Consider the following 72,089-nt stretch of genomic DNA (forward strand, 5'->3'; position numbering starts at 1 on the left):
ATAAAAGGTTTCACTATAGTCAAAAATAACCTTAAGGAAGATCCCAAGAATCTGACAACTGGTATCAATCCTTGATCTCTTGATTCCCTTGTTAACTACTCTACTTATGTCAATAGCTAGGCCATTGATCCTTTTACTACTATTCCTCACTATAGGAACCTGCTTGCTCAAATGCCTACTTAACTTTAAGTGGGTTCTATTAAATTGTTATTGCTGAGATGATATAACCTTCTGCCTCAAGACAAGACCATATTTTGACACATACCCATGGAACAAGCGTGCAGCAGGCCCACAGGCTCTACCACAACCATTACCACATTGGAAGGACCATCTGACATTAAAACTCAGCACATAGGCCCAACACCTGCCAAATGGAAACAAAGACCTAGTCCACAGTTCCAGGAAAATCTCAAATAAAGAAATTCTGAATATACTATCCTTGTTTTTTGGCTTTTGTAGTTCTGATTCTTGTTAATTGACATGAGCTCATCAGGATGTGGGGTTTGCACATAAAAGACAAAGAGCTGTGAGGCTTGGGTCTGCCTAATTTGGCAATTTGAGCGAATTCCCCATGATGTCTCAAGTTCTCAGGACAGACTTTCTACTTGGCTTTAAGAGTGTCTGTTTAGGGGTTTGGGGATTTAGCTCAGCGGTAGAGCACTTGCCTAGCAAGTGCAAGGCCCTGGGTTTGGTCCCCAGCTCCAAAAAAAAAAAAAAAAAAAAAAAAAGAGTATCTGTTTAGTGATATTGAAGTACACAAGGGGCTTTTGCCAGCCTTATACCCACTGCCTTAGGTCAAGACAAGACCAAGTACCAGCTTCCCACTATGGGTCAAGGCTAGACCAAGTTCCATTTTCCACACACAATTCTCAGGAGGAGCAGGAACATTTTTGAAAAACTGCAGAATGTACTGACGGATAGTCACCTGACGCTCTGGTCCCAGATAGAGTCTAGTGTGTATCATATGTTTGCTAGTCAATAGATTCAAGGGTCAATATGCTCAGCCAATATGTTTAAACTGTAACCTTGTTAATGTAATCTGTACTCCTAAAAAGTAAAACTACTTCTTATATTCATTCATGGTCACCTTCTAGTCACACGCCACGAGGGGCTAATTGAGGGTAGACCCCAACGAGCTGGAAAAATAAACCTCTTGAGTTTGCATCGAATTTTATTCTCACGTCTCATATGGAGGGTGGGAGGGGTCTCCTGGTAGTTAAGACTCACTGAGACACTTACAGTATCTGGTGGATTTACCTCGTAATATGGTAACTATAAAGCTAGAAAGAGGTCACTGAGAGAAGAGTGAGAGAAACCTTCAGGAAGAGAAGATAGCAGAATACATGTGATATGAAGGTAGAGGAGAAAAATACTGGGAATAAAAATATTTATGGAAGGATGGAAATGGGGCCATAGAAGAAAGGAAGGAGTGGGAGACGGGCTATAACCAAACTGAAGGATGTGTGTTGGTTTCAATGAGAATGACTACCATATGTTACTATTTGAATACTTGATCACTAGTTAGTGGAACTATTTAGGGAGGTTTTGGAGGTGTGGTCTTGCTAAAGGGTATTGGTCACTGGTGACAGGCATTGAAGTTTCAAAAAGACTTTAGTTGTACCTAGTGTGCTGAGGATCAGCCTCAGCTAAGGAGAGGGTCCTAAGGAAGGAATATTTGGGAGCAGCAGAAGAAATGACTCGGAATCTGTGATGGATGCAAGCTGACAGTTCTGTGTTTTGCACTGTAGAAAGCTGTCTGCTACAGATCACTCTCCCTTGCAGACCAAATCTCAACCTTTTATTTTGTATAAGATACTACCTTAGTAATTATTTACTCTAGGCTATCATTTGATTATTCCATTAATCAGAATTTTATGACCTTAAGCCCTTGACTCTAAAGACAGTCTTTATGAACCCCATGAACATGAGCAAAGCTGTTGAGACTGTCACTTGCTGGAGCTGTAACATGGCCCCATTGTAACATTATTACCAGCTTTCTGTTTTCCAATCAGCCTAAGTTTGGATATTGTGGAACTTGCTCTGTAGACAGACCTTGAACTCAGAAATTCTAATGGCTCTTCACTTGCTCTGTCTCAGGCTGGCCTTGAACTCAGAAATCTGCTTTGCTTTATCTCCTGGGATTAAAGGTATAGACCCCATGCCTGGGCCTAAGCTTTTCAAAGTCACTATTTTTCAAGACCTGCATCAAAAGTCTGTGGCTTCTAGCTGCAAGATTTGGATCACAAGTGTGCTCTCTGTTTTTTGACTGTAGTTCATTCCTGATTAAAAGTCTAAACAATTCCTTGTTCAACTGCAAACATAAACAGTAAGCTTAGGTAGGTGGGCTCTTGTCCAGAGATCACTGCTTGGGAAATCTCTTTATCTCCCTTTTTAATGTTTTTTTCTGAGAAAGCTGGCTCATTAGTGTTGCTGCCTCTGTTCTTTCAGGTCCATGAAGTCCTTCATATAATTCATATTACATTTTTATATTTTTTCATAGTTGAGAAATCCTGCAAAGAATAGTTATCACCCTGATTTATGTATTCTTGAAATTATATTTTCAGAGTTTCCCACAGCCTTAAGGGCTGGTCTGAAGGTCAAAGTGTTACCATGTGGGTGAGGAACACCAGATACATTCTTGCATATGGGGATCCTGCTGTTCCTGATTACATAGAGTCATTAACCTTGGCAGAGAGAACATTTCCCCAAAGGCAGAACATAAAGTAACATATATAGATTATTATGCAAACAAGCCTTACTCCCATAGCAACCATTTGGTATGTAAGGAGACCCCAACATTGGTATATTGGCTGGGAATATCCCTTACCCTTGAACACCCTTCAGTTACTTCTAATGAAGGCCACCAAACACACTCTCTTTGTGAGGAGGTAAGTTTCTTGTACTTGCACATTTCTTTTTCTTGTTTGTTGTCAGTGGTTTTGGCCATTTAGGGATTTAGCCATTTAGGGATTTAGCCATTTAGCCATTTAGCCATTGGTTGGTCTAGACTTTTGGAGACCCAAAGGAAGAAAGCTAGACACAGCGAAATCTCTAGGGTCAAGAGGAGATCAGGAGATATTCTGCTTCCTTTCTGGTTTTCACTGGGGGAACTCCTAGTCCTGGTTCAGGGTCACTTTGGTAGGACATCTGGGTCCATTTGGTGGGACACCTGGTTCGATTCCCTCTCTGGCACTTCCCTAACTCTATTGTTTGTCTTTGGCATGCCAGTCTGTCCTTGTTTGTCTCTTTGTGTCTGTAGTTTCCTTGTGTTACTTGATTGTTGCTCTGTGTTTTTCAGAGGGAAAAAAATGGTTAAAATGTCATCTGCTGGCCATTCCACCCCTTGGCTTAGTTTTAACTTATTTCAAGAATGTTTTTAGACAAAGCAGCTGAATTGAGGCAAACATTGTAACTGAAGCTAGGACTCTAGCACTGATGGAGAAGCGCTGCCTTCTGCCTGGATCAAGCTGACAGCAGGCCGGGAAGAACAGCAGCATCTTAGCCTCTCTGGTAAGAAAACGGATGTCAGTACAAAAACTCTGAGTCCGTGAGAATTGGCTTCAACAGGTAACAAGGTGCTCCTCCCTTGAAATTAAAATTTTGTCTGTCTGTTTTAATGTATAAATGTATATGGTTGCTACATCTTTATTTCTGACTGGTCTTATATGTATTGTTCTGTATGTCTTGGTTATAAAATATTGGTTTATAATTTATGATGTATGGATATAGCCATTTTCCACTTCATCTGGTGTATGTATTTTCTGTGTGAGTGACTCTTCCCTCTCTGATTCACAAAGATTTAAGGAGCCTATGCAGGGAGGAGCTCCTGGCTGGCTCAATAGAGAAAGGAATGCTAGCAAGAAATCCTTTACCTGATTCCCCACTACTGCATCCCATGTGTTGATGGTCAACGCTAGAGGTTTTCAGTCACAAAATTAGCAAAAGAGTGTTAAGTTTCCAGAAGTTCCTAGTACAATTTAGAGTTTCAAGGCCAGAGATCATCAGTCTTTTAGCCTTTGTCCAACGCGGTGTCCCACCTCAGCTTATTCCAAGGCCAGGCTTGTCTTCCATATACGGTTAAAAATCTGTAACATCAATAATAGAAACTTGTCTTAACTTGTCTTGTCTTAATTCCATTCTGGAGAAACAATATAGGGCATGAACCAATCCAGGAAAACATGTCTCTAAAGAAACTTGGGATAATATTTTAAGGAATCCCTGTCCTAGAAAACAGAGAAAAATATAGAATGTAAAATTTTTCTTTAGTGAGGTTTCAAAACTGCACAGTCGTGAATTCATGTACAAAAACCAGCAGCAAAACTTTGAAACATGAAAATAAGGCACTGATAATTAATTTAGAGACACTGAATTGTTTAAACAGTTAAAAACTTGGGTTTTATCTTCTAAAAATTATGATTATGCTCTATGACTTCACTCATAAAAAAGGTATTTTGATATTACCAAAGGAAGTTTTATTGATTTCAGTTAAATAAATAAAGCTATGTGACATTTTAAACATTGTTTAAAATGTTTTTATTGAAATGCCTTTATTAATATGTGGTGGTTTTAATGAAAATAATTATGGAAATTATAATGACTTTAGAAAGCTCTAAGGACAACAGCAGTCAAATTATGGACTCACAAAGGGAGACAACCTTGGTGGAAGAAGCTCAGGCAGTCCCCATGGAGATGGCAATGAATCTGGGATAATGGAAATGGTGGATATGGTAGGAGAAGGCTTTTAAAATAAAACAGAAATGGGCTTCCTTCTTGCGGGGGACAGAATGAGGAGTTGTCAGAAGAGCTGCATATTACTTTGAGACAGTCATTCCAAATGCATTAGAGGGACTGTAAAAACTGCCACAGAATGTGTGATGATCCATTGTCATAAAAGTTACTGTATCTTATTCAGGAAACCATTCCTGTTCAGGAATGTTATCTCTTAGTTTGCAAAAACCACAGCTATTGATTAATGCGTAATGAAGTCATTTAGACATACATTCCTGAGGGTTCTTTTTTTTTTTTAATTTGTTGTAGCCTTGTCTTTTTCTTTTCATTATATTAGGTACATGTTACTCTGTAGATTATCCTAATGGTGCCAGGAATAAAATTTAAGGAATTTGTTAACTTAATTTTTTTTAGAGGTTCACAGCATTTAAAAGATTGAGAATCACTGGCTATTCACTTTGTCTGAGCTCTAACAAGGCTCCAGAATGCCCAAGGACCAGATAAGAGCTCTTTCAAACAAGATGCTTGCTATTTTCCTCAACTTATTAACCTTTTTCTGTCCTGACACTGGATTCCACTAAAACTAAACCATACAGGAAACTGGTGTGTTTTGTTATGAGGTGTCAGATAGAGGTCAGAAAAGTTCCTAATCTCTTTATGGAATGTATTTATGCCTTAAAATGTTTTATTCTGATACTAAATATGTTCAATTCCAAACTATAATTTTTAAGGTTCAAGCCTAACAAGTATTGATAGTTATTACCTTACAAATGATCAAATCTTTCCATATATTTAGAAATATATTTAAATTCATGCTAAATATTGGTGTAGTTAATTTCAATATTAACAGTTATTTAGTCTCCTGTTTTATGTTCTCAAGGTACAGTTTAGAGCAGATAACTAAGAATAGACAAAGTTAATTAACTCAGATATGCTAAGTAGGTAATACGGTAGCACTCAAACTAGTCAGAGATCTGCTGAATGTGGTATTTAGTATGTTTAAATTTACCATGACAGTTAGAAACTCCTGAATCCTAACATTGACTCCCAAAGGTCTCCAAGAAGATATAGGCACAATGACAAAGGGCACCACCTGGATTATGGTAAGATAACTAACTACTAGCTACAACTACCCAATGCCTTGCTTCTACCAGGACCCATTCTGAATAGTGGACAGATAGAGAACAGCTGGAGAATTGATTGCCAAACATTGCCAAGACAGGAAAAAGCCTTTTCATCTTCTGGGCCTAATGGCTAAAGACTTCTGCTCTTGGTTTCATAGAGACATGGGACCCTGGGATAACTATCTGGATAATAACATATGGGATAGTCTCTGTCATTTTAGTGTTTCCTTTTTCAGTTCCATGATCACATTGATGGTTAAGCTAATTGTAGCTTGAAAGCTAGAAAACAACAAGCAACTAGCTCCTTACCTCTAGGTAAACCACCACTATACTGGTTCATTAGTCAATTTATTCATTAATTAAAACTACTAGGTTTCGGGGCACTCCTGAGGCTGCAGAGCGGAAGAGACCACCAACACTGCCCACCCCTGCCCACATCCCTGGCCCAAGAGGAAACTGTATAAGGCCTCTGGGCTCCCGTGGGGGAGGGCCCAGGAGCTGCAGGACCCCTGCCTGAGACACCGCCTGAACCTGAAGGAAACAGACCGGATAAACAGTTCTCTGCACCCAAATCCCGTGGGAGGGAGAGCTAAACCTTCAGAGAGGCAGACAAACCTGGGAAACTAGAAGAGACTGCTCTCTGTACATACATCTCGGACGCCAGAGGAAAACAGCAAAGGCCATCTGGAACCCTGGTGCACTGAAGCTCCCGGAAGGGGCGGCACAGGTCTTCCTGGTTGCTGCCGCCGCAGAGAGCCCGTGGGCAGCACCCCGCGAGCAAACTTGAGCCTCGGGACCACAGGTAAGACCAACTTTTCTGCTGCAAGAAAGCTGCCTAGTGAACTCAAGACACAGGCCCACAGGAACAGCTGAAGATCTGTAGAGAGGAAAAACTACACGCCCGAAAGCAGAACACTCTTTCCCCATAACTGACTGAAAGAGAGGAAAACAGGTCTACAGCACTCCTGACACACAGGCTTATAGGACAGTCTAGCCACTGTCAGAAATAGCAGAACAAAGAAACACTATAGATAATCTGATGGCGAGAGGCAAGCGCAGGAACCCAAGCAACAGAAACCAAGACTACATGGCATCATCGGAGCCCAATTCTCCCACCAAAACAAACATGGAATATCCAAACACACCAGAAAAGCAAGATCTAGTTTCAAAATCATATTTGATTATGATGCTGGAGGACTTCAGGAAAGACGTGAAGAACTCCCTTAGGGAAACACAGGAAAACATTAATAAACAAGTAGAAGCCTACAGGGAGGAATCGCAAAATCCCTGAAAGAAAATCCAGGAAAACACAATCAAACAGTTGAAGGAATTAGAAATGGAAATAGAAGCAATCAAGAAAGAACACAAGGAAACAACCCTGGATATAGAAAACCAAAAGAAGAGACAAGGAGCTGTAGATACAAGCTTCACCAACAGAATACAAGAGATGGAAGAGAGAATCTCAGGAGCAGAAGATTCCATAGAGATCATTGACTCAACTGTCAAGGATAATGTAAAGCGGAAAAAGCTACTGGTCCAAAACATACAGGAAATCCAGGACTCAATGAGAAGATCAAACCTAAGGATAATAGGTATAGAAGAGAGTGAAGACTCCCAGCTCAAAGGACCAGTAAATATCTTCAACAAAATCATAGAAGAAAACTTCCCTAATCTAAAAAAAGAGATACCCATAGGCATACAAGAAGCCTACAGAACTCCAAATAGATTGGACCAGAAAAGAAACACCTCCCGTCACATAATAGTCAAAACACCAAACGCACAAAATAAAGAAAGAATATTAAGAGCAGTAAGGGAAAAAGGTCAAGTAACATATAAAGGCAGACCTATCAGAATCACACCAGACTTCTCGCCAGAAACTATGAAGGCCAGAAGATCCTGGACAGATGTCATACAGACCCTAAGAGAACACAAATGCCAGCCCAGGTTACTGTATCCTGCAAAACTCTCAATTAACATAGATGGAGAAACCAAGATATTTCATGACAAAACCAAATTTACACAATATCTTTCTACAAATCCAGCACTACAAAGGATAATAAATGGTAAAGCCCAACATAAGGAGGCAAGCTATACCCTAGAAGAAGCAAGAAACTAATCGTCTTGGCAACAAAACAAAGAGAATGAAAGCACACAAACATAACCTCACATCCAAATATGAATATAACGGGAAGCAATAATCACTATTCCTTAATATCTCTCAACATCAATGGCCTCAAATCCCCAATAAAAAGACATAGATTAACAAACTGGATACAAAACGAGGACCCTGCATTCTGCTGCCTACAGGAAACACGCCTCAGAGACAAAGACAGACATTACCTCAGAGTGAAAGGCTGGAAAACAATTTTCCAAGCAAATGGTCAGAAGAAGCAAGCTGGAGGAGCCATTCTAATATCAAATAAAATCAATTTTTAATTAAAAGTCATCAAAAAAGATAAGGAAGGACACTTCATATTCATCAAAGGAAAAATCCACCAAGATGAAGTCTCAATCCTAAATATCTATGCCCCAAACACAAGGGCACCTACATATGTAAAAGAAACCTTACTAAAGCTCAAAACACACATTGCACCTCACACAATAATAGTGGGAGATTTCAACACCCCACTCTCATCAATGGCCAGATCATGGAAACAGAAATTAAACAGAGATGTAGACAGACTAAGAGAAGTCATGAGCCAAATGGACTTAACGGATATTTATAGAACATTCTATCCTAAAGCAAAAGGATATACCTTCTTCTCAGCTCCTCATGGTACTTTCTCCAAAATTGACCATATAATTGGTCAAAAAACGGGCCTCAACAGGTACAGAAAGATAGAAATAATCCCATGCGTGCTATCGGACCACCACGGCCTAAAACTGGTCTTCAATAACAATCAAGGAAGAATGCCCACATATACTTGGAAATTGAACAATGGTCTACTCAATGATAACCTGGTCAAGGAAGAAAGAAAGAAAGAAATTAAAAACTTTTTAGAATTTAATGAAAATGAAGGTACAACATAGCCAAACTTATGGGACACAATGAAAGCTGTGCTAAGAGGAAAACTCATAGCGCTGAGTGCCTGCAGAAAGAAACAGGAAAGAGCATATGTCAGCAGCTTGACAGCACACCTAAAAGCTCTAGAACAAAAAGAAGCAAATACACCCAGGAGGAGTAGGAGGCAGGAAATAATCAAACTCAGAGCTGAAATCAACCAAGTAGAAACAAAAAGGACCATAGAAAGAATCAACAGAACCAAAAGTTGGTTCTTTGAGAAAATCAACAAGATAGATAAACCCTTAGCCAGACTAACGAGAGGACACGGAGAGTGCGTCCAAATTAACAAAATCAGAAATGAAAAGGGAGACATAACAACAGATTCAGAGGAAATTCGAAAAATCATCAGATCTTACTATAAAAACCTATATTCAACAAAACTTGAAAATCTTCAGGAAATGAACAATTTCCTAGACAGATACCAGGTACAGAAGTTAAATCAGGAACAGATAAACCAGTTAAACAACCCCATAACTCCTAAGGAAATAGAAGCAGTCATTAAAGGTCTCCCAACCAAAAAGAGCCCAGGTCCAGACGGGTTTAGTGCAGAATTCTATCAAACCTTCATTGAAGACCTCATACCAATATTATCCAAACTATTCCACAAAATTGAAACAGATGGATCACTACCGAATACCTTCTATGAAGGCACAATTACTCTTATACCTAAACCACACAAAGACACAACAAAGAAAGAGAACTTCAGACCAATTTCCCTTATGAATATCGACGCAAAAATACTCAACAAAATTCTGGCAAACCGAATCCAAGAGCACATCAAAACAATCATCCACCATGACCAAGTAGGCTTCATCCCACGCATGCAGGGATGGTTTAATATACGGAAAACCATCAACGTGATCCATTATATAAACAAACTGAAAGAACAAAACCACATGATCATTTCATTAGACGCTGAGAAAGCATTTGACAAAATTCAACACCCCTTCATGATAAAAGTCCTGGAAAGAATAGGAATTCAAGGCCCATACCTGAATATGGTAAAAGCCATATACAGCAAACCAGTTGCTAACATTAAACTAAATGGAGAGAAACTTGAAGCAATCCCACTAAAATCAGGGACTAGACAAGGCTGCCCACTCTCTCCCTACTTATTCAATATAGTTCTTGAAGTTCTAGCCAGAGCAATCAGACAACAAAAGGAGGTCAAGGGGATACAGATCAGAAAAGAAGAAGTCAAAATATCTCTATTTGCAGGTGATATGATAGTATATTTAAGTGATCCCAAAAGTTCCACCAGAGAACTACTAAAGTTGATAAACAACTTCAGCAAAGTGGCTGGGTGTAAAATTAACTCAAATAAATCAGTTGCCTTCCTCTATACAAAAGAGAAACAAGCCGAGAAAGAAATTAGGGAAACGACACCCTTCATAATAGACCCAAATAATATAAAGTACCTCGGTGTGACTTTAACCAAGCAAGTAAAAGATCTGTACAATAAGAACTTCAAGACACTGAAGAAGGAAATTGAGGAAGACCTCAGAAGATGGAAAGATCTCCCATGCTCATGGATTGGCAGGATTAATATAGTAAAAATGGCCATTTTACCAAAAGCAATCTACAGATTCAATGCAATCCCCATCAAAATACCAATCCAATTCTTCAAAGAGTTAGACAGAACAATTTGCAAATTCATCTGGAATAACAAAAAACCCAGGATAGCTAAAGCTATCCTCAAAGATAAAAGGACTTCAGGTGGAATCACTATCCCTGAAATCAAGCAGTATTACAGAGCAATAGTGATAAAAAACTGCATGGTATTGGTACAGAGACAGACAGATAGACCAATGGAATAGAATTGAAGACCCAGAAATGAACCCACACACCTATGGTCACTTGATTTTTGACAAAGGAGCCAAAACCATCCAATGGAAAAAAAGATAGCATTTTCAGCAAATGGTACTGGTTCAACTGGAGGTCAACATGTAGAAGAATGCAGATCGATCCATCCTTATCACCCTGTACAAAGCTTAAGTCCAAGTGGATCAAGGACCTCCACATCAAACCAGACACACTCAAACTAATAGAAGAAAAACTAGGGAAGCATCTGGAACACATGGGCACTGGAAAAAATTTCCTGAACAAAACACCAATGGCTTACGCTCTAAGATCAAGAATGGACAAATGGGATCTCATAAAACTGCAAAGCTTGTGTAAAGCAAAGGACACTGTGGTTAGGATAAAACGGCAACCAACAGATTGGGAAAAGATCTTTACCAATCCTACAACAGATAGAGGCCTTATATCCAAAATATACAAAGAACTCAAGAAGTTAGACCGCAGGGAAACAAATAACCCTATTAAAAAATGGGGTTCAGAGCTAAACAAAGAATTCACAGCTGAGGAATGCCGAATGGCTGAGAAACACCTAAAGAAATGTTCAACATCTTTAGTCATAAGGGAAATGCAAATCAAAAAACCCTGAGATTTCACCTCACACCAGTGAGAATGGCTAAGATCAAAAACTCAGGGGACAACAGATGCTGGCGAGGATGTGGAGGAAGAGGAACACTCCTCTATTGTTGGTGGGATTGCAAACTGGTACAACCATTCTGGAAATCAGTCTGGAGGATCCTCAGAAAATTGGACATTGAACTGCCTGAGGATCCAGCTATACCTCTCTTGGGCATATACCCAAAAGATGCCCCAACATATAAAAAAGACACGTGCTCCACTATGTTCATTGCAGCCTTATTTATAATAAGCAGAAGCTGGAAAGAACCCAGATGCCCGTCAACAGAGGAATGGATACAGAAAATGTGGTACATCTACACAATGGAATATTACTCAGCTATCAAAAACAACGACTTTATGAAATTCGTAGGCAAATGGTTGGAACTGGAAAACATCATCCTGAGTGAGCTAACCCAATCACAGAAAGACATACATGGTATGCACTCATTGATAAGTGGCTATTAGCCCAAATGCTTGAATTACCCTAGATGCCTAGAACAAATGAAACTTAAGACGGAATATCAAAATGTGAATGCTTCACTCCTTCTTTAAAAGGGGAACAAGAATACCCTTGGCAGGGAAGAGAGAGGCAAAGATTAAAACAGAGACTGAAGGAACACCCATTCAGAATCTGCCCCACATGTGGCCCATACGTATACAGCCACCCAATTAGACAAGATGGATGAAGCAAAGAAGTGCAGACCGACAGGAGCCGGATGTAGATCGCTCCTGAGAGACACAGCCAGAATACAGCAAATACAGAGGCGAATGCCAGCAGCAAACCACTGAACTGAGAATAGGTCCCCCGTTGAAGGAATCAGAGAAAGAACTGGAAGAGCTTGAAGGGGCTCGAGACCCCATATGTACAACAATGCCAAGCAACCAGAGCTTCCAGGGACTAAGCCACTACCCAAAGACTATACATGGACTGACCCTGGACTCTGACCCCATAGGTAGCAATGAATATCCTAGTAAGAGCACCAGTGGAAGGGGAAGCCCTGGGTCCTGCTAAGACTGAAACCCCAGTGAACTAGACTGGTGGGGGGAGGGCGGCAATGGGGGGAGGGTTGGGAGGGGAACACCCATAAGGAAGGGGTGGGGGGAGGGTGATGTTTGCCCGGATACCGGGAAAGGGAATAACACTCGAAATGTATATAAGAAATACTCAAGTTAATAAAAAAAAAACTACTATGTTTCTTATTAAAATGGGCACATAGGTTTGTCCAGCGCACAGTCTTCATACTAAATGATTGCTGTCAATACTGGGTACCCTTTGTCTCATGGTAAAGAAATATATATATATATATATATATATATATATATATATATATATATAATAGATATAATATATACATATAAAGATGTCAAAGCTCAAAACTTTATCAATGAAATTTTGATAAACTGATGGAGCACTGGCTACTTAAAATGGTTGTCTAGTGAATATAGATTTAAAGGTGCTTATGATTATTCTAAAAAGATTTTTCTTCAATCTGTATATCTAGACCTCTGGCCTGAAGAAAAAATGTTCAGTGCCTTTTAATCAAAACCTATAGCTATTACTGATCTCAAAGGCATGCATCTACTCCTGTTGTCTTAGAGACACCTCTTAACTATTTTTTCTCAAATATAGATTTCAATGCCATGATAAAACTAATATCCATCATTTTGTAAACTAAAGTTGACATAGGTTTCAAGGAATCATAAGATTTGGCTCCATCTGCCACAGATTAAATGGACTCCAGGTAAATACACAGGCCAATTCTTCAAATGTTCTGCCTTCCTTGGCCCCTTTGACAATGTCCTAATGTCAGCAGGTATCAGTTACAGAAGAAAGATATGATATCCATTGTCCCATCTTACAGGCTGAAATACTAATTCAAAAGGAAAGCCCTTGGGCCTATGCTAAAAGGGCCCCTCTTTCTGATCCTGACCACCCAGACAGCAATGAAATGGGATGGGAACATCAGGACCCAGACCAGCAATGGGTTGTCAGACAACACTCATAGGACCTGCTAAAAATCAGGCTGGTAAATGACTCTGGACACTAATTTCTATTTATTTTGCCTTGCTGCTGAGGCACATGCTCTAGTACAACACATATGGACTTTGATTAGAACTACAGATGGGAGCCTAATTACTAATACCACTGCCTATGGTTCTCCCACCCTCACTTTTGATATTCCTGTCCCTCAAATGGAGACTTGGATTGTGGAGACAAGATATGGATTTTTTCATTATATGGTGCTATGAAACATTAGCTCACTGCTTAACTGATAAGGACAATGATATTTAGTTATAAGAGTTGAGATCCACTCTAAAAACCTGGGGGAAAAAATCAACCCGATTCAAATTAAGATAAATAAAATGGGGGAATAATAGGAAAACAAAGAATGCGTTTTGGATAGTGCTGCCTGTTGAAATTCATTATAGACTGTATGGGAAGGATCATTACAACTACCAGGAAGAGTGTCCTGTCCTTACTTAGACAAAGGACAAATGACATAGTAAACACTTTTGATCTGAGAGCACCAGAAAGGGGCATTCATTGGGACAGAAAAGGGCAGCCAATTCCTCATTTGCCAGACACAGGCTTAGTTACATCACTGGCCACCATATCTGGGTACCATCACCCCTGCCTCTGACATTCCTGCCCTAGTAAAAGCTCTGTTGGAGACTGACACTGCCAGCTAGAGTCTAGTTGGTGGGCATATCAATGCTATATTCTGCTTCTTTCCATTGTATGGGATACAAGGAAGACTTGGGGACTCTGCCTTTATGCATCAGGAAGGACCCTGGAATCATATTCACCATCCAGAGATTTCAGTGCACTAATAACAAGGTGTTACACATCATTACTTCCAAGTATTAAAAGACACAGTCTGGAAAGTTCTGTTTCTACCCTTACACAGCTGACAGGCCTCTCCCCAATGCTGGCCATCTCCCCCTCTATCCCAAGAGTTCGTATTTGCTTTATACTTACAGATTTGTACTATTTTCAGCCCTAGCCAGAGAAATTTCTCTTTGCAGTATGTGACTGTCAATGCCAAAACTTGTAACTACTCAACATGCTACAAAGAGGTGGACATTGAATTCTTATATCTAAATATGTCATCTATATGATACCCTTTAAAATTCAGAAAGCACCATGAAAGAGCCATCAGGAAGAATGTAAGATGTATAGTACTATGAAGTGCTGTGATCTACTGGGTATGATATGGCTTTAGCACTCACTCCCCCCATGCTCTTAGCAATAGTAATTAAATTCCGTGAATCACAAATACAAATTAACAATCTAAAGACATGAAAATAGGAGAGGGGATTGTTAAGATAAAGAAAGGGTTCAGAGGAGTGAGAGAGAAATCAGAGAGAACAATGAGGAATGGAAATGACCAAAATACATTGTATATGTGTAAAATTGTCAGTGGATAGTAAGTAACTCTTAAACCACCCCTAAAAATTTTAGTATTGTCTGCATGAACAAGAAGGAATACTTGCTTAATCAATAATGTTTTGACACTCTTTGTTTGCTGACATATTTATAAATATGCCTATTAATAAGGTATTTATATGCTCTAAACCCACTTTCTAGGTCATAGTCATATGGATATGCAGGACTGAAAGGTATTTGTATTGCTAGAAGAAGGGTTTTGTTCCAGAAGATGTAATCCGGGTTATATTCTGCCCTCTTGTTTCAGAGCTAACACTTTTGATAGTATGTTTCACACATCCAAACTTTTCCCTGCTGATTTCATTGTTTAAAATGGCTGCCACACTTAGTGCTGAAATTTAGTGTATCCCCTGCAAGAGATTGTGTTATACTTTATAGAAAAAGTGTACTAGATTAACCTTCCTCAGGGAGGTGTCACTGTGCTGTTGTCTTTGAGTTTAAGGATAATTAATCACTTGTTTATATTAAACAAAGTGTGTTTAAGCACAAGTATTGTCAAAACAAGGCTACATAATTGATCTGTTGATGAAAATGGGACACAAGGCTTGAGGGAATATAAGCCTGTGTTACACTTGGGAGCTTTGGTCCCATAGTAGTTAATTCAGCACTTGAGTTGATTTTATATATAGAATCTAACCAGTGACTAGCCACATCAGAATGTATCTTATTTTTATAACTCAATTATATTAAAATACTTTTATTGTGGAGAATTTGTAATTGATATATTTGAATTTATTATTAGTAGTAAACAGTAGTAGCAGAATAATACTTCATCTTTTAGTGAGCTTATGCCTGGGTTCAACAATAACTAATTCATACCAATCTCACTTCCTCTGTAAGTCCCCTAATCCCTTCTCCCTTGGGAATTTGGCTTTCCTTGGAAGGAGGAGCCAGGGAGGCCAAAATAATAGAAAAGTAATGTTAGTAGCCCCAGTAGCAGTATGAAACCTTTTTAGTGGGAGGAAACTTGTGGATTAGGCTGTGTAGGTATTACATGGCCCGTGATTTGGGTTTTGGTACATTCCTAAGCACGTTGTATCACATTCCCTATGGCCTTTGTAGTCAGGACTATGGGCTTCCACCCAGAGTGGTTGACTAGTGAAGGGAATCACATATTTTAGCAAATGGAATATCTGAGAGCACCTCCAGTGTGTCAGACAAGAAAAGCTATGGGTAGGACTTGGGGTTGGGGGTTGGGGTTGAGGTTGGAAAACAGAATGGAGAAGCTTCCAGGCTATGTCAAAGACTATGGGGTGGCATTTACCTCTCCTGCTGTCTTGAGTAGATATCACCCTAGATGAATTCATAATAGACAGGTAGCTGAGGTTCAAGTTACCATCATGGATCTGGTGCTAGTACAGTCATTGCATTTTGTGATAAAACACTATCACCAAGGTAACTTTGGGAGGGAAGGATTTATTTGGTTTATGCTTCCACATCACAATTGATCATCAAAGAAAGTTGAGATAAGAACTCAAGCAGGGCAGGAGTGTGGTGGCAGGAGCTAATGAAGAGATAATGGAAGAATGCTGCTTTCTGGCTTGCTCCCCATGGCTTGCCCAGCCTACATTCTTGTAGAACCTAGGACCACCAGCCCAGAGATGACCCCACCCACAATGGTCCTGGTCTTTCCACATTAATAAGTAATAAAGAAAATGCCCTGTTGCATGGTTCCGTACCTGTAAGCTCTGAAAATTTTTTATGTTAATTAAAGTAAACTGTGGAATTTTCTTTAATCATGATATCCAGAAACTAAGAAAAGCCATTTGGTACTGAGGAAAGTAATGTATCCATAGCTCCATTTGTATTTTTAGTATGATTTTTGAATCCCGTGAAGAAGCTTTACTTAGTGTTCTCTTATAATTTGTATTCATTATCCCAAAACTAGGCAAGATGGAGACTGTCATGATGAGGGGGTCCCGTAAAAACTTAAAAGCCTTGGAAATAAAAAGGCTTCAGTTTCCCAGTGAAGCAGATTGGACTCCTCAGAAGGAGCTACTGGCAATGGGTTGTTAATCATTGATTATGGACAAAGGGAGGATGAGCTAAGAGTTGAGTTCCTGGAATTTCCTCAAGGCCTCACCAAATATAGTAAAACTAACATAGAAGCCAATCAGAAACCGACAAATGTAACTTCTCCAGCACCTACCAATGAAGTTTTAGGTTACCTAACCTTCACTAAAATTCCTGTAGTTTCCCCAAAAAGACTTGTGCTCCTTTGTCTGGTATCACCATGTTAATAAGTGCCCAACCCCTGCATGCAGGCTTCTTGTTATCTCAAAATAAAAGCACTCCTGCCTATTGCATATGTGAGTGGTGGTGGTCTCAGTGAGGCACTTTTGGATGTAATGATGGATGAATTTCACAAGGGGAAGATGAGGAGTTCATTCTTCATATCCCATTCAGAAATTAGGCCATGGACCATTTGCTGTTTATCCTGGGTGAAAGGTACTCTGCTTCTGCAGTTCAGCAGCTGATCCTCCTGACTGAATTGCTTTAAGTCTGGTTTCTGCAGTCTTGGTTAGCACCTCAAAGTGACACCACAGGAGGCTAGGTAAAACCCGGGGAGGGAATCTTGTTTCTTTAAGTTGAAGTCTCAGGGAAGGGAGACTTATCTCAGATTTTTGTTCTCAGTACTAGACTCTCAGACGATGTGTTCACATGGTAAAAAAAACAAAGGAAAAAAATGGAAAAAAAACCCACTCAGTTCTGCACATAAATTCAGTCATTGAATAAGAGGTTATAACAGAGAAAGCTTACATGCATATACAGTAGAGCAGTTATCTCCCTTAACTTTGACCATTTGTTACTATGTTTCGGGGTTATAGAAAAATTTAAGATTATAGTTAAGCTGGTCTTGAAGTTTTGTTTAGACAAACGTAGTCAGTGTTCTATCTCCTCTTTTTGGACCTGGGGTCCTGTGGTGTATATCTTCTTTATGACCTTCAGTTAATGGTTTCTGCAACCCCTTGAAATGTGCCTTAAGTCTTAGAAGTCTGCTGCTATCTTAGAAACAATTAAACAGTCCTGTTTATACAAGGAACTTGAACATCTCTGGGGGTGTTGCCACTTGGAAACAATGGTAACCCTCGCATACTGGATGTTTCTGCAGAATAAACACTCTTTGTCTGCATACTCTCTGAGTCTGGGGGTCTTCCTTCAGTGACTGTTGGACCTTTACAAAGGAAACATGATATTGAGGTATAACATGGTATTCTGAAACAGAAAAGGAACAAGAGTGTGAAAATTTCAGCACTGTGGAACTGGAGTCCATCAACTTGCAGGCAATTTCCTTGTTTTTGTTGTAGGGAGTTTGTGTGAAACAAACTTTAGGGGAAATGAGCAAGAGATGTGTAGGAACTGTGGATAACATCTTTGCAAATGTAAAATTACTTCAAAATAAACATGCTTTTGTCTTTCTAAACATACATATATATTATTTCAAACTTGATACATTCTAATTTGGTAACTTTAGGCTAAGTCTAGAGACTGCTTTTAAAACAAGTTTTTGGGAAAAGCTGTAGTTTTTGCAAGAGACGAGAATTACACTTGGAGACATTATTTAAAAGAAACCCGAGGGAACATATTTTTTTCTTTTTCTTGCCTTTGTAAATTTCCTTTCAATAACTACTAGAATAAACATTTAGGGAAGGGGCCCATTTCAAAATGGCATTTTAAAAAATCTTTCGCTATATTCAATTCTGCTGTTAGTTTTATCTTATCATATACAGTATTTAGAGATCTTACATTTAAAATGCAGTTCTGAGAGAATGCTCTGCTCTCCCTGCCTTCCCTACTCTTTCCCCTTCATTTTATGTGTGACAGGAATGTGATAATGATGGCTAAAAGTAGAATAGACACCTCTGGGGCTGGTGGAGTGCTCTAGAGGGGAAACCTATGGACACACATGTGGAGATCAGAAAAAAAAATTTTTCAGGAGTGGTCCTCTCCTACCATGTGACTTCCAGGTATAGAACTCATTGTCAGTTTGTCAGTTTTTGTTGTAAATGCCCTTACCTGCCCACCCATCTTGCTAGCCTTTATTTCTTAAACTTACACTAGTTTTTGTTGTTGTTGTTGTTTTTGTCTGTTTGTTTGTTTTGAGACAGGGCCTCTCTATATACCCTTGGCTGTCCTAGAACTCAATAAGTACATCAGGCTATTCTCAAACTCACAGAGATCCACCCTCAAGTGCTGAATTTAAAGGCAAGTGCCCCCTCCCCCCAGACTTCAGTTTTTATAACAGCAGTCAACACACAAGATACATGGAATATTTAATTAATTATATAGTGCCTGACATTTCATGAGTACTCACTAAGTTACAGTTTTCATGCTGGGACTCACACGGCAAAGAAACCAGAAGTAGCTGTACACAGCCATGATTGTGGGAAGCCTACTCCTGCCACTGATCATCTATGTCAGGTCTTAGTTTAGTCATGACACCATGGTTTAGGTTCAGTGACTTTTCCAAGGTAATAAACTAATCATTGCTAGGTAAGAATTCATGGGATTCCAAAGCTATGTTTCTCAAACAGGAGTAAAGACAAGGCCTACAAGCCTTTTCTTTTCTTTTTTCTCTTGTATACTCTCAATTTTCCAGCTCCAATTCCTCTACCAACAAACTCCTTGAAAACCGTACATGTGTTTAGGAGTGAGAACTAGGCTGAACAATGTAAAACAAGGGGAACCTTGAGAAATGGAAGGATTTGCAGGTTGGAACCTAAACAGAAACACAAGAGAAAGGGATTTGAGCTGACCCCGCCTAAAATTACCCTTTGAGGATCTGAATGAGATGCATGCAGTCTTGACCTAGTAATTATACAATATTGTGGTACTACATAATTTTGCTTTCACTGTGACTTTCTTAATTTCCTGCTTCAAAGGTTAGTACTTAAACTGGGTGGTTTTGAAAGGATTTGGCTAGTTAGGAGTCCACACTACCCTACACCTGTAAAGAAATCTTTCTTGGGAAGGAATTTAATAAAGATGTCAAAAATACAATTGTACTAACTTCCTTTGTTTTTGCCAACAGGTAAGAAAGTAACATTAGTAGTTTCTAGTGACATTTTAACATTATTTTCTTTTTTCAAAGGGGCAGCAGTCTTGCAACTGTTTCCCCGACTGCTATTTTATTTAATAAAAACCAAACCAACCCCAGCAGAGAGGTAGAAAGCAGCAACTGAGAGCGTGCTCCTGCACACCACACAGGCTTTGCTGCCACAGCGCGCAATGGTGGCTGAGTCCCCTTGCCCTGCCAGAATCCCTCTGTAGCTTCAAAGCCAGCAAGGCCTGATCGTCCCGCGCATGCGTCTAAAGTACAGCTTCGCCTTCTCGTCTCTACCCCCTTCAGTCTCTGGTGACGTGCAATGCGGAGGCGGAGCCCGAGCCTGTGGCGGGAGTGGGGGAGGAACTGCGAGGTGTGTGTGGACGTCAGACTGGATAGCGGAAGGTCAGGGCGGCCCGGAGCGGAAGTGGGGCTCTGGAGCTTGTCCGCCATTGTGGGCCCGAGGATCGGAGGACGAGCGGGGACGAGCAGTGTGCAGGCGGCGAGCTCGGGCCCCTTCCGCGACTCCCGAGCGCGAGCCCGCTTCCTGGAGCCTACAAGAGCGGCAGCGGCAAAGGCAGAGCTTCGCGAGGGCGACAGTCGACTGCTGTGAGTGCTCTCGGAGAGGCCCAGGCGGCGGCGGTTCCTCTCGGGTTACGGTGAAGAATGTCAGCCACTAGCGTGGATCAGGTGAGGGAGCAGGGCCCCGGCTCGGCGAAGGCCGGAGCCGCAGAGCTCCACCCTCGCGTGCGGCGCGGCTCCTCTAGCGGCCGCTAGCTCCATAACGGCGCCGTGGGTGCTGGTTGTCCGGGCTGCCGCCCAGGCCGGCCTGAGCGCGGGCGTCTCTGTGCCTGTGGCAGGCGCCCGTGACCACTGAGGGCCGGATGTCCCGGCGGCCGCCGCGGGGCTAGGAGCCGGCGGGTGCTGGAGGCGATGCGGAGGGGCAGTGGGAGGCGGCCGGGCGGAGCGGTTGCGGAGGATCTAGTGGGGTTCACACCTACGCGGATTGTTCTGAATAACTTGTTTCCAATAATGTCTCTGTTTAACATACTTTTCTTCCCCCTCCCCCTCTTTACCACATCTTTTCGTCTTGCTTCAGAGACCTAAAGGGCAAGGAAATAAAGGTGAGTTTTTTTTGTTTGTTTTTGTTTTTGTTTTTACCCATTAGTAGTTCCCTTAATGATATTTTTAAACTGTAAGCAGTTTCTTTCTTGTTTTTGCATTTCTTTCTAAATATAAAGGTTAGAAAAACATCCATCGCACCTAACAGCCAACATTTGCATAGTTCCTGTGTTCGAAGCTACGTTTGTAGAACCCGAAGTACTAAGGAAGAAACAGCTGTCTTGGTTGTATTTCAGTGAACGTAATGTTACTTCTTCAGTTTACCATTTTATGTTTGTTACATAACTTAGGTCATACTTTTTTCTACATTTGTGTACAGTTAGATAAGTTTTTAAAGTGTCTGGATTATATTTGAACTTGGCAGATCACATGGCGTTCTATGTCACATTGGTGAAAATCACGCCCTTAATCACAGATTCCATAGAAGTTGCTTTCAAGGAGGCAACAACAGTATAGAACTTGTAACAAGTATGTAACTTAGTGGATGGCTCTGATTGGAAGGTGTGTCTCAATCTGGTTACTTACAAAAGCCTGAGAAGGAAATTTTTTGTGCAGTTATTGCTAGTATTATATGATTTGCTATTTAAAAACCACCATTAAAAGTAAGGCAGCTAAAACATAAATGTAGTTTTTTGTATTTTTGCTTGTGGAACAAAGTTGTCAGCTGACTGAAACATGACATTAACATGTGATTAGTGTAGAACAATAACTCCTTTCTTGAGGTGGTGCCAATTAAAGAACATTACAATGAGCTATATATTTGTTAACGTTTTTTCTAGTGCGGGAAATGACACTAAATACAGTTACCCTTCCTTTTTTTGTTTGTTTTTTGTTTGTTTGGGTTTTTTTTTCTTTCCCCAGTAATCAAGTACTACTTAAAAAATAAGATCTTAATAGCCCTTTTGGTGTAGGTTTCATGTTTCTACTGATGCTTTTAATATTTTTTTCAAGGTTTCTACGTGGCAAGGGCAGTTAATTAGAAATAATAGTGCTCTACCCAGAATAACTTTCTTCTTGAAACACTACATTTTATATAAGAATTTATATATATACTAAATACATTGTAGTGTGTTAGCTAATAAACTTTATTTTAATTAGCGTTTTAGCATGTGAACATTTAGGAATTTTTAATTCATAGAATTCGTTTATTTTAGTTATAACTGTAAACTTCAGAATTACAGGTTAATTTAAAATTAGTTATTAAACATTTGTAAGTTTAAGAGGAATTTTTTTTCTTTTCCTTTTTTGGCTAATCTGAGATCATCTAAAATTTCTGGTCATTATTGCCTAGTATAAACTATTTTATTCTAGAACTATGGCACTTTGCAAGGCTGTTTGAAATGCTAAGTATTTTATGTTACCTGTTTTAAGGTAAGTGACGGCTATGAAGTTGTTTTTTTTTTTGTTTTTTGTTTTTTGTTTTTGTTTTTTTTTTTTTTTTTGATAAAACAAAGTAGATCATCCAGATTGGGTATTATAAACTAGTTCTGTAGTTCTGTATTACCACACTTTTGGTTCCTTGAGACTCACTTCATTTTGGTATGACTTATTGATCTGTCTGCTGATATACTTATAAATCAGCTGATAGAGACTAGCTAGCTATAGATTGCATCACTCTCTGCTTAAATTTTACAGGTGAGAATTTTAGATTGTTAGTATCGCTTCTGTTGTTTTAGATACCCACACAAGTTATTTTTTGAATAGTTTTTTTCCTGCAAATTTTCCTTTATTTTATAACTTTTTAATAATTTTATCCTAGAATGAAGATTATAGACTGGGATTTTGTTTTGTAGTCCTGGGTTCCAGTACCATATGGAGCTACTGATTTACTAAGTCTGTTATACATTTTTGTTACAGTTTCTCTTTTGTAAACAAAATAACTAAATTTTGATAATAGAGGGATTATTATAATTGCAATAGCTTTTTGCTCTAGTTGCTGTTTTTTCAATTATTTCTTATCCTCTTGTGAGGAGGAGAAGGAAAGCTACTTTTGGCTTAAAATGATAGAAACCATAATAACCTTACACATACATTACAAGCCAAGTCACAGCTACTAGCAAGTGGCTGTTAGGAACTTTTGTGTGTTTTTGAAAAACTTCTGCCTTAGTTTACTTAATTTTAAGTTAGTGAAATTATGTTATTGTGAGTCTGTATACTGATATCAGGCAGAAAATATAGGGTATTTTTTTCTTTTTGCTTTACAAAAAGATAAGATTTGTAATTTTGAATTTAGAGCTTAAGAGCTTAATGTTCCTAAGAAATTGATATGAGTTAAAATTTTGAAACTAGTTGACTTAATATGACTTCTGACATGCCCTGTTTTCTGAATTACTGGTTGACATTGTTAGCCTAACACCCTGCTTTATTGTCTATTTTTCTGCAAAATATTTTCAAGCATATTCCTCAGCCTTATTACAATAAAGGAATGAAAAGGAGTTCCGTCAGTTTATTTGTGAATGCAAAAATGCTTCTGAAGTATAATTCTTGACTTTTGGTATACATTTTTTACATATTTAATTCTTGATTTTTTGGGTTTTTTGACCAAATATTTTTCTTATGTGAAATGTCACAAGTGCTTATTTTTCTTGGCCAGATAGTATGAAAGGATATTGGTTAAAATTAATAAGTAAGAATGGGTAGAATAAATAAGGATAATTATTTGTTGGTTGATAATTTTCTTTGTTAACAAGAACTTTTGCTGTGTCTTCATTTGTATGTCAGATGTTCTCTTGGGCTTCCCTCTGTCCTTTCTTTTGTCCTCTAAGTTTATGTAAGTAAGCAACACATAGATGCAGTTTCCTTTCTCCTCCTTTTTCTTTCTGTAGGAGGGACACACACCTTTTCTACAACTGGAGTTTAAAAGAATTAGGTGGAAGTTGTTTGTTTGAATGTTTCAGAAAGGTAGTATGTTTGGCAAAATGTTGTATCTCCTCTCTGTCCCCCCAAGAAATGATTTCAAAGCACCATACTTTCATTATTTTGGCTTCATATTATTATTAATCCTCACAACATTCCTGTAAGGAGATAGAGGGTATATGGTATTGTCGCTGTTTTTGTAGGTGGGAAAACATGATGCACACATCTGTTGACTTTCCTAACTTGATGTAGTCAGGACCAGAGCAGAGAACCACCTGGCTTCTAAGGCCCATGTTCTATCTTGATTTGACTTTGCTTCATAGGGCAGAGGAAACAGGCGAAGAATCATGTAAGTCATCTGTTCTTTTTTCCCCTGAAGAACTTTTACACAATATAGATGTGGGTTAGATTTTATTACTGTTCACTGACTTTCAGTCTCTGAGACATTAGATTGTCATTAAACAATGTTCAACAACTAAATTCTTATAAAACAGTTGTTTTAAGAAAAGCATGCTTCTGAAATTAAAGGGCTAGTTAATATCTTATTAGGAGCCTTTAAATGGATAGTTTTTTTGATTATATTGGCAGTATAGGCTAGATAACCAAGAACTAATTGACACAAGTAATAGAAAGGATGGGCTGTTTTAAACACTGACTAGTCTGCATATTAGTTTAGCAGTCCAGTAGTAGGAAACTCCCCCTACCCACAAAAAGTAAAAGACTGTGCCTGCACTGCCATTGTTGATGAAAGAATAGTCAAACCAATGAGAAGAGAAGGTTCAGTCAAATTGCTGGGACTGCTGTGGTTACCTCAGTGCTCAGATGATGTTGGATATATCCTGTGACAACCTGCTTTTAATTTTTTTATAGTAACTTACATATTTTAATCTGGGGACATATTTAACTCAAGTCTAGCCTTGATGAAGTCTGATAATACAATTAAGTCTTGTTAGTAGAATCAGAATCCATTTATTTTTGGGTCACTTTTGATGGTTATTTTATCATAGATGTCAGATATGAAGGTTTCATGTTCAGAGTAGCTTTACTGTTGAGCCATCTCTGATACTTACTGGATGGCAAAGAACTAAGAGATTTTTACAGTTCTTTGCTTATAAGTCACTGCTTACTAACAATATTAGATTTTAGGTGATGTACACTTAGGGCAAAATTAAGAGTTCATGTTCTGATAAACTTAGCCCCATATTAGTTGGCAATACTTTGTGACATTTTAGTTTTGAGCAGTAAGTGGTTCTAAGATTGACATTCTTCACAAATCGCTTATTTCACTTCATGTTTCAGTAACAGTTTCATATTGATAGCATATCAACTATTATTTTTCTAACCTTTGTTTTTCTAGTTCAGTATAATTTTTAGTTTTATTTGGGATATTGTAATATTTAGCATTATAAAGATTATTGAACATGTCCATTTAATACCAAGATGAGATGCAATAGACACTGAATAACATAAATAATCATCAATAGATTAGTGAGCTTAGATTGCTACTGGAGATGACCTACCTCCTTGGTAGTAGACCTGAAATTAAAATACAGGAGGTGTTTTTATATGCTGCACTCAGTCAGGACTGAGACAGTGTACACATGTATTTTTTAATTTTTTCTTGAATCTAAATATTACATATTTTACAGTGTTTATGAGATAATTTTTTAGCTAGTGTGATATTCTAATTTATCTTGTAATTTATTTTCTCATGTGTTTCATGAGTAATCATCATCATCATCTCTGGTGTCCTAATTGTAGTTTTACTTTTATGTGAAAGTCTTATTTATTGATGTTTGAATTTGAACTCAAAACCTCAGTGCATGCTAAACACACACTTCACCAGTGATTCTAAGCCTTTGAGAATCAAGGTGTGGGCACACATGTGTATTAGAGAATCAAAAGCTTTACAGATTTTAATTTGAGTGCTTCTGTAGTATACACAGGAACCTGGATTTGTACTTCCAGGACTGTCAGAAAAACAAACCAGAACAACATAAGGGTTTTTTTATTTTACTTTTTTAATCACAGCATCTTGCTACATAACTGCTAGGTAACTGTTTGTGTTGTCCATACTGGTTTTGACATTGTGATCCTTTTGCATCTGTCTCTCAAGTGCTGTGATAAACTCAATGGGGCATCATACCCAGCCCTTTGTAGATTTTTCATACTGAAACTTTTAAGTCACAAATAGTTACTTGAAGGTTGGACCTGGTGTTGTATTTCCATTACAAGGTAAAGTAGGATTGAGAATTCAAGGTTACAGAAGAAATAAATTCTTAACATCAGATTAATAGACTTATAAAGTATGGTGACATACTCAAATGTATTGTTTACAGCATTACGCAGTTATTTTAGAATCAAACATTTTTAGGGACCCCTGAGCCCTTTTCAATATTTTTATGTTACTTTGCTCACTACACTGTTGAAATTGGGATATTTAAGATTTTAGTAAGTGGGAGTTTCTACATACAGCTTTTATAGTGTTGAGTGTATGGACCATGGAATTTCTAAGTTTTCTGTGGCACACATTATACATATCTATCTATCTATCTGTCTATCTATATTTTTTTTCTCTATAGGTTATCCTTAAGATTGCTCTTAAACCAAACATGAAGGAACTCAGGATTATTTTTTCCTGAGTTGGCCTGAAAATTTTATCAAATGTTAAACTGTTCTGTGAATTTCATAAGGATAATTGCAACACTTCTAATACAAATATGTTTTCTTAGTTTCAGTACAAAATGGTTCGATTCATCAAAAAGATGCTGTAAATGATGATGATTTTGAGCCATACTTAAGTAGCCAGACAAATCAGGTAAGTTGTCTGCAGAATCAGATTTTAGGGAGTTAAACTTATTTGAATTTTAACTGAATTTTCCAAGTAAACATCTAATTGAATAAGAAGATAAAATACTGTGAATAAATTAGTTTAGTGTACTTACATATGGTGAATAATACTTGCAGGTTTATGACATTAGAGACTACTTTAGAGATGGTAGATAACTGAATTGGGTTCTAAAATATTTAAAGATTAGTATTTCTGTATATTATGCTTAGACTTGTTGAATATTAAGGTAGTTTAACATCTCAATTCTGGCATTTGAACCTATGATATTGTACATGCTGTTGTGTGCCACAACTGGGCTACATGCCTAGCCTCTAGTAGCATTTGTTTATTAAGGTAATAAGTGTTAAGAAACAGTAAGATGTTAATATTTAGATATAATTTTTGCTGTCATGTTTATTGTCAATTTTGTGTAACTGCTAGAATCAAATTTTGAAAATATAATTTCAGCCCTCACTACTTCATTACAATATTCTAGAATGAAGTTTCTATTGTCGTTTTTGTCACTTGTAAAAAGATATATGAAACATGGACTCAGAAACGTTAGAATTTTAAAAGGAAACAATGAGAGGAAAGGGCACTCATTGTTTCCATATGCAATGGAATTAAAAAATTTGAACAGAAATTTTTCTGTTTTGAGGAATATAGGTTTGATTTGTATCTTAGAGAAGTGATGGCTTTGCTTGCTCTCGTCTACCTCTTGGGCATGTCTTTTTATCAGTGTTCTTTTCTGTGCTGGGTTGCATTCCGAGCATGCATTGGTGAGGCATAAATACATGAGGAGGGATGAAAACAAATGGTTGAATTTGTGAATGCTGGGCAGAAAGGGTATTATCCTTGTCCCTGCTACCACTAGAAAAGATGTCAGCAGTCGTCTTTCCATAGTACCAAAAATGATGGCCTCCAACAAGGCATGTATTTTAAGAGCAACAACAGAATAGAATGTTGAAAATTAGGTTTGTTGTATAGAAAAAAAGTATAAAATTATCTGAAATCTGAAAGGTAAGTTATCTATGATTTTAAGTAATTCAGAATTTCTTAGCTGAACTATAAAACTGAAGTAATTCAAGAGTATCAGTTTAGTGGAAATTAAGTTTATTTCTGGAATATGTCAAATAATCATGATAGACAAACTTTGAAGTTGTGTAAGTATTCACTTAATGATTAGTTCCTTGCCTGCTGCTCGAAATATTCAGTTAAAATTAAACTAGATAAATTATTAGGTTCTTTTAAAGATTTATTTTTATGTGTATGTGTATTAGTATATGCTGTACATGTATGTGACCTGGGAATTAAAAGTTGTGAGTGGCCCACCCTGGGGGTCTGGGAACAGAATTTGGGTTTTCCACAAGAGTAGTTAAGAGCTCTTAACTACTGGGCCAGCTCTCTAGTTCCATAAATGAACTTTTAAAATTAATCTCTTCAGCTAATATTAAAAAGTAAAATGATGAAGATGAATCATTTTGTGGAAAAGGTGTTTTAATACTTTTAACTGATTTAAATTGTTTTGTACATTTGGATCTAATTCATATCAGCTTACCCTAGGGTTGTGTTAAAAATAAGTTGTTGGCCTTACTTATGGTAGCATACTTTTTCCATTTTACAGTGTTTTATATTTAAAAGAGGAAGGAAAGAGATCACTGATTTCCTGTAGATCTTCTGAATAAGGTGGTGATTGAGTTCAGGTTTTATTTCTCAGTCAACTTTTCATTAAATATGCCATTTAACTTACAAATACATTTAAAGAGGAAATTGGAATACTGATGTTACCTGTAGTCAGTATTGGTCAGAAGTGGCATTCTGTTTCCAGATTCTTGGCCACTTATCCACATATTCACAGAATTGAAATTTGCAAAATAGCAAGAAAGTTTTATTTAAACCAAAGCAATAGAAAAGTTGAGCGTATATGCAAGGGTGCAGCCAGCTACATGAGTGGAAATATTCAAGGTCTCAGGTTGCTGTTTGGGTTTTCTCTTTATAAACTCTAAAGAAAGAAAGGAATTACCATTTAGTTTGCATGGTTCTCTATTTTAATTGATAGATTAGCTCAGACAGTCATTTTTTTCTGTTGTGTGTATTCCTTTCCATAATGCATCTTTTACTCATCTAAATCTTTATTCTCTTTCTCTTTCTCTGAATGTGTATAGGACTAAAGTGATAAATAACTAAAAGGATACAGTTTGTTTCATTGTTCATAAAACCCAGAACCATCCCTGGCTGGATCTGCCCTCCAATCCCCAGATTAGAATGTTCTGAGACTACTTTTGAACAGAAATTTTGCAAAGTTTGATTGTCGTTAGAAGAGTAAAAACTTATCCACTTGTCCAGAGATGTTGTCTTCATGTAGGCCTATGTGAGTGAGCTCCAGAGTTCGCTAGTACACTGATCAGAGAGGATTATATGCATAGTACTAATAGGCAAAAGTACATTATCAGAAGACGGGTATGTACACAACACAAACCACCTGGAATCCAAGCTCACTAAAGCAGGCACTATGCTCTCCCTGTGGAGGCTTGGGAAAATAATTGTATTTAAGTTTTATCCAGTTTTGGCATCACATGCTCTGTACTTTTAACTCTTATCTATTAATGTGATTTTTTTCCACTGATATTACAGTAACTGCTAGTCCATAGTCTTAAAATCCAAATCTGATTGTGTAGTTCTCAATACTAATAAAAAAAATTACCTGCCAGACATGGTGGTGTGATCCCAGCACTTAGGTAGAGGCAAGAGGATGTCAAATTTAAGGCCAGAGTGGGATACAATTGAGATAGCAAGACTGTTTATCACAAAAATCAAAACAAAAAGTAAGCACACATAAAACCACTACCATAGTTCCAGAGAAGTGGATACATTTGTCATATGAGAGCATTTAAAATGGTTTGCATACTTTATCTCATCTTTAGTCAGCATTGCCCGTCCTTGGGGAAAAAAGAATTGACCATTAATTTCTGAGAATATAAAGGTTTTCTCAGTTACTTTTTAAAAAAAATCACCTTAATCTTTGTATCATACTTTTTTTTCTTATGTAAAGCGTCGACTCATCACCCCATGAAGTTAACTCTTTGCTAACATGTTTTTCTTTTTATACATGAATATAACACCATTTAAGTTGAGGGTCAGTTTTTGCTGGAGGATTGTAGAATGTCCCAGTATAAGGAATGAATTCTTTATCTTTCTGATTCCCTGTCGGGCATCCCTGGGAAGGATGAAGGATTCATGAAATAGATGCTAAGTGCATGAATGTGTTAGGCTATTTGGTAGAATTAAGTAACAAAGAATAACAGTTGATGAAACATACAGATTTTTTATTCAACAGTTTTCATTACATTTTTTATGCTTCTGTTTGACAGTCTCATTGTATAACCCTGACTGGTTTCAAACTTAAGACTCTGCTGCCTTAGCCTCCCAGGTATTGGAATTATTGCCTTGATTTTGTTTTTGCAATAAAGCTCAGTTTTTGAGATGAACAGGAGGAGAAAGTAAATATAATTATTACACTGAAAGTCACTAACCCATTGATGTAGAAAAAAGGAGAGTTTTCGGTTTGTGTGTGCTTGTTTGAGATTGGGTGTGGTAGTGTATGTAGCCCATATTAACCCCATCAGTTTCCAAGTGTATTAGGTTCATAGATGCATACCACCGATCTGGGCTTGGAAGTCTGGAATCTTTGAAGTACCTCAGGTTGGTTAGTTTGTTTTCTGAGACGGTCCTACCATGTAGGTCTGGCTGTACTGTAACTTATGTAGGTAGACCGGGCTGGCTTTGAAGACCACCTGCCTCTGTTTCTGGAGTGTTGGGATTCAGGGAATGCATCACTCTGCCCAGCTGTACCTCAGGTTCTTAATAGAAGTAGTTTTCATTTTACTTGTTGTAAAAGTACTGTTACTGGTGAGTAATAACACTTTTCATCAATCTTTTAAAACTACTTAATATCTAGTATCGAATAAATATGAATAAAAATCTTATAACTGAGAAAACTCAAAATTGAGCTATGTTAATATGCTGTGAGAACAGTAAACGTTAGACTTTTTTAATTGTTCGAGTTTTCTTATATTTAATAAAAAATTAACCTCTGTAACATTAAGTAACTATAAATTATTGTAAAATTGCAAAGAAGCACTTTTAATAGTTCTTTAAAAGAATGTTAATGTTTATACTGGGAGAGAACCCTCCAAATTGTTTAATAGCTTTGACATTCCTTACAAGCTTGAAGAATAGTTTAGTTTTCTTAATGTGTACTTAGCATGCATAAGGCCTTGGATATGATACTACCTTTATTTCCTTCCCAAATTTTCACAATATTTAGAGCACAAGTCATCTTTATTCTATACACAAAAAGAAATTAAATTCATATCCAAGGATCATGGACATTGAAAATGGCAATGTAAGGGAAATTGAGTCCTTACCTTCTTTATAGAAGATCTGGACTAGTTTTGAGATTATCCCATCTGGTAGTTTACATTTCAAAAAGAGTTAGGTTCTGGTAATAAATACAACTAAATATATGTGATACCATATTTCCTATTTGAAATTATATAAAATAGCAAATATAAAAACAAAGTGTTATAATAACATATGTAATACTTAGAATCTGCCATTGATATTTCATTTATTATACTTATTACTTAATGTTTTTCTTCTTAACAAATACCTTTATTAGAGGCTATATTTTGGTCATTTTCAAGCCTATTCCTCAACTCTTCTTAGATTCAACTATTTCTCTACCTATCATTTTATGTCTTATTTAAAAAACTTTTCTTATTCATTTTAAAATGGTGCAGAGCTTTTATAATTCTCCATACATGGATCAGTTTTTCCTAAGTGGGTCAGCATTCATAGTTATAAGTAGTCTTAAATATTTTAATTTTCTTCTAGAAGTAAAAGTTATATGGAATGTGCAAAATCTGAGTGCACCCATATAACCAAAGCCAGTGTTCACATAGACCATCTTTCATGCAAATTTTCATTCCTAAATTTAATTTTTTTATTGTCATGCAGGGTCAGTTTTAGAATTTCTTTTTCTTTTATGAATTAAATGTTTAGAGTTAAAGATATTTATAATGTTAATAGTTTACAAATATTCAATATGGGTTTGCTTTTATATATATCAGGGTAGTTAAACTATCAATCTACATAACAGGCTTTTATGCTGTGAACAGTAGAAACTTTTACCCATTTTGGAATGAACTAGATATTAAATATATTTACCATTGGCACCTTTATATGTTCATGTCATAATATTTTGTCTTCATTGTTCTGTTTTTCCCCTTCTTTCCCTGGGAACTTCCTTTCTGTTCTACTTTGCTATTTACATACATTCCTTTACCTCTTCTATTTCCTACTTCTGTTAATTAATCGTTTTGTTCTCATTGTTTTTTATTTTGAGGCAAGGTTGGTCAGTCTTATCCCCCACCCCACCTCCTCCAATTCACTGTAAGCAAGCACCGTGTGTGTGTGTGTGTGTGTGTGTGTGTGTGTGTGTGTGTGTGTGTTTGAGAGAGAGACAGAGAGACAGAGAGAGAGAGACAGACAGAAACAGACAGTAGTAGTAAATATCTTTTATTTTTTGAATTAGTTTATGTATATAAGTAGTTGTCTTCAGACACCAGAAGAGGGCATCAGGTCCTATCACACATGGTTGTGAGCCACCATATTGTTGCTAGGAATTGAATTCAGGAAGGACCCTGCAAGAGCAGTCAGTGCTCTTGAGCCATCTCTGCAGCCCAATAATAAGTTCTTCAAAGAATTGGAAATTAGTTCCAGATAGTATGTGGGATGTTACAGTCATGTTTATATTGACATTTCTTTTTGTGGGGCTGGAACTTTACTACTATGGTTTCTTATGGTCTAGTAAGTGCTATGTCATTGAACACATGACCCCAGATTTTGATATATAATCTTGGTGATGGTGGTGACTCTCCACAAAATAGTCTTGTGAATATGATGGGGGGGGGGGAATCAAAGCCAAACATGAGCTAAGAAATTTAAGGAGCTTATTACCTGTCTATATAAGTAAAGGATCGGCCCTAATGGTACTGAACCCTGTTAGAAATTCTGAATGACTAGGTTTTTGCCTACCAAATCCTAGAGCTGTATTCTGGGTATCAGAAGTCAAACATAAAGCAAAGAATGAAAAAATCTATCATAGACGTTATTTTTATCAATAAGAGATTGGTTTTTAAATTTAGGTAATCGGAGAATTATTTCAAAGACATTGCCTTTTTATTAATCTCCTACTTTTTAAACATTTAATTTTTTTAATCAAAGTAAAACATAACAAGATAAAATAAAAACCACCAAACCACCACATTGATGTTAAACAAGGCAGACCTATAAAAGGAAAAATGCTTCAAGAGAAGTCTCAAGAAATAGAGACCCACTCATTCATTCATTCAGAAGTCCCATAAAAATATAAACTTAGTTATATTGTGTATACAAGAGGACCTGATGCAGACCTGTGTGGTGCCCTGTGCTTGCTGCTTCAGTCCCTGTGAGTTCATAGAAGCGTGGCTCAGTCTTACCCTCCTGCTATCCTCCATCCCCTCTGGCTCTCCTTGTACTCCTTCCACCTCCTTTCATGCAGTTCCCTTAGGTCTGAGGGCAGAGAATTGATTGAGACAGTCCATTTACCGCTGTGTATTCCTTTTTCTCTCTGCATAATGTCTGGTGTGGATCTCTGTTTGTTCAGGAGGAAGCTTCCCTGATGATGGCTCAGTAAGGCACAAATCTGAGTTTAGCAGAGTATTATTTTCTTGTTACTTTATTATTTTTAGAACAGTAGTACTTGATTTTATCCTAGGTCTCAGAACTGTCTAGTTTTTGGTTCTTGGTCACCCAAGCAGTGTTGGATATGGGTTCTATCTTAGGGAGTAATCACATATTGCTTGGTTACTTCTATAAGCATTGTGTCGTTGCCCTAGCATATTTTTCAGGCAGAATCAAATGTAGATTAAAAGGTTTGTGGGTTGGTGTTTATGTTTTTCTTTTGGTAGGTAGTAGAAAATTGTCATGTACCAAAGACACTAGAATATTTTGGAGAAGGTTATATGTAGACATTAGCTCAACTTTGGGTTGTGTTGATGATGTCTTCATCAGTAGGGCCTTGTCAGTTGGTGGAGAGCAGCCTATTGTCTTGGCAACAGCTTGGGTTGTTTGTGGATTTTAACGGGACCCCTTTGGCCAACAACTCAATTGGATATACACAGTCCTGGAATTGGAAGGTTTGTATGAAAGAGATGGCCAGTTGGGACTGTCTCCCTTACTATTTAGAAACTTTTTCAGGATCAGCTTCATATATTTTAGGAAGTTTCCACTGTACTAAGTTTCCCTACTCCTCCTCAAATGCCCCTCAGTTCTAGCCTCCTCACCACACATTCTTTCCCTCAATCCTATAATCCCTTTCCCCTCCCTAAATGATCTTCTCATTACAGCTACCACCTACCCCTTCTGCCAGCCGGATCTATACAATCCATTTCTTCCTCTAGGGAGATCCATGTGTTGCCCCTGGACTTTTTTATTATACCTAACTTCTGGGTTTATGCCTCTCTGCCTTAACTTCTCTAGGTCTATGGATTATATACTTATTTAATGACTAATATTTCCATAAAAGTCAATACGTACCATATTGATTTTTCCGTCAGGGTTACTTCACTCAATGAATTTTTTCTAGTTCCATCCATTTGCCTGCAAATTTCATGTTGTCATTCTTTTAAATAGCTGAGTTATACTTCATTGTGTAAATGTACTACAATCTATTCATCTATTCTGTTGAGGGACATCTATATTGTTTCCAATTTCTGAGTATTATTAATAAAAGTGCAGTGAGCATCATTTAGCAAGTGTCCTTGTGATAGGATAGATTATCTTTTGGGTAATGCTCAAGTTGGCTCTTGAGTTAGATTGGTTTCCAACTTTCTGAGGAACTGTCATGTTTAATTTTTAGTGACTACAAGTTTAGTGACTCCCACCAGCAGTGGAGGACTGTTCTCCTTACAGCCTCACTGTTAGGTCTCTTTGTTGCAGGTCTTAGCCATTCTGACAGGTGTAATATGGAATCTCAAAGTAGTTTTTGATTTATGTTTTCCTGATGGCTAAGAATGTTGAACATTTCAGTGTTTCTTAGCCATTTGAGGTGTCTCTATTGAGAATTCTCTATTCAGATCTGTTTTCCATTTTTAAATTTAGAATACTTCGGTTTTGTATCTGGTTTCTTGAGTTTTTTTCTTTTTCCTTTCTTTCTTTTTTTTTTTAATGTACTTTGGTTATTAGTCCTCTATAAGTGGTAAAAATGTTCTCATTATGTAGGCTGACACTTTGTCTAAATGACGGTGTCTTTTGCTGTGTAGAAACTGTTCAGTTTCATGACCCCATTTACTAATTATTGATCTTTGTGCCTGTGCTAATAGGATTTTGTTTAAAAAAAAGTCTTTTTCTGTATGCCAATGAGTTCACGGCTGTTCCCACACCCATCCTTTTTTTTTTTTCCATATTTAGTATATCTGGTATCATGTTGAGATTGTTGATCCATTTGCATTGACATTTTGTACAGATAATAAATATGGATGTATTTGCATTCTTCTCTATGTAGCCATCCAGTTTGATCAGCATCATTTTTTCAAAGATACTATTTTTTTCCAGTGTGTATTCTGGCCTATTTATCAAAAATCAGGTGTCTGTAGCTGTGTGGATTTGTGACTGGGGCTTCAGTTAGAATGTACTGATCAACCCATAATCAATACCATGCTGTTTTTATTACCAAAGCTTTGCACTACACCTTGAAATCAGAAATGGTGAGACCTCCAATAGTTCTTTGATTGTTCATGATTGTTTTATCACTCTTGGGTTTGTTGTTTTTTCATATGAAGCTGAAAATTGTCCTTTCAAGATTTGAAGAATTTTGTTGGAATTTTGATGGGACTGCATTCAATCTGTAGATTACTTTTGGTAAACTATGTTAATCCTACCAATCTATGAGCATAGGAGATCTTTTTGTCTTTTGATAGCTTCCTTAATTTCTTTCTTCAAAGGCTTAATTTTTGACATACAGGTCTTTCACTTGTTTTGTTAGAGTTACATTAAGGTATTTTATATTATTAGAGGTTACTGTGAAATGTGTTATTTCACTGGTTTCTTTTTCAGTATGCTTTTCATTTGTATATAGGTAGGCTACTGACTTTTTTTGAGTTAATCGTATAACCGACTACTTTTTTGAAAATGTTTATCGGCTATAGAAATTTCCTAGTGGAATTTTTTTGTGTCACTTATCTCTAATACCATATGATCTGCAAATTAAGCTACTTTCCTCCTTCTTTTCCAGTTTGTATTTCCTTGATCACCTCCAGTTTTCTCCTTGCTCTAGTAAAAACTTTTCAAGTACTGTATTGAATAGGGGTGGAGAGAATGGACACTCTTGTCTTATACCTAATATTAGTGGAATTGCTTAATTTCCCTCCAATTAAGTTGATACTGGTTATGGGCTTATCTATACACTGCCTTTATTATGTTGTTATATTCCTTGTATACCTTATCTCTTCAAGACTTATGAAGGGTGTTAAATATTGCCAGAGACCCTTTCTGTGGCTAATGATTAAAAGATGATCACATGTGGTTTTTGCCTTTTCAGTTTGCTTATATGATGGGTTACATTGATTCTTGTGTTCAATACACAATACTATCCCTGCATCTGCAAAATAAAGCCTTCTTGATCATGGTGGATGATCTTTTTCCTTGTTCTTAGATTCAATTTGCAAGTAGTAATTTTATTTAGTATCTTAATATCTGTGCTTAAAAGGGAAATTCTCTTTATTTTTATTTATTTATTTTTTATTGTTGTTGGCTGTTTATGTGGTTTGGGTATCAAGATAGCTGACCTCATAAAATTTGTTTGGCAGTATTCCTTCTGTTTCTCCGAATACGCTGTTTCTGCTTTGTTGGGATATTTAGGGTCTACTGTGGTAGGGTTGCTGAGACACATTTTTCTGGCTGTTACTGTGTTTTTACACTTGGTGTCTAGGCATCTGTGATCAGAATGATAGTAGGTCTAAGTGCCGATACCTGGTTTTATCTTTGTTGAGTAGGTATTTTGTGTCTTGGTTTCTGTTTCCTCTCTAGATTTTAGAAAAATGTGATGGTTGTGTGTTGCTTAGATATGAAATTTTCTCTGAAACTATGTTCTGGTGTGTTGCCAGGGAATACTTTTTGGTGTTGAGGCTAAAATAATAGGATGAGTTTGGAATAGTAGAACTTTTGTGATCACTTAGCAATGGAGTAAGTGCAGAAAGGGAGACTGTGGCCAGTATTATTCTACAGAGCTGAAAAATGAGACTGAGAGGATTAGATCTGGACGGCAGAAAGAGGGGTGAAGATACATAGTCAACCTACCTACTTCCCTGGCAGCAGTGGCCTTTGGATTAGCAAGAGGAGCCTGCTAGGGTTGGTGGGATAAAGAATTCAGGGAGGGAGGTTAGAAGGAGAAGATTTGTAGGATCTAGCCTGGTGGACAGCAGGTATTTTGTTGCAGAGCTGGGTCTGAGACTAGGTATTGGGTCTTGAGGACCATATTAAGAAGCAAAAATATGCCTCAAAGACATTTTCAAGGGGAAATAATCTTATTTTCAGGAAAATCTTCAAAGTATTTTTCATGTTTACTTGTAACAATTTAGCGTGATTTTTTTTCATTAATAGAACTTGCTATATTGAATTTGGAAAATTTGAAATGTATAGTTATTTATTTGAAATGCAAACATATTTTATTGTAATTAAAAATTTCTATTTTTAAAGTGAAAAATAATTCTGATTTAGAAAGTTAAAAGCATGATGGTTCATAGCTATTATCTCAGCACTTGGGGTATAGGAGGCAGGAAATAATAGTATTGAGACTAGTCTGAGAGCAAGAGTTAAAAGCCAGTTTGGCAAGACCTTGTTTCAACAAAAGAACAACAAAAGTTGTTAAGTGTGTAGTATAAAATGTAGTGCATAGCACAAAAGAAATTGGATTCCTTTAGTATCTTACCCTTCAGCAAAATAAAAAAAAAATATTTACTCTTTCACAATCTCTCTCTCTCCCCCCCCCTCTTTCTCTCTCTCCGATACACACACACACACACACACACACACACACACACACACACACACACACAGAGTACTTTTGTAATATTTCCCTCTGTTATCTTCTTACCCTTCCCCTCTTAATCCAATCTCCTTCTCTACTTTCACAGTTTTGTATATGGGAAGCCTACTGTTTTAACAGTTGCTTGCATGAGCCTGGGTAGAAAGAACACTCCTCTACTCCAGCAGTCATTATCTCCCTACAACTCTTTTGAGGATTATGGGTTATGAGTAGTCTCTTCCCATCCATAATATGCTTTGGACCTAGACTTGTATAGGTATTGTTTACATAGCCATAGTTCCTGAGGGTTCCTAGGTATAACAGCTGTACCATGTCCAGAAAATAGAATTTTCACAGTATTGTCTACTCTCTGGCTTTTAGACTCTTTGCCTTCGTTTGAGGAGAGCCTAAGAGAGGATGATTGAGATATATCCCATTTAGTGCTAAGCACTCAAGTCACTTCTTAGCACCTGGACCAGTTACGATTTCCGGTGGTTTAATTACCCCCGATACAAACAAACTTTTCTGACCATTGCTGAAAACATTATTAGTTTATGAATATAATAATTTTTGACACCTATTCATTTGGAAAGGGAACAGTAGTTTTTTGTTTTTTTTTAATGGCTATGACTTTTCTTCTGAGCCATAGTCTTTTGACCAGGTTCACAGTATTTTTGTGACCTAAAATTTATCTAAACATAAAAGCTGTTGGTTACCTTTCAGGACAGTTATGCCAGTACTTTGCACCACTGAATATATCTTGCTTGACCGGTATTGTAGCTTGCAAGGTCTACAGCTGGGTTCACACTTAATGCCTTTTCTCCAATAAGATCCATCTCTTTTAACACTGTGAAAGCTAGCCATCAGAAAGGTAGAGTGGAAAGGTCTAATTTATGTCCCTCTTGATATCTTTGTGTATTGCAACCTAAAATGTATCTTCAGTAGTAGGGTCTTAGTATCTGCTTCCAGTGGGCAACCAAAGAACTCTAGCAATAGCTTGTGTTGTTTTGAGGGCCTCTGGGGTCTCCCTGGGTGGCAGTGGGATTCTTCCTTTTTTTTTTTTTTTCTTTTTAAATCTTTACTTCTGGGAGCAGCAATAAGATAAAGAATGTGTTTTATTGTATTACCTTTTAAAAATATTGGAGAGCAAAACAGTTATTTTATTGTATAAGGATAATCTTGATTTTTTTTTCCCCTCAGAATATAGCAGTTGTACATTTTTTAACTTAATTTACAAAATTTAAGTGGCTGAATTGATTCTATCACAAAGACTGAAATTTAAGTCCTCTATTTGATATACATTCCAGATTTAATTTTCATTTGTAATTATAACTTTATGCCTGTAAAGGTTATTAGCACTTGGTAGAACTTTCAGTATTTTAAAATTGGGACAGAAGCATAATCTTCATTTTACTTCTATACTTTCTGCCTAAAAATGTTGTAATTTATATTTTAAAGTTTCTCAGCCGTAGCCTGATATGATGTCAATGTTTAGGCAGAAACAGGGATTGTCAGATTGAGAACAAATTTGAGTCCAGCTGGACAGCAAGACTGACTGTAGGGTGATGGTACTCATTGGTAAATATTTCTGCTTATAACATTGATTTGAAATTTTAATTTTATGTAGAACAGGCTCATGTCCTTTTCAATCACTTAACACTGCTTTCAGTCTTTTAGATAACCTTTTTCTCTTCTCCCATTAAGAGAACATTTCACTACTGATTGTGGTCTTCTGTTTTGCAGAATAACAGCTATCCACCAATGTCAGATCCATATATGCCTAGTTACTATGCTCCATCCATTGGATTTCCATATTCTCTTGGGGAAGCAGCATGGTCCACGGCTGGAGATCAGCCCATGCCATATCTGACAACCTATGGACAAATGAGTAATGGAGAACATCATTACATACCAGATGGTGTTTTTAGTCAACCAGGGGCATTAGGAAATACCCCTCCATTTCTTGGTCAACATGGATTTAACTTTTTTCCTGGTAATGCTGATTTCTCTACATGGGGAACAAGTGGATCTCAGGGACAATCAACACAAAATTCTGCTTATAGTAGCAGTTACGGCTATCCACCTAGTTCTCTTGGGAGAGCTATTACTGATGGACAGGCCGGATTTGGCAATGATACTTTGAGTAAGGTGCCTGGCATTAGTAGTATTGAGCAAGGCATGACTGGACTGAAAATTGGTGGTGACCTGACAGCTGCAGTGACAAAAACTGTAGGTACAGCCTTGAGCAGCAGTGGTATGACTAGCATTGCAACCAATAATGTGCCCCCTGTTAGCAGTGCAGCACCTAAACCAACTTCTTGGGCTGCTATTGCCAGAAAGCCTGCAAAACCTCAACCGAAACTTAAACCCAAGGGCAGTGTGGGAATTGGGGGTTCTGCTGTGCCACCACCTCCTATAAAACACAATATGAATATTGGAACTTGGGATGAAAAGGGGTCAGTGGTAAAGGCTCCACCAACCCAACCAGTTCTGCCTCCTCAAACTATAATCCAGCAGCCTCAGCCATTAATTCAACCACCACCATTGGTGCAAAGCCAACTGCCTCAACAGCAGCCTCAGCCACCACAACCACAGCAGCAACAAGGACCTCAGCCACAGGCCCAGCCTCACCAAGTGCAGTCTCAACAGCCACAGTTGCAGAATCGTTGGGTAGCTCCTCGGAATAGGGGAACCGGCTTCAACCAGAACAATGGAACAGGCAGTGAAAACTTTGGTTTAGGTGTTGTACCTGTTAGTGCTTCACCTTCTAGTGTAGAGGTGCATCCAGTGCTGGAAAAACTAAAGGCCATAAACAATTATAATCCCAAAGACTTTGATTGGAACCTGAAGAATGGACGTGTGTTTATAATTAAGAGCTATTCTGAGGATGATATACACCGTTCCATCAAGTACTCTATCTGGTGTAGTACTGAGCATGGTAATAAGCGTTTGGATGCAGCTTACCGTTCCCTGAATGGGAAAGGCCCACTCTATTTGCTCTTCAGTGTGAATGGCAGTGGACATTTTTGTGGAGTGGCTGAAATGAAGTCTGTTGTAGACTATAATGCTTATGCTGGTGTTTGGTCTCAGGATAAATGGAAGGGCAAATTTGAAGTTAAATGGATCTTTGTCAAAGATGTTCCCAATAACCAATTACGACATATTCGCTTAGAAAATAATGACAACAAACCAGTAACCAATTCAAGAGACACTCAAGAAGTACCCCTAGAAAAAGCAAAGCAAGTGCTTAAAATAATTGCTACTTTCAAGCACACCACCTCAATCTTTGATGACTTTGCACATTATGAAAAGCGTCAAGAGGAGGAGGAAGCCATGCGAAGGGTAAGAAAGAATTCAGTAATTTTTGTGTAAGAATTCTTCCTCATGGGAAGAGTGTATGGAATGGTATCCCTTTATACTTGTTACAGTCTGTGAATCAACAGTTTAAGAAACAGAACTCTAATCCCCTCTCTCTTGCCTTTCTACTGATCTTAAATGTTAGCTTGCAGAAAAAATACACTTAAAGTTTGAAGCACTATTTTCAAATGTTTGATGTTGCTTCGTTTTATTAAAAAAGTAGTCTGAGTGTGAATGAGTATATGCATGGTTTACAAAATATAGTATATAATTTATAGGACCATAGCAAGTGTAAGGAAATAGAGTAAAAGTTTGACATTTGGAAGGGACATAGATTTGTTAGGGCATGTTTTTTTAAAATTAAATCTGTTGCATTTGATTGTCTCACATTAAAGTGCCTTCTGTGAGTATGAGACTTGGAGAAACTTCCTGAATTTATATATATTTGCATAAGATTGGTCTCTAGATAAGGCTGACTTGAGTTACTTTCTTCAGAACTGCAGCTTCAGTTTCGAAGAAATTTAACAAGAATGGGGAAAGTAGGAAATGAATAGGGTTTTTCATACTCAGTAAACACATTTCCTTTGAAAACAGGCAAGAGTAAATACCATCTACTATGGAAATACTTGTGGGAAAATTAATCTTAAGGTGTACACTTGTCTTCATGAAAAAATGACAGTGATTCATTTCTTTTTATGAACTCAAATATTGTATGACTTCATATATGTGCAGCAGAAGAAATTGCTTCAGTTAACATTGAGTACTGTGGTGAATTCTGCTCAACTAAGGATCTCCAGTAATTAGTTTCCAAACCTTAGGGCTCAGAAGAATTGGAGTGTTTGTGAAACACACTTCTTTATGTATTTAGTAAAGGATTTTAGCTACATTTCTAACAAGCACCCTAGGCAATTCTGGTGCTAGTCTTACAATGCTGGACTGCCAGAAACTGCTTTGGCGTGATGTAGACTGCTATTTGCACCTCAGTGGACTTGATGAAATGAATTACTAAATATAGAGTTTTCTCGAAGTTAAATGTGGGAAGTGAGGAAAATAGGAGGATCAGAAATTGCCAGTGAGTCTTCAGCTTAGCAGTTAAATAGTCAGATTGTAATTGTCATAAGACAGTGGATTGGGAGAATAGTTTGGAAGGTGGATGGTGTGATGCAGGGATAGATGTGTTTTGGGGATATGTTTTATTTTAAGATTTTTGAGAAATACAGGTAGGAACATCCTTGATTTTATTTTATTTTTTTAAAGACCGTTGATAGGCATGAGAGTCAGATTTGGGGCCTTTTGTTTTTAATAGCTGAATCTGTTGAAATGGGATAAGATTTTCTAGGAGAAAAGATAGGGCCAGAAAATAACTTAGAAGCCTTTTCTTTTTTCTACCACCAATATCTCTTTCCTACTTAGTCTGAAAATTTATAGTTTTGACTTTTATTAATTTTTGTTTTTTAATATATTTTTTCTTCACTGATATTTATGACAGATGTGTTATACCTACCTCTCGTAATATATACAACAGAAAGAGAAACAGTGAGAGAAACTTTAATTTTTTACCTTCGTATTGTTTCATCATTTCCTACATCTTTATTTTGAATTCATATATCAGTATTTTAGTAAGGATAATTTAATGATGAATTTTCTTAAAGCCCTTCTAATTAAAAGTGAGCGAATTCTTTTAGTCAGTAATATACATGAACAGTTTTGTTGGCTGTATGAGTGTTTACTACTATGTCTGTTAAGCAGAACAGTAACTGTAGGCTCTCCTCTAGGGCCTATGACTATCTAGGACCAGATTCCTGGCCCTGGTAATGGTGTCAGGTATTGCTTTGCAAAAAACTTGGTTTACAATTGTATACACTGAATCCAACCTTTGCTTTAATATTTTGAACACTTTATAATGGGTAAAATCTTCTATGTTTATCTCCTTGCCATTGGTTTTTTTTTTTTTTTAACTGAGTTTTCCCCATTCCTGGCAATGTGAGTTCTCCTGTTTGCTTTTTCAGACAACAAGATTTCTGTGGAGGAGCCATATAAAGTTTAGGATGTTAGGATCTCTATTTCAAATGAAAGATTTCAAGGGAATGTGAAGTTGTGAGAGAAATCAATGCTAGTCAGTATTTGTGTAGGTACTCTCTTGGACACATTCTTAGATTTGAACAGACAGTTTTCATTATATTTGAGTAAAATGAAGTTTCATGAAACAACCAACATTTAAAAAGGAATAGGATAATTCAGGAATCAAAAGATGTATAAGATATAAAACAGAAGCCTCACCTCATGTAGTGGTTCATGCTTTTAATTCCAGCACTCAGTAGGAATAGGCAGGTGATACCTGGGTTTGGGATGAGTCTGGTCTACGTACATAGTGAGTTCTAGGACAGCTGGCACTATGTAGAGACCCTTTAAAAGCATACAGCTGTATACATACATACATACATACATACATACATACATACATACATACATACATACAACTGTATACTTACATATATACATACATATTTACATACACACACATATAAAACAGTTTGTCTAGTAGGAAGGATTTCCATTCCTATGTAATTGGAGCAGAATACTAAAAAGTTATTGAAAAATTAAAACAAGTTTATCAGATTAAAAAAATGTGAGCAAGCAGATTAATGGGAATATACTTATACTCTTGTGTTAGAGCTTGATGACGTTTTAGAAGTTCAAATTGACGAACTTAACCAAATGCAGACTTAATGGACTTGAAAATACAAAAGGAAAAAGATGTAATGGAAAGAGAAGTGGTATGAGTTTTTTAAGCACTAGGGGGAAAAAAATGAAAGGGAAGGATAATTATAGGAACCATTTTCAGGATCACATGTTTTCAGATTGAGTGGGCCTGCCTACCAAATCATTATCAGGTTAGTATAAAATAAAACAAAGAACAGACATGAAAGGAGAAAATCTTTAAATCTTCTAGAGCAAAAGACACTACTGAGGAAGGGTAAGCAAAATATTCAGAAATGTCTTCTCTCTGGCTGTAGGTATGAAAAGTGAAATTGAGGCTTCTGAGAACTTAGCCTACATAGTTCTTTTTTGTTTTTGCTGTTGTTTCTTTGTTTTTTGGGTGTTTTGTTGTTGTTGTTTTTTAAAGAAGGGGTAAAAGAGGCATTTCAACTGAAAGAAAAAAGTTGAAGAAATGCTGATAAATCCTGGTAGCTATTGGTTATATTGGAATAAATATCCCCCTACTCTCCCTCCTCCCCTACACAATGAGGGTCTCAATATATTTCTAATTACAGGTTTGCTACTCAAGAGCAGAAGGAATCTTTTTAAGCCTAACAAAATGAGCACTTGATTGGGAAGGTCTTGGCAGAGGGAGGAATATGGGAGGAAAAACAAACCTATGGATAATCTTGGTTGATACAGGGTATTAGCTAGAGAACACAAGTATTTGTTCTATGTTCATTTCTTAGTTATTTAGAAAAATGACTGTCACATGGATTTTAGTAGATAGTGCCAAGTATGTAAGGGTTCTAAAACAATGGACGTCAACCTTCCTAATGCTATATTGAAGGGTTCTTCAATACAGTTCTTCATGTTTTGCTGACCCAACTATAAAATTACTTTTCTTGCTGCTATAATTGGCCTACTGTTATGAATTATAATGTAAATAACTGATAGACAGGATATCTGATATGTAACCCCTACCCAAAGTGGTGGTGACCCACAGGTTGAGAACTACTGCCTTAAACAATCTCTTGCAAAGTTTTAATATCTGGGAATTTTTCTTCCTTAATGGTCTAATCTCTATTTACTAGTTGTTCAATATTAATAATAGATGCTACCTGTTGATTTTTCTATTTGTGCATATAGTAAGTTATAAAAGTTCAGTTCTAGCTAAATCATTAGATTCAGTGGGAGACACATTTTCTATTTCTGAAGGAAACACAGTTTATTGTTAAATTTTATGGTAATTTAAAGAACAGTGCCTTTGGCATATTATTTAAACCTCTGTGATATAACATTAAATTTGATAAACATCAAACTGTAGTAGGAAATTATAGTATCCAATTGATGAATCAAGAATTTTAGTAGTAACAAAGTTATAGTGATAAGATAGCAGCTGAATTTAAAATGGGGATGTGAGAAGAGAGGAGATTTTTCAATCTTGAATTCTAGGCAAGTGTTTACTCAGTCCCAGGATCTTTATTATAACTTGCTTCCAGAAGAATTGTTTGTATGCACTGTCCCTCTGAGTAAGCTCATGTCCTTGAGAATGAGAAGAAAATCAAGAAGACCTGAGTGTATTTGTCCAGTATAAATTTTAGTTACACTCATAGTAATAACTGTGACTATTTAGGTAATCCTTAGAAATTTTTCTGTCATAGTGTTGAGTGAATCATCTATTTTATATCCTTTATAATTTTACTTTTATAAATTCAATTAAATACATCAGCAAACAATTTGGTATGAAGTTTTAGTATTTTTTAATTTAACCTGTATATTTTTATGTGTGCTAGAATTTGGCCTTTGTGTATGCCTGTGTACAGTTACTGTGGAGGAGAGAAGAGGGACCAAATTCCCTGGGACTGGAATTCCAGATGGTTTGAGAGACACCATGTAGGTACCTGGAATTTGAACCCAGATCTTTTAGAAGAGCTCCTGTTCTTACCCCTGAACCATCTTTCTACCTCCAGCTTTTAGTCTTAATAGCTGGCCTATTTTTGTTTTCTGTTGCTGTGACAGAGTATCTTTTGATTAACATTTTGTGACATTTTTTAATCTCTCTCCTTTTCTTCTCTTTTCTTTTCTACTCCCTTCAGCTTGCGGTGGCTGTGTTATATTTCAATGCTCCTAAAAAGGAGCTTTCTAGAAACAAATGACCTCTGTAGCTCATCAGATTAGTCCTAAGGCTTGGGGAAGAAATTTCCTTCCTACTTTAATTGTGAATACATATTAAACCAAAGAAGATTTCAATTACTAAGTGTATTGTTTTTATCAGCAAATTGAGGACCATATGTATTGTGGGATTTATTTGTTTTTTAAGGTAGTGGCTCACTCTGAAGTTTCTTGTTACCTTAGACTTTGTAACTTGGCTTCTGCCTCCCATGCATAGGGTTATAGGAATGTGCCTTTGTCCTTTTCATTTTTATAAATAATAGATTTCCTAACTTATCAAAGAAAACATTTTTCCTCCCAACTACCTCCCTTGATCCTCTTCCCTACCCTCCTCTTTTTTCCTTTTCTCTCCCTCCCTGTCTCTGTCTGTCTGTATGTTTGTCTGTCTGTCTCTCTCTCTCTCTCTCTCTCTCTCTCTCTCTCTCTCTCACTCACTCACTCACTCACTCACTGGTTTTCCTGGAATTCAATCTGTAGACCAAGCTGGCCTGAAACTCAAGACATTTAGCTGCCTTTGCCTCCCAAGTGCTGGTACCACTGCCTGGCCCAGAAAATATGAAATTTTCATGAAAAGGAAATTATGTATGATTCATTTCTCCAGGTAAATTGACCTTGTACTAAACCAAACTTCTTGGTTTTAGAGTAGTATTTTTTTTTTTCTTCCCCATCTGAGGAATATTTCCTTTCTATTTTTACCTCAGAAATGGATAGTGGTAAAGTTAGGGGAAAGCCTGCAGTTTCTTTTCCCTTGCAGTGCTGATGGTTCACAGTACTTAGTGTATTAGTTGTCTCTGGTTACCTATAGCATAATAAAGTCAGTGGCTTAACACATCTTGCAGGGTTTTTTCTTAGAAATCAGAGCAGACTGACTGAATTTTTAGTTTTAAAATCTCTTACAAAGTGGCAGTCTGTGCTGAGCCTCGGGTATCCTCTGAAGACTTGGTATGAGAGATTTGCTTTCAGAATCATGCCATTTTTGGTAGAATTTAGTTTAAGGCATGCTGGACTAGTGTCTTATTTTGTGTCCTTCTGGCCATAAGCAACTTGCTTCCAGACTGAAGAAGCAGTTTATTGGTAGAGTGCCAGTCCAGCATTCAAGAAACACTTCATAAAACAATGTGTAGTAGTTAGTAATAGGTCTGTAATCCCAGTATTCAACAGGTATCCAATAAGGCAAAGGTAGGATAATCATGAATTTCAGGTTGTCCTTGGCTATCTAATGTTTTGAGGCCAGTCTGGCATACACAACACCTGGTTTCAAAAAAGAAAAACAAACAAAAAACCATCAAAACAAACCCAAACAAATAAAATTAGGTAGACAGTAGCAACATAAGGAAGCAGTGTATATCTAGGTAGAATTAAAGCTTCTGTAGCTTATATTTATAGAAGTGACACCCTATTTCTGTTTTCTGTTCTGTTGACTAAAAGGAGTAGTCATTGGGTTTGATCCACACTTAAGGGAGAAATTAATAGCACAAAACTCTTTAATATAGAACACTGAAATCTATTTCTAAAGCTACTTTGCTCAGTGGTTAAGAGCACTGACTCTTCCAGAGGTCCTGAGTTCAAATCCTAGCAACCACATGGTGGCTCACAACCATCTGTAATGAGATCTGATGCCCTTTTCTGGTGCGTCTGAAGACAGGTACAGTGTACTTATATGTAATAAATAAGTAAAACTTTATAAAAAAAAAAGCTACTTGTTATAATTGCTTTAAATCTTTTTCACAAGTGAACCATATGGTTAAATCAAATCATGGTACCTGATTTGATTTATGATTTTTCTGAACATTTTTAAAATAATTATTAGGTATTCATTTTGATTTGGAACCTGAAAGAAATATTAAAGTCTGTCTGTCTATATCTATCTATCTATCTATCTATCTATCTATCTATCTATCTATCTATCTATCTATCTATCTACCTACCTACCTACCTACCTATCTATCTATCTATCTATCTATCTATCTATCTATCTATCTATCTATCTATCTATCTATCTTTCTATCTATCTGTGGCTAAAGATGGTTCACTGGATAAGAACACAGGGTGCTCTTTCAGAGGACTCAGATTCTCAACACCCAAATGGTGGTTCATAACCATCTGCAACTTCAGTTCCAGGATGTCCAACATCCTCTTCTAGCTTCTGTGAGTTTATCAGATATCCATGTGGTACACAGACCACATGCAAATAAAACACCAATTTTTGTAAAGAAAAAAATTTGTGAAGAACAGTTTTGTTCAAAAGTATAAAGTCATGGTAAGTTTCTCAGATTTTGGGTGATGTGTTGAGAGAGATGTTTAGAACAATAGAACCAGGTACTCTAGTAGTCTACAGTAGATGAAATTTGGGAAGAGTATAGAAATTGAAGTTTGAAAAATGTATCCATACATTTGTAAAAATGTTCAAGTAGCAGACATCCTTGAACAACCTGTGGTTTATTTGTTCTTTTTTAAAGAACAAACTAAGAGAATTTCATTGAAAAAGTATCTTAGCATAGGGATTAAATTTTGCTATGTTAAAGTGTAATAAAGACATATTAAAGTATCATTTTAGAAATACTCTAGCCATTTTGTGTGTGTGTGTGTGTGTGTGTGTGTGTTTACTTTTGAGACTTGAAGTGAAGCTTATGCCAGCTTCAGACTTGTTTTGTAGCCCAGATTGGCCTTGTATCCTCCATTGTCTATCTGTAGCCTCTAATGGATGAAAGAACTGGGTGTGGAGTGGAGTGGAGTGGAGTGGCACATACCTGAAATCCTAGCATCAGAGAGGGTACACACAATGGCTACAATCTCGCTAAAATGATACTTTAATATTCTTTCATTTAGTGTTTTTTCCATTTTACTAGTATAAGTAAAATTCCCCTTTTAATGTCTATAGCAATATTATTATATGTTAATAGTATACTATAATTATCCTGTATAATAATATATGTAATAATGTATAAGTATTATTTACTAGATGCTCAGAGGGGAAAAAAAGTCCCCACCAAATATTTAATTTCTGATTGAAATTGACTTACTGGGTCCTGGCAGGAAAATTTCAATTTACTAAGAGAAATTTCCAGTCTATTCTCTTACACATTTGAACATTTGTTGATTGCTTTTTAGAATTCTACTAACAGACACAGTATATTTGAGTCAACTCACTTCACCTTGCATATTTGAATGTTTGATGTTCTTAAACATGTATTTGCTATGTTTATTCATCAGGTAAATATTGAATGAAAGGTTACCAGTAGCTGCTAAATATATCTTTACTGTGTAGAGAACACAGTATCTGTGTCCTATTAGGAGAGTATTCTAGTTATCATTGTCTTGTTAAATTCATTTGTAAGTATTTTTGCATGTTTTTATAAGTGGGGTTTAAATGTTGAGTTTATTTATTTATTTTTGAATTATTTTATTTATATGACTACACTGTAGCTGTCTTCAGATACACCAGATCAGGGCATCGGATCCCATTACAGATGGTTGTGAACCACCATGTGGTTGCTGGGAATTGAACTCAGGACCTCAGGAAGAGCAGTCAGTGCTCTTAACCGCTGAGCCATCTCTCCAGCCCCCAGTTTATTTTAATTGCTTACTGTTAGCTTATGTTTTTTTATTCACTGATATTCCCAGATTCATGCATTAGTTGTGTTTGCACGTGCATACACTTGCATGTGCATGTGGATGCCAGAAGTTGATGTCAGATGTCTTCCTTTATTCTGTACATTGTTTTTGGGAGAAACTTCCTTCCTTATTCTGTAACACACACACACACACACACACACACACACACACACACACACACACACACACACACACACACAGTTTGTTTTAAAAGTCTTAACACACACACACACACACACACACACACACACACAGATTGTTTTAAAAGTCTTGCAACCCTGGACTGTCGTTATGAGACTTGTATTCTGGGTTCCTGTGTGATCGATCATCTAACGTAATTTCAGTTTTCTGTGCTTTTTATGTTTGTTTGATGTGCTTATCTGTTTTACTAAGGAAAGCATGCTACATTTTCCTATTATGACTGTTAGCTATTTCTTATAAGTTTACTTAGTATAAAATTGCTTTTAAAAACTTGAGTGTACCACTTATACTTTTTTAAATGACCACGTCTGTCTGTAGCACTAGCTTTCATCTCTGACTGTTAACCATTTTGTCTGACATTTATTGTCTTGTTTGTTATTTTAACTTTTCTTTGTCCTTGTCCTTTGGGTTTATTTCTCATAAACATATAATGCAAGATTTAAGGAATTCTTACAGATTTAATATTTCTGGATCAGTATACATTTCTGTTGACTCGTGTTATAAAAATATAAATAATTTATTTTTATACTTATTTTCTAAAATGTTTTACTCTTCTTATATCTTAGACTAAATGAGTTTCCTTTTTTTTCCTTCTATAGTTTTCCTTGCTATCTCCTTTTCTGTCCTTTCAACTGAAAATTCTGCTTTACAAAGAGATGCATTAAGTATATAATCTGTGTATTTTAGTGATTCTATCTATAAAAGTTGATTATAGTTCAAACTGAAACATCCAATTTATAAACAAAAGTTATTCCTAATTGATTACTTTTCATACCTTTCTGTCTAAAGTAGCTTTAGGTAGTTTACCCCTCTACTTTCTATTCTCCTTATTCCCTGTTCCTCTTCTCCCCTAATATGGCAAAGAACTTCTTGAGAGACAGTCTTTAGGCCTCTTTTATTCTTGATGTGAAAAGTTATGATATACTGAATGTGAGAATAAGTAGAAGACTTTTTAATCAAAGTCATTTCAAATTAGTACTGAACTCTTGAATAAATACTGACTTAATATACCTTTAATTTAATGCAATTTAATTTAATGATTTGATATACCACACATCTAAACTTCACTGCAGGGACTCAAAAACAAAACAAAGAACAAACAAAATACCAAATACATAATGTTCTCACCTTAAATCGTGTAGGATGTAAAGAAGATAGTGTATCTTGAAATAGGCCTTTGTTTATGAAGTAATTTAAGAGTTAGATATAGATATAGATATATATATAGCGAGATAATAATTAGTATTTGAAGAGCTGTATCTAGAGATGATTTACATTATATGTGCCTTAGTTAAAATCACTACATATTGATTGTATTTTGTTATAATATTTATTTTTTTTTTCAGGAGAGAAATAGAAACAAGCAATAACCACCGTGTGGAGATGGTCCTATTAAAATGACAACACTAATGATGTAGACTCTGGAAATGCCTAATAAGTCAAAGAAGACGTTATTAAAGCTTTTTGTTTTCTGCTTAAGGTGACATCTTTGAACCCTTTTAACACAAAATTGACTCTTCTTGTAATGGTTTTCATCAGCGCATCTGCCCTTATTCTCTCACCAAACACACTTGAGAACTGTAACTTCATCAAGCACTTTGTGTCCTGAAGCTTTTACCAGTACCTGCTGTCTTTTGTAATTATGCATCCTAGCTAAGGCACAGAAGACTGAATGAATTGCAAGGATTCATTAACTCTTTGAATTTGTTAAGTACTAACAGTTAACCAATAGAAGTGGTTCAATGATGTAAGAGTCTCACTGCTTCAATCTTTTCATTGTTGTAGTTTTTAAATTGTCAATTTTTAGCTATTTGACAGATTAAAAACAAAATAATCATGCCATATTTAGTCCTGGAGTTCAAGTCTGAATGTTTATGTGAAAAATTATTGTAGCAAACTTTTAATATGGCAAAGCAACCTTATGCTCTATTTTAGCCAAACAATACATAATCTAAAATTATATATTAGAACATTTCCCTTGTCTTCAAACTACTTGATGTAACAAAATATTGATATGCAGCTTGGTGAATCTCACCAATTAATGCACCCCCTCCTTTCCAATTATATGTACACTGAGAATATGGGTTGGTTTGAGGGATTATTTTGTTTCTACCACTTAATGAATCTCAACATTTTGAGTAAATGTACCTCAGTCTAATCAGACTTTTTATGACCTTTATAACTACATTTAAAACCCTTAAATTCTATTTCTGGGTGTTTGCGAGCCTGATTGCTATCATGAAGTAAAAATTTATTACTCTAGGTATTCACTAGATAAATAAAGATAGTTCTTGTTTAGTAAGCATATACTGTTTCTCAACTCTTCTCCAGCTTTTGCAGTGTACTGGCATCCTTAAAATACTTTGAAAATATGGCCTTGATCCATGAATTAAATCAGTATCTAAGTGAATGTGTTGACGTTTTATTGATGAGATCTATATACATGGGAATACAGTATATATCTGGGTATTCTTATAGATAATCTTTTTAACATCCTATTTTTTTCATTAATTACATATCAATATTAATTTTGTATCTTGAAACAAATTGATTTTGTATAATTGAATGTGTTGTGCATCTGTATTTGATTTGATGGCATAAGGTTATGAAAATAATGTCCTTCCCCTTATAATACTGTTTTGAAAGGAGAAAGCTATGTAGAATGATATGTTAAGGGTGAAAATAGCAATACAGTAGATTTGAATGTCCTTATGATCTGCATTAGTTCATTTATGTTTACATCGTGTTTAGAGATATTATCATTTGCTCTTGTCTTTGCTCACTTCAATTCAAAAGCCTCGTGACTGATATTTCTTTGAAACTTTGATTTATATAATTTTTATACAATGTCTTAGAATGTACAAATATTGTATTTTTTTATTAAAATACAGTATTTGTAGATGACCATAGCTACTTCACAATTACTTGTTAGTCCCAGTGTAGTTATGTCAGTGTTTACTGAAGGGAACACAAAAATATTAATGGTTTATTACAGAATGAAAACTTTCTTAAAGGAAGATTGCACCTATTTTACCTTTTTGAGACTAAGCCATGAAATCTTGTAATATGTCTCTTATCTATTTATAATGAAAGTTGGCATTTGGGTATAGTCAGCACAGCAATGTTCTATATCCTTAAGATTGTATAAGTAGGACATTTTAAAGATGACACATGTCATTCTGGAACTCCTACTAGAGAAAACTGTAAAAGGGTGACCTTGTAGGAAGGAGCTGAGTCCTCCCCCTGAGGTTCTCTTTTTCTTGGTGCTTTATTAGCAACTCTGGATATTTTTATAAAACTAGTTACATTATAAACTAATTCAGTCTTGTTTAATTTACATTAGGTTTTATGTAAGAAATGTCATTGAAATACCCAATGAGCAGGCTGATTGCAGTAGACTCAGACAGGGCCAGTGAATCTCAGCTGAGAGTCTATTCGTGGTGAGGAGAACATCCCAGTGCCTTTAACCTGAATTTCTAATCTTATGTGAAATGGGTGCAGCATTCCTTTGGACAAAAGCTTCCACTTGGTAATTTTGTTTTTCTCACTTTAAGTATTCCCCAAAGCACCAACTTTCTCTTCCTTCTTGGTCAGTCAGTATATTGTAAGATTATTTTCCATTAAATGAAATCATTACAGGTTGTCTTTAAAGTACAACCAACAGAATGTTTCTTAACTGCGGGGACCAAAAGGGAGAGACTCTGAGCTCTACAAGAGTATATATATAATAAAATGTTTGAATAATATTAAATTAAGACATTATTGGTCCTGTGATTTCTTGCTCAGTGTTTTTCCAATTTGTCATTTGAATGATTCTTACTAAAGTTATTTTATGTGGGTATTTTATTTTTAATGGTATTATAGTTTGTATATTTAACAGTAAGGGGGAAAGTAACCAAAATTAGTATTCTTTCACTATACATATTGGTACTTGAAATTTCCTTTAAAAAAATCAACAAAAAACTCAACCTTTTAGTGCTTAATTCCTCATTTTAACCTGTGATCTTTCTAATTGAAAAGCTGTGTTATTTTTTGAGTACCATGCATGTGGGGTTAAGCTGATGTTTAAACAGTTTGCAGTAAAAAAAAAAAAAAAAACAAAAAAACAAAAAAAAAAAACCAAAAAAAAAAACTTAATCAGCTTAAGTCAATCATTTCAAGTGCGTTCTGCATCCTTTAAAGTAAGTTTGTGAGATTTTAAGAGAATTGTGTTTTCATTAAATTTTGTGTATTTTTTGTTATGCCATGTAAATTCCCTTTTTCTTATGATTAAAGGAAGGGTATGATAATATAATTAGTTCATTTACATTCACGTGTAGCAGTTACATGAGAATTTAAATTTTATCGTGTTTGGGTTTGTTCATTCCTGTGAATGATGGTACAGTAGGTGAGATTTTTTTGTTATGGTACCGAACTCATCATTTGGTCCTCTTTAATCTCTGAGGGTTTCAATAAAAATCGTTCACTCTAATTTGTGTTCTTTCCTTTTTAGCTATCTTTATAAATATATGCTGCCTGCCAGAAAATAACTTTTGCCTATTACCTATTTTCCTGATTGACAAATGCATGTAACTTTCTCATTTTAGTCAGCTATTTAAATTATGTGAATTAAAGACAGGGAGGAAAGGATTACTTGTCTCATCAGCCTGTTTACTTACATGTTCTTAATACTTAAGACAGAGAAGCCTTTTTATTTTATTATTATTATTATTTTTTTTTAATGTAGTAGGCAGAAGTAGTGGTTCCAGCTGCCTAGAACCTATATTTTGGCTCCAAGGAATGTTTTTCTAACAAATTTTATATATTATTTTTTAGAATTTATAGAATTATATGATAGGGTCATGGTAATTCTGGATGGTATGTTGATCATTAACTTAGCTCTCTATAAAGCATTTGTTCAGATGAGAAAACTAAAAATTTAATTTTGTGTTCTCAAAACTATTTGTGTGAATACAAAAATCACTCATGTCAGACGCCCATGGCAGCTGCAGTAGCATCAGGCACTTTTTGATAATCTCCCCAAGAGAATGTTTGTTATCAGTGTACATAGAATTGAGAACAGTCATTATTCACCTATAGTTGGAACCTGATTACTCTTCACTGATCTTGCTTCTTGCTTCTTGATTTTGTGATTCTGTTCTAGGAACTAAGATATTGTTACAGTTAGAAGCTAATGCTTCCAGGTGGCTATCTTTGCTTTATACTTACATTAGTGCCTAACTAAGTATGGAATCTCAGGAGGGTAGTAGATTTATCTTCCTGCTAAAATGATAAACAGAATTCTTGTGTTCCTATTCATAGTGGTGGTAGGTTAAGTACAACTTATTCGTAAGTAGTATACCAAACCAGAATAAATTTAATTTTAGTTATCTATGTAATAATATTGGAGCTAAGTGTTAGTGAAAAATTATTTTCATGAAAACCTGTTATTGTCATCTTACTTTGTCCTCCAAAGAACATATATTTGAAGATTCCATATATTAAACTTTGATTTTTAACATACTGTACATTTTGAGATTCAGAATAGAATTTAGAATTGCATCTAGGTGGTATAGAAATAAGACATTTGAATTACATCCCACTGATAGGGTGGAAGTGAGCCTGTCTCTGTTGTTGCCATCAAATAGAACACAGCCAAGAGAGTGCATTTCTGAGATTTTGTAACCTGGTTAATTTAGTTAATACTCTACAGACTATAGTGACTAGCAGTGTCAAATGTTTTTTTCTTTGAAAGTAGTTTGACTGCATATGTAATTTTTGTGTTGTATTCAAAGTAGTGAACATCTGTCCCAAAGACATCCAAATTTTTTGCCTTCTGCCATTTTAAAATATCTTTCTATTCTTCATAAATCAGATTAGAACTGTTTACAGAAAATCTGGAAAGACAGTAGCCAAAGTTCCATCTCTCATAGTTATTAATAACTTAGAAATTAATCAGTTTTGCAGAAAATCTGAAAGGACAGATAAGCCAGTGATCTTATTTGTTTTGTACCCATCTCCCACCGTGCCTGATAACCTAGAAATTAATGTGTATGGATTCTTTAAAGGTAAACTGTATATATTAATTTTTTAGTTTTAACTAATGTTCCTTTGTCAGGCTCTCATCAAGAATACCGTGGCACTTCTAGCTTTCATGTCTCCTTGGTTGAAATTGTTTTTGGGGCTTCTGTTTGATGATGATAGAGTGTAGAATGTTCCTGTTTTGAAATCTGGCTGGTAATTCTCCTTTGTTTGGGTTATAACATGTAGTCCTCCTTTTTTCTGTCACATGAAGAATGGATACAGTAACATGACTGTTGATATTACACTTGGCATTTGTCTGTGGTGGTATTTGTCAGATATAAAATTATTTTTGTGTACTGCAATACCTGAGGTTAAATGTAGTCTGGTATATTCTATTCAAGTACTCTATTGCTGACCTACCTAAGCTTTCCTCTCCCTTCTGAGACAAGGATATGGTGACTGAATCAGCTTGCTTAAACTGAGAAGCACACCTCTGGGGTGCTTCTGTGAGAGAAGGCTTTTCCAGGGTAGATTCAGTAATGGGCATGACTAACCCTGAATGTGGGAGGAGCATCACCTGGTAGACTGAGGCACAGATAGAATGAAAAGAGGAGATAAGGAAATGGATGCTGTTCCTACTGACCACCTCTCTCCCTCACTCTTAGGTTCTGATAGCTACTGTCCTGTGCTCTTAGGTCATGTGAGACCATGCAGTTTTTTACTTTTCTGTGTCTGGCTTATTTTGCTTAACATAATGTTGATAAACTTCTTTCGAACATTCTAAGCAGATTTTTAATGTACTGGATGAGAAATGAGCTTCAGAGGTGATAATTACCCAAGTTAGTCTGTATTTTCTGGTGCCTTAAGAGAACAAATAGTAAAATGATGATAATAGGATTTCAAAACGATTAAATGAGATAATACCACCATGAGTTTGTATCCTTGAGCTTACTTTAAGTCCTCAAATATGAACTATCCTTTTCTGTTTATGAAGATTTTAGGGTCTGTTGTTTCTTTAGAAGTTATTTTAGGATAATCTTTACTGCATGAGTACAACTTGAAGTAGACTACTTTCTTGCTGTTTTATTGAGAACATGAGAACAATCACTGTAGTATTACAAAGCTTTGTTAATTATGTTACTGTTTGCTACATTTTCTTTTTAGTGCGTGGGCCTGCCTGGCCAGATTGTATTTTGGCCACATAGCCTTATATCCACTCACACATGTAAACATTGCTAGAACATTGCTCATGGTACACCCCACCCAACATCCCAGTCCTAGGTGCAGAGTAGTCAGGCTTCTAGACATAAAGATGAAAAGGGTGGTATATGAGAGTGAGAACTGATGTAGAATCAAAGGCAGATATCTTTGTGTTAACATTTAGTAACTGTTACCAATGACTTTTCTAAGACAAGTGTATCAGTAGTTTGTTTTGCTTGAACTGACTTTAAAAGGAAAGACCAAACCAACTTTTGTAAATATGGAGTAAATATAGAGGCATATGGTTAAAAGAAGCCCATCAGCAACTGAAGAATTCCCAGAAAGGAGAGCAGAAACTTGTCTTTTCCTTACTACAAATGCCCCCTGATGCTGTCATTTAAATATGTAGGCAAACTCCTCTGTGACCAGTCACATTTCAGAGCTGAAATAAGTGGTGCCTGTGTTATGTCATTTGTCACCAGAGGAATCGTGCAGTTTCAGATGATGAGGCATTTGGTGTACTCATAGTGAAATGTCACCTTATTCTAGTACTAAGGAAAATACTTGTTTATACTTAATTATAAAAATTTTGAGTAGCATTATTAGACATACTAGCTCCAACAAGTACCCATTTACTTGGGACTCATTGGGTTAATTTGTTTTGTGTTGGCCAGGAAGTGCTTTGACCTGGGATTGTATAGTTGGTATGTATGTGGTGTCCATGAGGACCAACTATGGATGAGAATTATTCAGAATAATATGTAGAACCTGTATATTCCTTGCTTTCCCCAAACTACAGGATAGCTGCTTACCAGTATTTGTATCGTGTCAGGTGTTACAGGAAGCTAGAGGTAGTTGGAAGTGTGCTTGAAGGTCCTTGCAGTGATTTAATACTAAACTTGAGCATCCAGAGAAGTCCTGTGTCATCCCCTGAAGATACTCAAAGCATTTTCTTGCCTTAGAAAAAGTCATTTGTGCTTTTGTAAAAAGCTCTTTACTCCCATTGTGTTTGTTGCTATTAGAAGTTGTAAGTATACAAATTGATCAAGTATGACAGAATTGTTTATAAAGTAATTTGGCTGCTTTGGATGTACCTGATAAAAGTTAGCTGTCCTGGTAGATTTGAAACTGTAAAAATTTGTGGGAAAATTGTAAAAATGGAGAAGCTTGCACTTATTGTTTGCAACTAATTGTTCAGTTCTTACTTCACTGAGAACTCTTATATGATATACTGGAGGTTACAGAGGAAAGACATATTCTTTACTCAAAGGGAAATAATGAACTGATGTTAGCCAGTGCAATTAAAGTGTATTTTTAAGCAGTTTAAGATTTGTGTGTATCACTCTTAATAATTCATTTCTCAACAATCATACTTAATTTAAATTGTTAAGTTGTAACCTAAATTACATTTACTAAAGTTTGGAAGGTTATTTTTCTTCATAGTAAGTTGACTTCCTTTGTATGTGACTGCCTATTTATATGTGTAGTCATAAACTTATGCTTTTTCAAATTAAAAAAAAAAAAAGGAAAAGTACTTAAGCCGCTTAGAAAGTTCACCATGCTGGTGGTCCTTCCATCCTAGTTTCAGGTGTGCTGAGTAACACCTTTCAAATGAAAAGTTGGAGAGACGCAATGTATCTCGGATCAGTTTCAGTGCCTAAGGCCAAGGAATGTCAGGTTTTAGGGACTGCTTAACCATTGTCTGTCCTTTCTCAGAACTTATATAGCAACCTATTTCCTTTTACTATTAGGGAGTTACTGGTTAAATATGTGCAATGAAATTATGTAGCCTCTGTTTTTTAGCTAAGTTTTTTTTTTTTTTAAAATTTAGTGCCCTTTTGTTTCCCAGGTACTGTTTTTTGGGTCAGGAAATAAAAACAGGTGGGATAAATAATGTAGAAATAAACTAATTTTGATCAGTGCCGATTGTTCAGACAATTGTATTAGGATTCTCTAGTAGAATGGAACTTATATGTTCAAAGATGTTTCCTTCTCTGCATATATATAATATATATAATACATATATAATTGCATATATAATATATAATACATATATATATATAATTACATATATATAATAGAGCTATATCTATTATCTGTCTGTATCTTATCTAGCTAGTTTATTAGAATGGTTTATAGGATGTGGTTCAGCTAGTCCAACAATGGCTGTCTACCAACGGGAGGTCCAAGAGTCCAGTAATTGTCCACAAGGATGCATCTCTCAGGTAGAGTCTTGAAGATGTAGGGTTTAATGCCAGTGAAGGAATAAGCTTGCTAGTGAGAATAAGAGTAGACAGGCAAAGAACAAAGCAAAGCTTCCTTTCATGACCTTTAAATAGGTTGTCAGCAGAAGGTATGAGCCACTTTAAGGGGGTTCTTCACACCTCGACTGATCTGGGTTAGAAGGGGATCTACATTGATTTGATTAATAACACTCACTCACTTGTGTATCTAGTCATTTTGGTTTTAATTAGTTCTAGGTGTAGTTGAGCTGACAACCAAGAATAGCAAACAGTAATCAAAATTTAAAAGGATTTTTACAAAAGTTATATTGGATAGCGTTATGGTGATTAAGGTTTCAAAAGACAAATGTCTAAGCGGTCATATTAGTCCAGTTCAGCACAGTCTTCCTTCCACTGGTTTCTGAATAACTTTGCTGTTCGTGTTACTGTCTTAGACTCTGCTCTTAGTTGACTTGCTATATAATTTGCTAATAGTAATGTCAGTATGTCAAAGTTGTATTTAAAGACTTTTATGGTGATGTAAAGTTGGATATTCTTAAATAGGCTGGTTGGCATCCAGCACCTCTGCTCAAGTTCTGTCTCAAGACTTTCCTGCACATTGAGAAAACTAACGGGTGTTTTGGTGTGGCTTAGGAACTGACACTGTATAAATTAGAATAAATATTAAAACTGAGCAGTAGAATGTTCTGGTGTGTCTACAGCATTCGATATGTTAACAGTATTTTTTGTTAAGTGAAAGAAGGCAAGTGAAACATCTCAGTGTCCTTTGGCACAGGAACTTTTTTTGAGAGCATCTCTTAGTGTCCACTGGTGAGCTACGGTATCCGTGCTGCTCAGTGTAGATGGATTGTGGTTTGTTTTAGGCATTTCTATGTCAACTCCAGCATACACAGGACCTCTGGCCAGTTTACCAGGAACATCTCTCCCTGACCTTGTTACACCAAGTCATCAGGTGCACTTTTCACTGAGCTGGCTTTTATTGCTGGATTTTCCTTTCCCTTCTGATCATCTCACCACCCATCATTTTGACATTAATATTTTTAACAAGCAAAATTGCTTTGGCTTTGCATGTTTTGAAATGGCTTACTATGTTACCAGATTGTCCTTGATCTCTTGAGCTCAAATGATCTTTCTGGCTCAACTTCTTAAAATAGCTGGGACTTACAAGTGTGTACGTGCTGGTCTTGATTTATATAGTGAGAGGAATGTTTGTGAGAGAAATAAAGATGTTATTTTAGTCTTATTTGGTCTTTTTTTTTGATAAGAAATCTAAATGACTATACAAAGGTCAAAAGTAAAAATCCTTTTCTGAGCTTAGGATTTCATAGATAAAGATGTCTAGGCAAGAGTCGTGTCAGGACCTACATTTAGCAAAGGGAACAGTTTTCCATAATCTGATACTCTGAGGTTAAGGAATACTAGATTGGCAATTTTACCTCAAGAATGACAACAGTCATGAACAGACTTTGCTGCACTCCTAATTATTTCCTAGTGACTACAGTGGTGCTGTAAGCCTAAACTTTCTAGTTCCCACTATCTATAATCTATAATCAAGGCTGATTTACAGTTATTGACAGATGTATATTCTAGAATAAAGAACAACCATAAAATTGACAAGTGAATTAAGTGAGTATACATCTTGAAGATCTGAGATAGCCCTGGCTATTCTGAGAACTTTTGTTTTTCCTAATCTGTCTACTGTTTGTTTTTTCTCTGTATCCAAAAGTACACCCCATAGATCCTTCCTACAGCAAGTAACCTTTCAACATTCTTATGACTGAATTTGTTTAACTGAAATTTGGAAGTTAAGCATTATTTAACCTATGCTTAGGTTCTCTTCAGGAAGAGAACTCTTTTATTTGTACTCTACATACAGGAAATAAAGCTGAATAAATGATGCGGGAGCAGGCATTTAAGTTTCAGATAAAGTGTCAGGTATTGCATTAAGTCTTTATAAATCGTCTTAATCTGTTATTCAGAATTAAAAAGATAAAGAGTTATAGAAATGGACAGCAGAGGGAGCTATTGAGATTTGATTACATTTTCTATTATAATAGTTGGCTTTCTCATTTGCTTTTGCTTCAAATTATGCTTTTTAAAGATTTTACTCTGTGGATGTGGACATGTGTGTGTATGTGCATGCACCTGTGGAAGTTAAAGTGTCTTGGCCATCGTTTGGGATGCTCAAGGAGTGAATGCTGTCTACCTTATCATTTGAGACTTGTGCTGGTACTGGCCTGGCACCCATTTTTCTATGCTGGCTGGCCAACGTGCATCAGGAGATCTGGCTGTATTTGATGTGGTGCAATTGGAGCCACATTCTACTATATTGTTGTTCTTCCTTGTGTTCTGTGGATATCCAGATGTCCAAACTACACTGTTTCGAATTAAGCTTTCTCATCTCAATTATCAATATTCAGGAAAAGTTTTATCACAGTGGATACTGCCATATCGAGGGATTACAAAAAAAAACAAAAAAAACAAAAACAAAAACAAATCAAGGCTTTCCCCATCTTCCCTGTTACCTTTCTCATCATTCTTATAATCGGTGTCAGAAAAGTAATGATAGTTTTATCCAAATTTTAGAGATGATTCCATTGTGTAAATCCGGATTAGGAATGTCTGCCTCTCTATATGCTATTATTCCTAATTTGTGTTTTTGGTTTGTTTGAGGTAGAGTTTGTCTTAGCTAGGCTGCCATCCAGTGCCTCAGCTCAAGCTATTTGTCTCAGCATTGTGAGGAGCTATGACGAACTGATACTATTGATGTTCTTGTGTAGGGGTAGTAGTCACAGTGGCAAGGGTCAAACAGTATGACAGCTCAGAGCCAGGAAAGAAGAGACAGTTTCAAGAGCTTAGTCCAGTGACCCCCGGACCTCCATTATGTCTAATTTACATATCCTATCACCCTTAATGTTGCCTTTAACATACCTCTTTAGAGGATACCACTAAAAATTAAGATTACTGACTGTTGGCATTTCGTCTAGGCTCTATCCCACAGTTACCTGGCAACAGCCAGGTGTGCCTGACTCACTATAAAGGGGACTGCTTGCCCCTTCCTCATTCTCTTGCTCTCTCCTCTTCCTCCTGGTCTCCCTCTCTCCCTATTCCCCTCCCCCATCTCTCTCTGTTCATGGCTGGCTGCTACTTCTCTACCACTCTCCCCTTCCTTCCCTTCTCCACCTCTCTACCCCAACCCCATGTTATGAATAAACTGTTCTGTACTATACTGTCCCTGTGGCTGGTACCTCAGGGGGGGAGGGATGCCTCAGCATGGGCCCACAGAAGTACTCCCTTCCTCCATAACATGCAGTTCCTCCACCAAATATACTCCTTCCTCTCTTTATAACAAAACTGACAGTGGTGATTGCTTTGTGTTCTTGACAGATATCATGGTCTTTGATAGCGTATTTTTCAGGCTTCTCTGTATTCATTCTTAGTCATGTTTTTAGCCAATTTCTGTGATGAGCAATTATAACTACGACTGAATACTTTGGCCTACTCACATGTCTCCCAGAGCCCTCTTGTGTTTTTGCTAAAAGGTGAATGTAAATGTTGGTTTCAGGTACCCCCTTGGGAATAGAGTTAAAGAATATAGAGTGGCCATTTAGATGTTTATGTTTATACTATGTGTTTTTGTTTTTAATCCAATTAGCAAGAAACCAGATGTTTAAGCTTTGAAAATTATATGTTTCGTTTGGGTGTGTGTCAGGTTGTATGAGAACATGATGCACATGCAGAAGTCAGAGGACAGCTTATCAGAATTGGTGATCTCTCACCATGTCTTGGGAACTGAACTCAGGCTTAGTGGAGGAAAGCTTTTTCTTTTTTTTAATGTGGCCTCTTGGCATGAGAATTGATTTACAGAAGGAAAGCAGAGAGGTCAGTGTGGTGCTGCTGGTTCAGGTAATATGTGGTCTTGTACTTTTAACAATTACCCTTTATTGATGGACTTCCCCACTGCTACCTTTCTTCATGCTTAGGCTTAGAAATGGCAAGCAACATTATATTTCCCCATATCAGAATCTTCTCTACACACATTTTTGAATGAACAATAAAGAATCAACCAATGGCTTTTATCTAAGTCTGATAGTACTTACAAGTATCTAATTGCTGTCATTTATGTAAAGTGGTCTAGTCAGGCTGTTCTTCCTGTTTCTTGAGAAGTACTTTGATCTACAGCTAGACAAACCCTCAGCAGACTTCACTTCCCTGTGACTTGCTTCCTGCACCTGGTTCTGCAACAGTTTGAAAAGCTGCCATCTTAAGGTGAGTGAAATGCATGACAGATGTTATAACAATTCAGTGCCAGCTGTTCCATTTCCTCCCAGTAATGAGCTGGATATGTGTTTGGTGTTAATTTTTGTATTTTTTGTCATCCACCCCTGCCCTACCCGTTACCCTTTGCTTTTTATCAGCAGCAAGGTGGTAGTTGGTATCTCATCTCTTGTTTTAAATCCTAGTTACTTGTTTCTCTAAGCAAATTAAAGGTCCACTTTTCTTCATAAATAACATAGTTGTCTTGGAAAATGAAGTCAAAGTATGTCTGATAAATCTGAAACACAGTTTATGGAGGAACCCAGTATACACCTCTGGGTCACCATGGCCAAAGCCTTTGCCAAGGTCAGTATGCCATTATAGTAGTAGGTATTTTCTGTGGTGTTTTGTTAAACCATTAGAATGGATAAAAATGCCCATAATTCCTTTGTCATGCCTGGTTCCTCATTCTTAGAAATAGAGGTTATGTTCCCTTTGAGTCCCTTTGGGACTGTGTAAGCAAAAGAACATAGTGGATGGAATAATCTTACCTAGTGACTACAAGAGTTAAATTGTCAGCTTCCAATCTTGTAGTTTAGGGATACCTACTTGGATATATATATATAAACTTGGCTATCCTATTGGAGAACTCACACGATACTTCATACAGACTGCCAGACTTATCTCAGCACCCAAAAAAACTTTTAATGGCTTTAGTCACCCTGCCCCCCAGACCCCACAGCAGAATATCTCTGCTGAGTTTGCTCAATCTGCAGAAAGGTGAGAGAAAATAAAGCATGATTGTTTCCTTAGGTCATTATATTTGTTGGGGTATAAAGACCACAAGAAAACATTTCTTTGAAGTAGGTTGTTCCTGGGGGGTAAAAAAAGGAACATGGCTTTGGCTTTGGGATGAGTGAGCACTAACAGGAATGAACTTAAAGAAATTGTTAAGGAAGACTTAACTTGGAGAGAATTGTATAAGGTGTAAAAGGTGATCAGCGATACTGAAGTCAGGAAGCTTGTGACGAAGTTGACAAAATAGAAAACAGCAACTGTACTTTGTGAAATGCAATATATCTGCAGGGGCACACTGCACTCCCTTCAACAACCTCACAAGAGTGGTGTCAGTATTCCTGTTAACAAGTGAGATAACTTACTAAAGAAAGTTAAGTTTCTTTCCCAGTATCATACCTGGTAGGTTGCAAACTCAAAAGATTTTATCACAATTTGGCTAATGGAATTTTGTAGTAAAACAAAATGTACCAGTGAGATCTGTTATTGTGACCAAAATATCTGATGGAAACTATGAAATAGAGTCATAATTTACTTTGGCTCATGGCTTCAGAGGACCTGGTCCATTGACTTCATCAGCATGGGCAAGATATTATGGGAAAAGAGATTGTCCTTTATTTTGGGGAGATCATCAAAGGACAACAGGGGGTTTGATTAGGGCTGCTTGCATGAGAATGGGTAAGTGGATATTTATAAAACCATGAACAACATAATAATGGCTACATCATAGAATATTATGTCTTTTCCCCAATACCCAGTTAATTGCCTGCAGCTTCTCAGAGAGGTTTGGGCCCACATGTGCTGCTTCCTGCTAGCAAGCAATAACTGCATATAAATCCCCAAAGAAGAAAAATAGTCTAGAAACTGTTTCTAAATTCTTGAGGGAATTTTGATGGGTCCAATCTTGTGCAGGTCTGTTTTATAAGTACATGTGTTACCCAAATGACAGCATCCTTCAATACTCCTCTTTCTTTTCCATCTCTAAAATTCTTTCCACACTCTGTTCTTTGATGTTCCCTGCTCTTTGATAGTTATGATCTAAATGCCCTAAGGTTGGGCAGTCCCTTATTTTTAGCGTTTTGATTAGTTGTAAGATTTTGCAGTGACTGCTGACCAATGTTTCTTTAACTGAAGCAGAGAACAGCACTAATCTATGGGCATACATAAAAAATTTATAAGGCAATAATCTACGGCATTTTCGTTTAGTCGAATAATAGCGGTGGGCTGCTTTATTACTTTTATCCCTTGCTAATCTCAGCAGCTACTCTGTTATTTCCACTGTTGCTGCTTGCTTTCCAATGTAAACTGAAGACCAGTGTAAGGAATCCTTCAGATCTTCAATACAAGATTTGCATTGCTAAGATATACAGCTTTGTGATACACTGGACCAGATTCTTAGCAACTGTTAGACTACTCAGTCCATATTATAAAAAACAATGTAGTAAATAAAATAACAACCACTACAAGTCACAATAGTTTCCTAACTCCTACATACAACCTTCACAGTCATGGGTTTACAGTGGGTCAGATGTAGCTTTTCTTCTATGGATTGAGTCTCAAGTCCAATTACAGATTACTTGGATACCTCTGTAACAGACATAAAGACTAGAGAGTCGTGTTGCATGTAGGACCTTCAGATGATTAAAAATGTTGTCTCCAAGAAGCCTGCATAGTACCTTTGGACACTATGGGGCCTAGCAATCAGGGATAATGCTTCTAGTTCAGGTTGATTTCTTCATGTCTTGTTTTCAGGGCATGTGGTATCTTCAGCTCAGGGTCTTACAGTCTAATTATAGTCAATAACCTGTGGGGGTAGGAAATACCTGTTGTTAGAAATTTTAAGCATCTTGTGTGTGACACAGCCAAGCTGTGGTGGGCTGTACTTTATCACCTTTGGAGAGAACTTTGAAACTCCAATGCTAGGAGATATCATCCTTAAAAGATATCCTTGCTTTTCATTATGTAAGAATCAACTTTCTGGTTTACCACTTAAGTTAGAAAAAAAACTAGTATTTTTACATAGTTAAGTTATATTCTGTCTCATGTGACAAGGTAAAATGTAATATTCACTCCTAATATATATATAAGTTAAGTTAAAATTTGGTATCATAATTTTTATATACAACTATTCACTTCCACTGTGGTATTATATTCAAGGACATCTTGTTCCTTTGTGAATGGTAGAAGTTTGGGCTGGCTAGGTATATGGCTCCATGGTGGAGTACTTACTCAGCGCCTGAGGTCTTTAGTTCATTTATTTAGTGGCTACTGCAAAAGATAAAAAAAGCTTAGACCAATTTTATTCATATGACCAAACTTGGTACTATGATTTGCTGTATGAACTGTTCCATCTCTATAAAGAAACCCTTCCTCTGCACTCTGCTTCCTTTTTTTAATCTGGACTGCTTTTTTCTCAGATCTTGCTTGTCATTTTGGCTTCTAAGATCTATTTTCAGTGCTTCTTTTTTAATTTCATTTTTCCTTGTGGTCTTGCTGTTTTATGCTCATGTTTTTCAGTTTTCTAGAGAATGTGATCAAATAATTTTATATATAAATATTTCAAAGTAAATACTTTTTCATGAATAAACGCATTAAGCTTCTGAGTCTGTACACTTGTGAAGATTATTTTTCTAGAATATCTGTTGTGTGGACTAATTTTCTATCCACATGACAACCTGGAGTCACCTGGGAAAACACACTCAACTGAAAAATCATGCCCACTAGATGGGCCTGGGGCAAGCCTAAGGTACATATTCTTGATTGACTATTCATGTGGGAAAGTTCAGCTCACTGTAGGTACTGCCATTCCTAGGCTGGTAGCCTTCTGTGCTATAAGAAAGCAGGCTGAGTAAGCCATAATGAGTAATCCAGTAAGCAGCATTCATTCAACATCCACAACCTCTGTATCAGTTCCTGCCCTGACTTCCTTCACAATGAACTGTTATGTGGAAATATAAACCCAATAAATACTATGGTTTTGGTGCTTTAGCACAACAGTAGAAACTCTAAGACAGGGATTGGTGCCAGGTCTTGGGGCATTTCTATGACAGATCAGACTGTGTTTTGGGGAGAATTGTAGAACTTTGGAGTGCTGGGCTGTTTTGTTGGGGCTTAGAAGGTATTAAGGTTAAGAATGATACATATGGTGGAGTTCTGGCTTAAGAAGTTGGAGTTCCTTAATGATTTTATCAGGGTTCATGTATTAGATGTGACTAAGAAAGGACCAGTACTGTTGAGGCAAAATCATCTACTAAATATTTCTGCGGGGCCAGCATACAAGCTGTGTTCTAGAGGGGATCAGGGTTAGTACTGTTTCAGAGGCTCTTAATTGTTTTGTTTTGTTTTTTTTTAAATGCTGAACATTAAATCCAAGGCCTCATGACTGCTGGGCAGGTGCTCTGATACCAAGTGAGGTCCCTAGGACTTTCGCCTCCTCCCTGACTTGATTCATCTTTAAAAGTTGAGACCCATATATGTTGGAACATTCCATTTTTGCTTTGCCTAATTCCACAATAAATGGATGGGTACACTGTTGTTTTCTTAAATTTTAGCAATTTCATTTTGGCTGGTTTGCCTGCTTATCTCCAGAGGGAGATGTGGCACCCTCCTGAGATTCTGGAAAATAAATCCTTGTATAGTTGTGGAGTGCTATTTATAATTTTAATAACACAATAATCTGTTCATGTTTCAGCTATGAAAAGAAGGTTGTATTTGTAATGGAGAGAAAAATCATTTAAGATTAGAATTGCAACAAGAACAATAGTTTGGGAGCTAAGTACCTGAATCAGTTGTTGAATTAAAATTTGTAAGCTTCCAAACACATGATCCTAAAAATGTTATTTTAAATTTTCTAAGATTGTACCAAACACATATTATGCTTTCTATAACCAAAGTTATAGGTAGAAAAGCCCTACAAATAAGTGGTTAGCTAAGTGAAGAAGGGAAGATCTTCATCAGAGCAGTAAATGGTGATAGTTGTATTAGAAATTACAGGAAAAAGTGCCATGGAGGTTGGGGAGTATGGGAAATGAGAAGCTTGTTGAAACTTATGTTTGAAATGTGTGAGTCTGAAGTTTCCTTTTCCTACTTGAGTTTGAAACTTGTAATGGCAGAAGGGGTCTGAGAAGCCTGGAAGAGCCTCTTCCAGACATGAAGGACCTTATTTCCAGATCCCATTTAAGTAACAGTTGCTAATTCTAGCCAGCAGCTAGAGTGAGTGCTGTGATCAGTATCAAAGGACGTAGAAGTCTAAGTGGAGCAATCACAGTGTAAGAAGCCATGTCTTTTAGAGAAAAAACTTACTGATCTGGAAACACTGAAACTTGAACTCTTCAGGTGGCCTGAGCAGCACAATACCATCATTCACAAGCTAAGAGTGTTCAAACTAAACCTGTTGGGACAGCGTGATTATACCACCTGTGTGGATACTCAGGCTTACTCTGGCCTCTGTTAGGGATGAAAACAATTGTTGCTTATCCAACCATTGTTTAAATATTTAAAAGTCCTAAATCAGGAGGAAAAAAATTCAAGCTATAGTATGTTTTTTCCTGTTGCTCTAGGAAATACATTTTCAAAGCTACCCTGAGCTTCATAACAATTAGTGTCAACACAAAAACCACAGTTCTTATCTTAAGGGCATAAAAGAAAGTTTATTCTAGGACAATTCTGAGTGACTGTGGGCTGGGAAAACAGATTTAAGTTACCTCAAATTCCATGTTCTAATGTTGAAGCACTTTCATAAAGTTTTTTTTATAGTTTTACAGAACAGAGAAAGTCATTAGGCAAGGCAACTTTAAAATACATTAGTGCGTGCATTAGAGAGGCAGGTAAACAAAAGGGGGAAGCTTTTCTATGGGTCTAAGATGCTAGCTGATGTCAATCTTAGCTTTTGGATTGATAGAAGCTAATTGCCTGGTAAATCAATAGATTCTAAAAGGGTTTTTTTAGCTGCTGTCGCAAGATGTTAACACAAAGTGTTAACACATGGCAGACAAGGGGAGCAGGGAGAAAGGTTGTTCCAGAGGATCAGAACTTAGTCCAAGGTAAGGTAATTAGCCTCTGGACCTGTAATGTTCTAGTCTCTCAGAAGCACTGAAATGATAGCCAATCAGTCTGCAGACAGTTTTCTTTTAGGAATGCATTCACAGCTAAATGAAGCTTTTTCTTTTTTTTTTTTTCCAGAAGATTTTATTTATATTCTGCGTTTTCCAGACTTTCTTTAGATCCTGGCTAGCAGAGTTCATGAAGCTACTACACTGCCTGACTTTTGTAGCTCTGAACCAAGTGTGTGTGTGTGTGTGTGTGTGTGTGTGTGTGTACACCTATCTGCTAGAAACCCAAACTCTTACTAAATTCTTCCTCCAAACAACAACCTTATACTTTATATGATATACCCAGGAAGAGAAATCCAATTTACCCCAAAATAAAGGTGTCAGAAGAAGAATCCCACACTGAGCTGTGCTACATATCTACAGATAAGCTTTGTGTTGTCTTGCTTAAATACACAGTCTTTAGCGCAAGAGATTGGACTATGGATAAAAGAGCATTCTGGGAAAAACCCAGATGATAGTGACAGTAACAGTAAAAAGGTCTGAAGCTATTTACCTTGTTCCTTCCCTTCCTGCTGCACAAGCTGGGTGAAACAATCACATGTTCCTGGCCCTGTGATATAGAGAAACTCTAAGGTCACATGATTGATTCTTGTGAAAAAATTAGACATTTTAGGGTTAAACAGAATGCTCTCAAGGTTTGCCTGTTCTGGTCCTTGATTCTACTATACACATTATTTTTAATTGTATATTTTACTTATTTGCATTTCAAATGTTATCCTCTTTCCCAGTTTCCCCTCTGGAAACCCTCTATCCCATCCTCACTCCCCCTGGTTCTATGAGGGTGCTCACCCACCCACCCACCCACCCATGCCTGCCTACACTGGGGCATAAGTCTTCACAGGATCCAGGGTCTCTCCTCCCATTGACGTCCAATAAGTGCATCCTCTGCTACATAATGTGGCTGGAGCCATAGTCCATCCTTGTATACTCCTTGGTTGGTGGTTTAGTCCCTGGGAGTTCTAAAGGGGGTCTTGTTGGTTTATATTGTTCTTCCTATGGGTTGCAAACCTCTTCAGCTCCTTCAGTCCTTTCTCTGACTTGTCCATTGGAAACCCTGTTCTCTGTCCAATGGTTTGCTGTGAGCATCTACCCCTATATTTGTCAGACTCTGGCAGAGCCTTTCAGCAGACAGCTATATCAGGCTCCTGTCAGCATGCACTTCTTCGCATTCTTTATATTGTCTGGGTTTGGTGGCTGTATCTGGGATGCATTCCCACGTGGGGCAGTTTCTGGATGACCTTTCCTTCAGTCTCTGCTCCATATTTTGCCTTCATATTTCCTCCTGTGAGTATTTTGTTCCCGCTTCTAAGGACTGAAGCAATTCTTTGGATTCTGGAACTTCATGTAGTCTGTAAATTATATCTTGGGTATTTTCTTTTCTCTTTTAATTTTTAAATGGATATTTTATTTATTTACACTTCAAATGTTATCCTCTTTTCTGGTTTTCCCTCTGCAACCACCCTATCCCAATCACATCCCCCTTGCCCTGTTTCTATGAGGGTGCTTCCCCACACACTCCTGCCTCACTGCCCTAGCATTCCTCTACACTGGGGCTTCAGGCCTTAACAGGACCAGGGGCCTCCCCTCCAATTAATGCCAGATAAGGTCCCATTCAGCTCCTTCAGTCCTTTCCCTGACTCCTCCATTAGGGTCCCTGTGATCAGTCCAAAGGTTGGCTTCAAACATGCTCATCTGTATTGGTCAGGATCTATCATAGCTTCTCAGGACACAGCTGCATCAGGCTCCTGTCATCAGGCACTTCTTAGCATCAGCAATAGTGTCTGGGTTTGGTGTTTGCATGTAGGATGGATCCCCAGGTAGGGAGTCTCTGGAGGGCCTTTCCTTCAGTTTCTGCTCCACTCTTTTCCCCTGTATTTCCTTTAGACAGGAGCAATTCTGGGTTAAAATTTTGGAGACGAATGGGTGACACCATCACTCAACTGGAAGCTGTATCTAACCTCCAGATATGGTCTATACAGGTTCTCCCTCCCTGTTGTGGGGTATTTCAGCTAATGCCATCCCCATGGAGTCCTGGGAAGCTCTTGCTTTCCTAGCATCTTGGACTTTCTGGTTGCTATCCCCAGTGCCTCATCTCCCATTGTTACACATCTCTATTCAATTTCCTGACCCTTTGTACATCTCCATCTCCTCCCATACCTGATTCTGCTCCTCTTTTCCTCCTTCCCCCTTCCTCTATTCCTCCCAAGACCTTCCCGCCCTCTACTTCCCTTGATTATTTTGATCCCCCTTCTAAATAGAACTGAAGCATTAAATGCTCTTTGGTCTTCCTTCCTCTTGAGCTTCATGCAGTCCTTGAGTTGTATCCTGGGCATCTCAAGCTCTTTCTCTGATATCCACTTATCAGTAGGTGCATACCATATGTATTCTTTTGTGACTGAGTTACATCATTCAGGATGATATTTTCTAGATCCATTTATTTGCCTGCAAATTTCATAGTCATTGTTTTTAATAGCTGAGTAATATTCCATTGTGTAAATGTACCATATTTTCTGTGTCCGTCCTCTGTTGAAGGACATTGACATTCTTTCCAGCTTCTGACTATTATAAATAAAGCTGCTATGAACGTAGTGGAGCCTGTGCCCTTGTTATATG

General features: G+C 36.9%; 1 protein-coding gene across 4 annotated transcripts; it reads left to right on the forward strand.

Moving 5' to 3' along the window:
* Positions 1-20,306: 20,306 nt before the first annotated feature.
* Positions 20,307-53,622, forward strand: Ythdf3 (YTH N6-methyladenosine RNA binding protein F3). Of its 4 annotated transcripts, XM_087626120.1 has the most exons (7): positions 20,328-20,573; positions 20,983-21,007; positions 21,125-21,246; positions 24,065-24,210; positions 26,594-26,679; positions 39,563-41,161; positions 51,214-53,622. In XM_087626120.1, exons 4-7 carry the CDS (start codon positions 24,153-24,155, stop codon positions 51,235-51,237), a joined length of 1,767 nt encoding a protein of 588 aa, XP_087482246.1. In that variant the 5' UTR covers positions 20,328-20,573; positions 20,983-21,007; positions 21,125-21,246; positions 24,065-24,152; the 3' UTR covers positions 51,238-53,622.
* The last annotated feature ends 18,467 nt before the right edge of the window (positions 53,623-72,089 follow it).

The sequence above is a fragment of the Rattus norvegicus genome, chromosome 2 (assembly GCF_021556685.1).
Source record: "Rattus norvegicus strain SHRSP/BbbUtx chromosome 2, alternate assembly SHRSP_T2T, whole genome shotgun sequence".
Lineage (NCBI taxonomy): Eukaryota > Metazoa > Chordata > Mammalia > Rodentia > Muridae > Rattus > Rattus norvegicus.

Excerpts from the sequence above, each read along its gene's own strand:
- Ythdf3 (XM_087626120.1), top strand. The coding sequence starts at position 24,153 with ATGTTCTATCTTGATTTGACTTTGCTTCATAGGGCAGAGGAAACAGGC. Across the intron at positions 26,680-39,562 it reads TAAGTAGCCAGACAAATCAG|AATAACAGCTATCCACCAAT; the intron begins GTAAGTTGTCTG and ends TCTGTTTTGCAG. Across the intron at positions 41,162-51,213 it reads AGGAGGAAGCCATGCGAAGG|GAGAGAAATAGAAACAAGCA; the intron begins GTAAGAAAGAAT and ends TTTTTTTTTCAG.